General features: G+C 48.1%; 1 protein-coding gene across 2 annotated transcripts; it reads left to right on the forward strand.

The window, feature by feature from the left end:
- Nucleotides 1-7,621: 7,621 nt before the first annotated feature.
- On the forward strand, nucleotides 7,622-52,308 carry IGSF9B (immunoglobulin superfamily member 9B; the record flags this gene model as incomplete). Of its 2 annotated transcripts, none has more annotated exons than XM_080930506.1 (20): nucleotides 7,622-7,685; nucleotides 17,443-17,640; nucleotides 19,516-19,662; nucleotides 24,334-24,485; nucleotides 24,762-24,879; nucleotides 26,167-26,308; nucleotides 26,482-26,627; nucleotides 29,058-29,200; nucleotides 29,496-29,636; nucleotides 29,722-29,838; nucleotides 30,044-30,194; nucleotides 31,059-31,182; nucleotides 33,114-33,289; nucleotides 34,654-34,880; nucleotides 35,620-35,704; nucleotides 37,706-37,867; nucleotides 38,895-38,940; nucleotides 39,471-41,126; nucleotides 48,858-48,979; nucleotides 52,100-52,308. In XM_080930506.1, 20 exons carry the CDS (start codon nucleotides 7,622-7,624, stop codon nucleotides 52,306-52,308), a joined length of 4,326 nt encoding a protein of 1,441 aa, XP_080786632.1. The 2 variants fall into 2 exon arrangements, with proteins under 2 accessions (XP_080786632.1, XP_080786633.1); XM_080930507.1 differs by having other exon boundaries at nucleotides 31,059-31,170.
- Nucleotides 52,309-70,939: the final 18,631 nt, after the last annotated feature.

Raw genomic sequence — 70,939 nt, forward strand, 5'->3', positions numbered from 1 at the left:
TAGACACATGATCAGACTCTAGTGTCTGGATGCCAAATGGTTTGCCCCTGCTGGGTTCTCCTTACTGCCTGGCACAGTACTGATTTGAGATTCAGGGTCTACTTGGCCACTGGGAAGTTATTTCTGCTGGTACTTCCTAAGCCTAAATCCTTGGTCTCTCTAACCATGACCTGATGAATTCGCTTACTTTACTGATCCCCGGCTTCTAGAAACCTTTTGTGGGTTTCATAGTATCACATTCTTGAGTCCACCGGCCAATATACTTCTGGGAAAACTTGTTTGTTATGTTTGAATCCCTTACCTTGCAATCCTTTTGGGGGGGGGGGAAACTCCAGATCCCATTTGCTTCCTGTACAGTGTCACAGGGGAATGGGATTGGGTTATTGGGGAGTCTGTGGACGAGGAACCTGCAGGCTTTGGTACCTACCACCTTTTACTGTCCCTTCTATGGTTAGAAAAAATGATGAGATGAAAGGGAGTAATCCAAAACCACAACTTGTAGTCACAGCTTGAACATTCTAGTAGACACCACATTTTTAGCTGTCTTTTAGATGTCTACATACTAGGCTGTGCAAGTAGCCCATCTCTGCCAGCACCTTACCACTGGATCCTTTAGCCCTAAGCAGTTCAGCCACAGAACACCTAGGTGTACCAGAGTCGTCCCTGGGAACCATGAATTCTTGAACACACTTCACATAATGCAGCCTTTAGCAAGATGGGAAATTACTGAAGGGTGATGGTGACATATTCTGGGGGACAGTCACAGAGAAGGCTGTCACTCAGATTGTGAGTTCTGTGGGACAGATATCATGCAGAGCAGCAAGCCTCCTTTTTGTGTTCCTGAATGAAGCCATGAAATTATGACATGTCTCTTCCTTGAGGGTGTTCGAAACTGGCTTGAAACACCAACAGAGATGAGGAGAAGCGTTAGTGTGGTTGAGGATGTTAGAAACCCAAGTTATAGATGCCCTCTCTCTCTTCCCTTCCCTTCCCTTCCCTTCCCTTCCCTTCCCTTCCCTTCCCTTCCCTTCCCTTCCCTTCCCTTCCCTTCCCTTCCCTTCCCTTCCCTTCCCTTCTCTCTTCCTCCTCCTCCTCCTCCTCCTTCTCCCTCCTTCCTTCTCTCCTCCCCCCCTTCTTCTCCCCACCCCTTCTCTCTGGACAGGCAAGAAATGAATACAGCTAGTCTAAAGTTCCAGAAACTAGTTTCTACTGCACTTGTACAAACACGTGTTTAAGAACTGTGACTTTAGGCTCACCATACAAGAACTAGTTGTATGCCTGGTTATACCTGTCGTGCACATGTGAGGAATGTGAGAACATCCTATTCATCTGTGATGTGAACATTCGCCAACTCTGTTTAAGACGGAACAAAAACAGTAAAGCAGCAAATGAAATGGAAGAGTTTCTGGCAGACCCTCCTCCTTGGCTTTGGGTTCATCTACATGGCACAGCACAAATGGTCAGCACAGGCATGTTTTACCTGGACAAGTTAGCACCACCTAACTAGGCTGAGACCTTTAGGGGTAACTGCAAAAGTTTGAGTCGTAATCAACTTTGAGAATATGGAGAAAAGTTGTCAAGAAGACAAAACCCTGTTTTTTGAAGAGGCAAAGATGGACCAGTAGAATAGCTACTCTGGTCTGCAGAAAGAACTCACCTGATGCCACAGCCCAAGAAGTGAAAGAGAAGGAAGCCAAACAAGGCACATGCAGTGTTTGCATTTTAGTGACTTAGACAAACCTTATAACTGAAGGTTTGAAACCTTGAGTACTTTTCTTCAGTGACCTGCACCAAATACCTTAAAATTAGATATTAGAAGTCCAATTTCTTTTATGTTCAGTTCCTCTCCCCTCCTCCCTTCGTTCCTCTCCCTCTTCTTCCTCCTTTCCCTTCTCTTTTCCCTCCTCTCTTCTTCCTCTTTCCCCTTCCTTGCTTCCATCCCCTGTTTCTCCCTCTCTTCTTTCTCTTTCTCCATCTCCCCACAGACAAGGTATCACCATATAGCCCTGGTTGGTTTCCAACTGACAAAAATCTACCTGTCTCTACCTCCCAAATGCTGGAATTATAGGTATGCTCCACCAGACTTTGGTCCTAAGTCTTCTAAAGCATTCTACCTCTCTGTTGTATTTTGAAAAATAAGGAAACCTCATTGGCTTTTCAAACTGGCTAGTTTTTTTTTTTTTTTTTTTTTTTTTTTTTTTTTTTTTTTTTTTGTGTACAAGTGTCAAGGGTACATTCCTGGGACTAAGAAACATTGTAGCAGTTTGAATTAAATTGAGAACATTCTTAGACCCAGATATTGTATGCCAAACCTTTTTGTGATGGTTAACTTTAGGTGTCAGCTCTATCGGGCTAAAGCAGTGGTTCTCAACCTTCCTAATACTGCAACCCTTTAAGATATTTGCTCATGTTGTGGTGACCCCAACCATAAAACTATTTTATTGTAACTTCATAATTAATTTAATGACTGTTAAGAATCATGGTGTAAATATCTGATATGTAGGATATCCAAAATGCAACCCCAAAGTGATCATGGCCCACAAGTGGTACTCAGATAGCTGGTAAAAAGGTTACCTTGTGGTGTGTCTGTGAAGATATTTCCCAAAGAAATTAGTACTGGAGCTGTAGGCTGAGTGAATGTTTGCCTGCACCAGTGTGAGTGGGCATCATATAAACCTGCTGAGAGCAAGACTGAAGAACAAGGGTGAATTGCCCTTTTCTTGGGCTGGATGACCCCTGCCCTTCATCATGGGAGCTTGAGGTTGTCAAGTTCATGGCTCACACCTGCCTTTAGACTCATTCGAAATCACACCACCAGCCTCTCTGGTTCTCCAGCTTTTAGACAGCATATTGTTAGACTTCTCAGCTTCCATAATTGCATGAGACAATTTCCATAATATAATTTTCCAAGGTTTTTTTTCTAGAGTTCTTTTTTTTCCTTTTTCTTTTTTGCTTTTATTTTGAAGACTGTTTTCACAGCAAATTGTACCATTCCAAAAATGGCTGCAATGCTTCCTCCATTCCACAAGCTCATCTCAGAGTGTGGCGCAGACATTATTACACAGAGAGGCCGAGATCGACATGGTTTCCTTTTTAGCCAGACAGGTAGTCCATACCTGTAGGCGTGAAGCTGTGTGATCCAGGACGGGGGGTGGGGGATATAAAAGGTATTTTTTTGCTTGGTTAAGTTGGGACACTGGCTCTTGGAGCCCAGCCACCAAGCTGTGAGGAAGCCCAGACTAGTCAATAGAAAACTCTGTATAAGGACAAGGCATGAAATTTTACCGACAAGCCTGGCTAACAACTAGCTAAGAGCCAGTTGTGTGAACCATTTTGAAAGTAGATTGTGCTTCTCGGGAGCTCTGCTCACATAAGTGACTCTTGTTCTTTTAAGGCACTGTATCATTTTGGAATTTTTTAAAAATATGGCAAGATAATTAGAACAGTTTTCAAACTGTATAAACACCAAACACTTTCAAAGTTATTTTGAATAAATTCCTTTGGTTTACAGCCTCTTCTTCCTTGTAAGGAGCTGCTCTTTCCAGCCATTGTTCTACCCTAAATCCTACCAAGAGACCTGAAGAAGGTAAACACAAGCTGCTGTTTTCAGTTTGATCGCTCAGTGGGTATAAAGAGAAACCTTGGCTGCCACTGGATACCTTTTATATGTGTCCTCTGAGGGCTTCTGGGCATGCAAGAGTAAGTAGCTAGTGTGCTTAATTAATTAATTAATTCATTAATTAATTTTGGAATAACTAATAAGAGTAGAATTATGTGTTTCCAAAAGTGAAGCTTTGGATGAAGCTAAAAAATGACAGATAATCTGATACCCAACATGTATAGTGTTAGATAGCTATATTAATTAGGGCTATCCACAAGGAACCAGGCGCACCTATCCAAGGGGACTGGTTTGTGTCCCTCTTTCATATAACTCTTGGGATCCATGTGTTCTGAATCAAACACTCAGCCATGTCAAGAGGAAAAGATCTGACTGGCCTCATCCCTCTTTGCCAGTTGCTACAACACGTGTCTCTTGAGCTGATCTGAAACGAATCGAATCGGCACGTGTCGTATGATAAAGGTCATGATGCTAATTTCCCCCTCTTCAATTCAATTCTCTTCTCTTTCCCCTTTCTCTTCACTCTTATGTCCTGTATTTCCAGCAGAGCTCTCCAGATGAAATACATTCTCTTTAGTTTCCTTTGAACATCTCTCTAGTTCAGTTTATTCTTTTAAAGTTCTGATGTTCTCTTTTGACTTTCTGATCTGATACACAGTTTTAACTTCTTAGCAGAAACTACCATCCATCTAAAGACAAGCTGGGTGGCCAAAAAGTATAGCAGGGGTGGATGGTGGGAGTTGTTTCATCTTTTCCTCAACTTTGAGGAAGAACGTTTCTCAAAGCAGATGTTCCATAGATGCTAAATGGTATGCAGATGTTCTATAGATGTTAAATAGGTTTGCCTCTTCTACCTCAAGGATTCAAGGATTTAAAGCTAGACTAGGGTCTCAACATTGCCTATACCCCAGCCTCAGGAGACACAGAACATCATCACACATGGCTGCTATGAGCTTATGAAAGGGAGTGAGTCCTGTGGCCATACTGTTGCATCAACCAAGTTTTTGTTTGTATGTTTGTTTTGATATCATGAAATATGCAAGGAGGTAGACTCATGTAGAAAAAAAAAGATTTACTTAGCACACAATTCTGTATGCTCACTTTTGTGGTACCTGCATTATTTTTTTTTTGTTTTGTTTTTTGTTTTTGTTTTTTCTTTTTTTTTTCTGTTCAAAGCCCCAAGACAGATGGAAGAGGGCAATAGTGTTTATATGTGCTGACAAGTGGCTGGATTTCAAGCCAGGTAGCAGAGAGAAGGAGGGGCCAGCCTTTCCCCCTTCATAACCGCACTCTTCCCTTTGCTTTCTCTTTTTGTTTTTGAAATAGGTTCTCTGGTAGCTTAGGATGACTTTCAGTTTTGTGTGTAGCTGAGGATGATCTTGTACTCATGACCTTCCAAATGCTAGGATAACTAACTATAAGCCACCATGACAACCTTCTTATGAGAACTACCAGGGAGATCCCAGGAGAATTACCTTGCAATGGCATGCCTCCCAGTGACTTAAGGACTTCTCAGTAGAACTCATGTCTTCTTTTAAATTAAAAAACACATTTATTGATTTATTTTGTGTATGTGAACACACTGTCACTGACACACCAGAAGAGGGCTTTGGATCTAGTTACAAATGGCTGTGAGCCACCATGAGGTTGCTGGGAATTGAGCTTATGACCTGTGAAAGAGCAGCTAGTGCTTGCTCATAACCTCTGAGCCATCTCTCCAGCCCTGAACTTACATTTTTATATTAAACTATGTTTATATGTGTTTGTGTGTGTGTATGTGTGTGTGTGTGTGGGCTGTGCACATGTGTGCAGTGTCTGTAAAGGAGTGTAGTGACAGGTCATGAAGAGCCACCTAATGAGGATGTTGGAAACCAAGCTCTGCAAGAATTGTGTGTTTTCTTAACTGTCAAGTGTCTCTCCAGTCCCTAAGACTTACCTCCGGAAGGCTCTGTTCTCCCAATGCTGCCACCTTGGGGATCAAGTTTCCAACAACATGAGCCTTTCTGAGGTTGAAATTAGATCATATCCTAGCCACACCACCCTTTCTGCAGATGGATCCCAGTAAGACTGGATAGAGCTAGGACCTAGAGAAAGCATGCATGGGTGTATGAAAATGTTTATGGGTCGACATGTATATGTGTGTGTTGGAGCTAGTCACGGTACATGGTGCCTGAAAATTGATGCATCAGTGGGATCTAGTGTGTGCAGCTTTCACCAAAGCCCCAGGAAAGCAATGTCAGCTCAGAAAGAACCCAAAGCAGTGGTCCATTGAAATATAGCCACAGAGTGATATATCATGAGTGTGTTCACACGAGCAGAGTGAGTGCGGGCGAGCAGGAGGTACTCAGAAGCCCAGTTCTCCAGATTACATTTAGATGATAAAAGTTTATCAGTGTGCTTGCTTCTCTGCTTAGGGTCCCCAGCTTTTCACCTCTTAGACGGCAATAAGGGTGGAGTTCTCCAAAAAGGATGGCGCTCCACCACTCAAGGCCACTCTTTATGTGCGATGCTCGAGTCCACATGCACATGTTGGCTTTTCCAGCAGCAAGCTGTTGCTCTATGGAGAGCTTCGTGCTCCAGAGCGGGGGCCCTGTGCTTATGGAGAGCTTGCCTTCTTTGCCTCTCCATTTCCTTCGGTGGCCAACAGCCCCTCCTAGGGAGCCGTGTCTTTCAGCGCTGCTTCGGATGCTTGAAAGAATAAACATCTCCACGGCAGCCTCAAAACGCTCATTTATTCCCTGTGTAAACACAATTGTATTGGGGGGAGGAGATGAAGATATACTGGAGTGGGGAGCCTGGGATATAGGAAGCTCTTCCAGTTTCCTTTTTTAGCATCTTCTGCAGGAATGAGAAGGACTTTTCCCTTTTCCTTGGTCCACCACCCCACCCCCCTGATGGCCCACCAACTCCACTTTGACTTTATGCTGCTTGAAATGGGTCTGGGCTCTGAGTAAGGTAGGAGGACGAGCAGCATTTATTTAGAAAGATGGGGAAAAAGTTTAATTGCCTTAGTAATCATGAACAACGATGACCAGCCCCAGCCGTGATGGGGGTGGCAGTACGTGTATACATGTGTTCCAGAGGGGTCTGTGACTCGCTGCAGCTGAGCCAGTGACTCATTCTAATTTTAGCGACTTCTAGAGGTCATTTTAGTCATCATCCTGGCTTTGGGCTGGATGGAGCCTAACTTAATATAATAACGATTGGTGGAGGTAGTGCGTTGTGAGAGAAGAGTGTGCAAAGGAGTGGGGGTTGGGGGTGGGGTGGGGAGGCATCACGTGGTCTCTTTGAACCGTTCTCCAGAAAAGGACGTTCCCTAGTTTCCCCAGGATGCTTGGGTTTCCCTATCCCTGTATCAGAGTGGTCCTCCCGGGAACTGCTTTTTTTTCCTTGATAGAAACCGGATGTTGGATTCTCAAGGTGGGCGGGGGCTCCATCCCCTCGGACCTGTCAAGGGTTATTGAGACTCTTAGGGTCCCATTAGCCAGTACGAGAAGCTACCATTTATCTAATCAGAAACTTGCCATGCAGTCTGAGCTGAGAACAGAATAGAGCAAAGACGTTACAACGCCTTTTCCCAGGCAATGCGCATGATTCTGCGGCTCTGTGCTCGCTACACTTCAACGCACCTTGAAATGGGCTCGCCTCCTTCGAGCAGTGACGGACAAAGAGTGCAACCAATCAGCTTCCAGACTCATGGGCAATGTCCAATAAACAGATGGCAGGGGCGGGCTATCAGAACAGGCCTGGCTAGGCTTCACCGTGGACCTGGCTGCGCTCTGCCTCCGCTGGCAGTGCAGGTGCCGCTGCGCCGGGGCCCGGGAGGCTGCGCGCGCCGAGACGAGCGGAGCTAGGGAGGGATGGAGAGCGGGCCGCCCGGGCTACAGGAGCACCGGCAAGGGGCGTAGGCGGGCGAGAAGTGGGCACTGAGGCACGAGAAGTGTGCAGACGCAGGAGCACTTTGCGATAGGATGAGGCTCTTGGCTGGCGCGCGGTAGTACTATGATTTGGTATGTGGCCACTTTGATAGCAAGTGTGATCAGCACCCGAGGTCTTGTGGCTCAAGGTGAGTTGAAGTGCAGCATCCCTCCTCCAACCCTCCTGGCATTCTCAGACCTTTGCTCCAGGCTCTGGTTCCCAACCCCCGAGGTCGAGGCTCCGGCTCCGGCCAGGCGCACCTTCGGGCACTGGCCCGGGCGAGGGCCCGGGAACTGCGGGTGGGAGGAACTTTCCGGGAAGGTGCGGGAGCCCATGGACTATGAACGCCTTGGAATCTAAGTGAACTTGGTTTACCTTGGGCCCTTTGGTCCACAAGCACACGTCGAATCTGAGCTTTGGGGAAGCCCTAGTGCTTTAACTCTGATTGCTGGGGACTTTGATGGTCTTTAGGCAGGATTCTGCGCGTCCCAGTCCCACATAGCACCGCTGGATGGAGGAGCCCATGAAGGGAGGCGAGATTAAGAGCTTGGGAGTCCCCGCAGCCGCCTTTAAGGGACCGGGTTCTCCGCCCCGCGCCCTTCCTTTCCTTACATCCTGGCGGTGGAGGTCGGATCCCATTGGCAGGTGACAAGCAGAATTGATCTAGAGGCTCGGAGCAGCGTCTGCTCTTCTCGGTCCTGAAGGCCGCCCGCGCCCACCCTGCCTGCTTCTGGGCCCCGGCCAGGCAAAAGTTCCCAGGGAGGTGCCACGCCGCGCTCCAGGCTTCCCGGCCCAGCAGCCTGGGGGTGAATGCCGCGAGGGAGGGGTCTGCTCCGTGGAGTCTCAGAGTCGAGCGGGATTTTCATTTCTGCCTTCTCGGGTCTGAGCCCAAGAAAAAGCTAATGAGAAGCTAAGGCGCGGGGTGCATACTTGAGCGCGAGAGCTTTCGCTTGGGAGATGGCAGAGCTCTGGGTGGCACCCGGCTCTCGGCCCTTGTATGGAAGTCAGAGCCGAGCCTGGAAGCTGCCAGGACTCTGAGCTCACGGTTTCTGCGCGCGGAACCGACCCGGCAGTGGGCAAGTTCGCAAAGCAGGGAGGTGATGGCGGCGGGAGAGGAACGATCTGTGGGTGCAAGGCGACAGGGTGGCGAGGACCCGCGGACTAGGGAGCCTTTTAGAAGGGCTCTGCTGGAGGCGCGGGCTTCCCCAGCTCCTTTGCATCTTGCCTCCGGGCGTGTGGGGGGAGTGGTTTGAGAAAGTTTCCGGATTGGATCATATCTCCTCTGCTACTTGAGAGGGGGTTCTGAAACGGGAGAGGAGGGCAGAGGGAAGGGCAGGTTTCTGTCCAGCACTGCCATGGTCGGAACGGTTATAAAGCTTTCCATTTGTCAGGTGGGAAAACCGAGACAGGGTGACCTCAGAAGCTTATGGGAAAAAGGTGGATCTTGCTTTGCCTCTCCCCTCCCCCTTTTCCATGCAGTCTTTCAGTGACCTCCTCCTCCTGCCCTCTAGGTTTTGGTATATTCTGCTGTGGGGCTGTCTCGGAAAGCACAAAAGGCTGTGCTAGGATCCGAATTGAAAAGATGCTGAAGGAGGGCTCTTGAACTATCCCCCCAACTTCAGCGAGGGTATAGATTTTTGTTTTTTAAATTTAAACACAGACTAAAGAAAACTGAGTTTCTATTGCAGAGGTTCTCAGAATGGCTAGACTGAAGGAGGAACTTCCCAGTGTTGAAGGTTGTTGGACATGAAGGTTATTGGTCCTTCTGTCTGGAACTCCTGCTTCTTTCTGGGTCCAAGGGTGACCTGGATGGTCTTGGGTTCATTTTGGTCTAAAATCGCTCAATGAGGCAACCATAGACATAGGCTTACTGATAAATGGACAGGATTCAAATTCTGGCTGTTCCACTTGCTGACCCTGTGACCTTGGACAAATCTCTCAGCTTTTCCAAATGTCCCCTACCTCTGTGGAAAGTGGGTTAGCTGTAGGAATTTGTAGAGGCTTGGGATGTGTGAGAAATTCTGTGATTAAAGTGGCTGGGTGGCTGTTGTGAAGTATGTGTGCATTAGATATCAATGTTAGTTAGTATTTCAGTATCTATGGGATTCCTAGCTCCTGTACCGTTCTTCCCTTTGGGCTATTCAGGGAGCTGAGAGTTTAGGAGTGGGTTGGGGAACATTCAGAAGATTGCCTCTGGAGGAAGCTAGACCCTTTCATGGGCTGACCTTGTCTGGGAGAACCTTTTTTTCCTGTATCCTAGGGAAGTGTGGGTGGGGCATGCAGAATTGCTTGGAAGTCCTTTACTAGGTCTGCAAAGCTGAAGTATTGCTGGCTGCCAGATGCTATAGAAAGGGTGTGCAGCCCAGCCTACAGAGGGGGAAGGGCGCCTGCCTGCCAGGGGTGCCAGTGCTGTGGAGGAACCTCATGGGATCCAGGTGTTCTGTGAGTGGCAGAGGTGACTTTGGAGTCATCCTTCAACCCCAGAGACCGTGAGATGCTTCTAGAATTGCCCGAAGCAGGAGTCGCTCTAGGTGAAAAGGATCATGCCCATCATACTGTTAGCTTGCAAGTCTGGGATTGAAGTGGGCATGGACCCTTCATTTCAACTCTGGTTAGGCATCATTGGAAGTAACTGAGATCTGTGATCCAGTTGGGAGGGTAAGGAGAAAAGAAAGGCAGAGCAGGTGTTGTACATTGAAAGTTTCAGGACAGCCATGATTACATGGAGTAACCCATCTTAGAGAGGGAAGGAGGGAAGGAGGGGGGAGAGAGGAGAGGAGAAGAGGAGGGCTATTGATGTAGTAGTCTCTGCATCGCAGACATCTGCCCCGCAGTCTGGGGGAGTTTCCACACCATGAGGAAATCCTGAGCGAGGCATAATTGACATTCAACCTCCTGTAAGGGAGGGAAGTCTGTTCTTCATTCACAGTCCTACCTCCCTTTCTTGCCCCACAGTCTGTCGGTGGACTCCCTAGCTTCTGTGTGCCCAGGCAAATTAATGTCTGATTCAGCTTCTGCCTGTGGTTGGAGCAGTGCCCTCTGTCCTATCTGGCTTTGCCCATCCAGCTTCCCTTTGTAGATGGAGACAGGAAGGCTACCCCAGGGCAGCCTCTCAGCTGGGAAGGACTTGGTGCTGGAAGTAGGTATTGAGTGTTGGCATGAGTGAGTGTCTCTCAGGACATTTACATGGAGATGGGGTGTGTCTGGTAGGAGGTCCCCCTGTAGGAAGCTAGAGTGGGTGTGTGTGGGAAGAGGCATGGTGCTGAGTCCTGGAAAGAGTCGGCTGGAAGCGGTAAGCCCGTGGCCCAGCATACACCAGTGTCTGGAGTTGTCAGGTTCAGGGGGTTTCATGTTCATATCTGAGTCAGAAGGAGCAAAGGTTAGAGGTCGAGAGCTCGCATCCCTCCTCCTTTGCTGTGCTTGCCACTTTCCAAAGTCTAGGCTTCCTCTCTGTCCTCAGCAGTTCTAGGAGCAGTGAGATTTAACTGATTTGTGTCTCCCTTCTGGAGGCTTCTTAGCTGCGCCTCCTCCCCCACCCCAGAGTTACCCCCTCCCTCTGCTTCCGGGGAAGGGTTGAGCAGTTTGTGTGAAGAGTGGATCTTGATGAGCTGTGATTGGTAAGAACTCTTGGCTTCTTAGAAGAGTGTGCATGTATATGTGTGTGCATGTGTCCACATACATGTGCGCCCCAGGATGTGTTATGTATATTCCTATATGCATGTGTGAGTGTGCATACTTTTAAACGCACGCACACACATGTATATCCCTGCATGTCTGTATACATGCCTCTGTAACTGGTGTTTCCACTTAGATGTGTACCATGCACTTGCAAGCGCCTGTGTGCTTGTGTGCACTTGCATGGAGCACATCAGGACAGGAGCATTTATGTATAAGTTTGAGGTAGGAGCCCCTCTCTTGAGAACTCTGGGATGCAGGGAGCCTGCTTGGCAAGCTGCTTGCTTCCTTGTTCGTGGCTCTGCACCTGCATCCCCGTAGCCCAGATGTTCTTAGAGTTGGAGGCTCCAGCCCAAATCTGGAGTGGAGGACTTGCCTGAGGTTCAGCAGAGACAGCCTAAGTAACAGGGTTACTTAGAGGCTTGGCTCATGGGAAAGCTGACTGCCTTTCTTGCTGGGAGGCATTAGTTGCCATCAGCCTGGCACAGTCCAGGGTAAAGAAAGCTCTGGGTGCCAGGGGAGATGGAAGAGGATTGGAGGAGCAGCTTGCAGCCAGGCTTCTGCCCCAGGGGCACTGCCCATGGGTGTGGTCTGGTCTGCCGGAGGCAACTGACCTATTTTTCTTAGAAATCTTCCTGCTTTCCTATTCGTTCCTGCATGAGTCACCAGGAGAGTGGTGAGTGGGGATGGGGCCTCTGTGAGGGTTTTGTAAGTTCTGTGGGGTCAGGGCTTGGGCCTGCCTACCTGACCTTCTGATGAAGAGGGGACTGATAACTTATGTGGCCTTCTGCCTTCTTTGCTGCCCCTGTTCTTCCCGGTCAAGTGGTCCCTAGATGTGGGGATGTGACATAAATCTTGTTCGTGGGCAATGATTGTGTCAGTGATTCATTGTTGTTTGGAGCAGGGATGCCACTGCTCTACCAGGAGTAATGTCCCCTCATTTCCTATGCCCGCTGACCTATGGTGCCCTTACTGGCTAGCCTTGCAGGATACACACCAGGATGCCCTGTGGGGTACACAGGCTATGTGAGGACAGGGTTCCTTCCCGGTGGTAGAGCTTGGTTGTGGATGTAGGGGGTGGGTATGGCTTCAGTTTTCTGCTGAGGAGCTATGGACTGAGATTGAATTACAGACTTCCTTCCTGCCCATGGCTCCTGGGGAAAGGGCTCTTGGAAATACAATCTAGCCCAGCAAATTAAGGTCACTAATAGCACTGGTACCACCGATGGATGCTGTTGGAGGCGATGGTGGTGGGGCAGTCCAGCCAGAGGAGTTGGAAGTGCACCCCCTGTCCACCTTGCTGTTCCTTAAGGTGGAGCTTATCCAACTTCATCCCTTGGCCTCCTGGTTGAGGTGCAGAAAGGCTGTGAGGATATTGGTCGCAAGCCACAGCAAGGTAGGGCTTCTCTAGAATGTGAGAGTCCTTTCTAGGTAGAAGGAGGATAGATGCCATAGACTGCCTCAAACCCACCCAACCTGTGTGTGCAGAGAATGGAAAACCCTCATGTCCTGGGTACTGGTTTCCTCTCTAGGCTTCTCCATGTGCTCCTTACCTGGTGCTGAATGGCAGGAGCCAACTTTGTGCTGTCCTCAGGTCCTCCTCTGAGTGTGTGCCTCCCACATGGTGAAAGCCCAAGTCTGATGGCTTCCTGGAATCTCCTGGAGCCTCCTGGCCTGTCAAGGAGGAGGGATTGGGGGACTATTGGGGGCTGTGTTTTTTTTGGACTCAGCAGGGATTATTTTTAGGCTGGCAGATGGAGGTGGCAGTGGCTGTCGCTGGTATTATTAGACAACAGGCCTGTGGTTTGAGAGTCTGGTGCCCAGAGGAGGAGGAAGAGGAGGCTGCCACAAAGAGCCATGGAGGCTGGTAGTCTGTGTCTTCCCCCCTCTTAGCCATGGTTCAACCCAGCAGGGCTTTCAGGACCAAGTAGAGTGACCTTCACCAGAATCAGCCAGTGATATTGCATCTGATCTAACTGCTTCTAGGAGGAAGGCCTATCCTGTAATCCATCTGTGGTCTTGGGATGTAGAGTCTGGACTCTCAGAACCTATGTTGACTGTGTATAGGGGAGAGAGGCTTTGGTCACCTGGGTTCTGGAAGGACTCTTGACCCACTATTTGTTACGTAGGTAACTTTTGAGAAGCCATATACTGTGCCCACTAAGAGATAGCAGGACTGTGTCAGGGGCCACACTATAGACATGTAGCATCAGTTCAGACCCTGTGTGTGGTGAAGCTGGGTAGTGTATTCTACTTGCTTCCCAGTTGCAGTGAAGGTTTCTACACCTGCTTTGTGTCTCTTCTCCTGATACTTAGAAGTAGTTTTCTATCCTCAGGACCCTTCCTTCCCAGCCCTTTCCTGGCTCCAGGTTGTGACTGTTGGATGCAGGGCCATGCCAAGCCTGGGATGCTTTGTAGTTCTATGCACACAGGGTGTCTGCTGGCAGCTTTGGACTCAGCGACCCACCGGGTACCACCTGGCCCAGAGAATGGGAGATTTGTATCCTATGGGCTTCCCAAAAGGTCAGCCAACCTGTAGGGGTCTGTTCCATCCACCTGCCCTCTTGCTTTCTCTTGCCTGCCAGGGTGGCATAGCCTTAAAGTGGGCTGGGCATCCATTTAGAATTTAGATTTGATAGGCATACGAGATCACACTCTTCCCTCTTGAAAAGTACTGTGTGAGGCTCAGGGCCTTTTTCCTAGCCTTTTTGATGTGCCCACCCCTGCCAAAGCCAGTCTAAGGGAGGAATTATTTCTAAGCATTGTCTTTCCCTGCCTCTTTCCCCTGCCTTCCAGCAGTTCTTCCAGGCTCTGCTCTGATTCTTAGTTCTGTGTTTTTTTTGAGTTCCAATGTATCTTTGCTATGGGGATGGCCCTCGTGACTCCCTAGTCAGGATGGACATGCATGGGATACATTTATGCCTCTCCTCTCTAATTTCCTGACCTAGTCTTTTTCACTCCTGGAAGGAGGTTTGCTTGCCCTTGTGTTTCCCAGTTTCTCCATTTTCAAGCCTCTCATTAGCCAGGTTAATGACTCCCCTCCCCCCACATACACATATATACATTCATTGAGCTTTTCTGGAGAGGTGTTTATTAGACATATTTTGGCTCAGAGAATATGAAACCTAGAGAGAAGTATCTGTGGGTGATAGATACCCAGTGTGTGTGTGTGTGTGTGTGTGTGTGTGTGTAAGGTGTGTAAGAAGGGAAAGAGAAGATGACTATTTTCAGATCCAGAAACTCAGGCGAGCTTGTGTTGAGTGTGGAGGCTGAGACATGGCTTCCCCCTCGTCTTGTGGAGAAACCTGTCTCATTTTGTCTTGTGTATCATCTCTGGGATGCATCTACTCCGTACTTACTTGTCTCTGTTTGGAATGCCCTGGAGAAAAGATGCTGGTAGCTATTTTGGGGTGTGCTTCATGGTTGGGGCTCAGAACCCAGTCCAGTGGCTGGCTGAGGCCAGGAGTGTGCTTCATGGTTGGGGCTCAGAGCCCAGTCCAGTGGCTGGCTGAGGCCAGGAGTGTGAACCTGCAACCCTCTTCTAGGGCTGGGAGTGAAGGTGTGAAGAGGCTGCCTTATTGAGATGCAGCGAGAACCAGGCAGTGCAGGTGCAAATGAGCAGCTGGTACTGTAGGGACCCATGCCAAAGGTGACCTACCTCTGGGCATTGCCCTCCAGAGCCTCGGGCTTGGCAGACTGTTGTCCAGAGCAGAAGTTGATGTTCTCCAGCTCTCTTTCTTCTGCCTAGACTCTAGGGGCAAAGGAGCTACCTTTAGTGGGCCTCTTTGCCCACCTCCGGGTAATTTGGCCCTGGGGAGAAAATTCCTTTTGCTTTCCCAGGTTTTTTATATTTTGTCTCCTAATCTCACAGGCTGTGCTGCAGATAGTTTTTGCATGTGTGTACATACATGCACATACACACATGTCCAACTCCATGCCCTCACCCCACCCCCATCATTTGGGCTCATGGATTCTGCTGGGAATTCATTCATTTTGATCCAGTTCTGCTCTTTGTATGCCTGGACTCAATAGGCTTTTTTTTTTTTTCTTTTTCTTTTTGCCCATGTGTCCTATGGGATGTGGGGATGCTGGGCGGCACTCCCTGCAGCTGGGCTCTCTTTTTTTCTGGAGGGCCTGGGTTGCAAACAGCCTGCAGTCAGGTTGGGGGAAGGGAGGCTAGGAAACCTGCCTGGGCCTCTGGCAGGTGAGTGCAACACTCTGCTTTGCTCCAAAAATACTCAGTGATCTTAGCTCTTTCTCTAGAAAACAGTGATGTCACCAAGAGCCAATAGGCTTCTGCAAGGGCTTGCTTCCCTCTCTGCCTCCTCCTTCCGCAAGTTGCAGAGAAGGGGAGGGGAGGAGAGGGAGACACAGGCGACACACACTGACTCCTTGGAGAGGTACAGACAAGAAGCACACATGCACATAGAAAAGCTCCCTATTTCTGACAGTCAGGCAAAGCCCCTCTTCCTGTCATAGGGCAGCAGAAATCCACAGTCTCTATCCACAACACACACACACACACACACACACACACACACACACACAGAGAGAGAGAGAGAGAGAGAGAGAGAGAGAGAGAGAGAGAGAGAGAGGCAGGTAGATAGAATCACCCACATAGAGTGGGAGTAAGAGAAAGAAACAGAGATGAAGGCTTGACAGAGAGACATGAGGAAAGAGCAGGAGAGAGAGAGAGAGAGAGAGAGAGAGAGAGAGAGAGAGAGAAATAAATGAACACACACACACACACACACTCACACATGCCAGAAAGAGACAAAGACACACAGAGAAGGAGTCAGAAAGAGAAAACTGAGACCTAGAGAAAGGAGAGATGCTGGTACAGAGGACACAGAGGAAGACAGTGATCAGGAAAACACACACACACACACACACACACACACACACACACACACACACACAACTAGACACACAGTTGTGAAGGACAGACAGAGGCATGAGCTCACAACGTCAGAGGTGAAGAAAGGGCAGAGGTGGACCCACACAGCTCTCTTGCTCTCCTGCAGGCATGTAGCCGCCCATTGGCCGCTGTCCTTGGTGCTGCCCTGGAGAGCAGGGCTTGGAGGGTAGTAAAGGGGAAATTGTGCAGTTAGCATGGGGGTGGGGGGAAATCATGGGCAGTTGAAGGAATGCAGGGGTGAGGCTGTCCTTCTCAGTGGGAGAAATGGTCAAGGTCACCTTGTCATCTCCCTCTCCTTTTCTGATGTGAGGAGGGTGTGTGGCTGGAGATGTTCTCCGGGTTCTGTTTGCTCTGATGTGTGGACACTGTCCCCAGAGGTAGCCTCTTTCCTGGATCCTCAAGCCTGCAGTTTGGATAGGGTGGAGGACTCTCCTGCCAGCCTCTTTCCCTTACCCTTCTTCCCATATGGGTGTGCCCTTGCTAGCTCCCTGACTGTGATGTCCTCTGTCAAAGATAGGGGATTGCTCCTGTCCCCCCTCCTTTGTCACCACCATCTTTCTCCCTGAACAGTGATGTCTGTCTGGGGCTACTGTGAGAGTCTAATAGATTCAAAGCCTGGAAATTGGAGGGCTGCAGTGCCTCCTGCTCCCCTCTGCAGCAAAGCTGGCGCAGTGGGTTGGAGGAGGGGCTGGAGAGACCGCTCAGGCCCACGGGGCTTTCCCTCTGGTGTTGCCAAGCAGCCTCCTTAGCTTGTTAGGGATTCCCCGCTCCTGTATGGAGCCCTCTTGTTTAGTGCTGCAACACCAGGCTGAGCTGGGGGTGGGGCAGAGGAGGAGGCTGGCTCTGCCTTCGCCCACCAGGTTCCAGTGGGAAGGGCTCTGCTTCGGAAAGATTGCAGAACGCTCATAGGGACTACAGCTGGGCAGGATCCCAAGGGCTGAAAGCCCTTCATCCCTGCGTCTGTAGCTCCTGATGCTCTTGGAAGTGCAGGAAATAACTGAGGAAGACAGGCCAGGCATAGTATGCCTGCTGCTTTTTGGGTCTTTGGATGGGGAAATCTTGCTTGAAAGACTAGAGAATATGGGACACTCCCTCCTTTCTTCTTCTCTTTTTACACTATACACAAAGTTTGACTGTCCTCAGGGCAGAGGGAGGCATGCATAAGAGGTGGATGTCCTGGGTATACAGGGAACTGTTGGGGAGGGAAGGGGTAGGTCCAGAAGTGGAGAGGGAGGGTTGGATATCAGCATAAACTGTAGGAGCAGGATCTTTTGGCCAGCTCCTCATGTGTCACCTTGGCTGTCCTTGTTAGGTGCCCACGGCCTGCGAGAGGAACCCGAGTTTGTGACTGCTCGAGCCGGTGAAGGTGTGGTTCTGCGATGCGACGTAATCCACCCAGTGACAGGACAGCCCCCACCCTATGTTGTAGAGTGGTTCAAGTTTGGGGTCCCCATCCCTATCTTCATCAAGTTTGGCTACTATCCCCCACATGTGGACCCTGAGTATGCAGGTAAGCTGTGAGCAATGAGAACTGTGCCCCCTTCCTCCCTCCACCCCCAGGTCTGGGCTGGGTTACACTTCCCTCTCAGGGCTCAGCAGCAGCCACCCAGCCCCCGCTACTCTTCACTTTTCTCTGTCACTTCTGATCTTTTTCTCGACTGGGCCTATTATCTCTGTTCTTCATGGTCTTTGCCTTTTCCCTTCTCTCTTTGCCCTCTAGTGGGCTTTCATCATAAGTAGGAGAGGAAGTAGAAGAGGCAGACATGAAGCCTGTGTCTTCATCCTGCGGATGTGCTGAGGGCTGGGACTCTAGGGCAAGCTAGAAAGTGGGTCCCCTTGGAGGAAGCAAGGGGCAGAGGGAGGAAGGGAGTCAGACAGCTCTACCCTTCCCTAGGTATGGCTCAGGTTGCAGGATCTGCTGGCTGTATGTCCTCACTTGGGCTCTGAAGTTGGGGTGTCCTGTGCAGAGCCTGGTATGCATCTTCACTTCTTGCTGTCTGTGGTCCTGGCAGACAGCCGATCTCACCTCCTCTGCCATCCCTCCCCCTCTTTTTCCCTGGCCCCATTTATGTCTTGCTCTGTAATTATTCTGCCAGCGTGGTCTCCCTGTGAGTCACTGCTGCCGCCCTGCCAGCCTGCCAGTGAAGAGGGCGCAGGGTGTGTGCATGTGTGTGTCTCTGAGTGTGAATGCATACTGGAGCTGAAGGGAAGTCAGGAGACAGGCAGCACCCTTCTTTTACCTTTCTCTCTCCGGTGGCTTCTGAAGTCTGAATTACCTTCTCTGAGAATGCATGCCTTCTTTTTCCTTTCCTCCCCCCTTCTTCTTCTCACCCTTGCTCTCTTTCTTTGGTACTGAAGATGGGACTCAAAGCTTTTCACTTTCTGTTCCACCCCAGTCTCTATGACTCGGGGTGTCACTAAATTTCACTGTTCAGCTTCTTACCCTCAGTCCTCCTGCCTTAGCCTCATGAGTAGCAGGGATTACAGGGCCTGTATTACAGTGCCAGGCCCTTTTCTGTTTGGCTCTCTTCTGAGTCTGTGTCCCCTGCCCTTTCTTTTGCCAGGATTAACTCTGATAGCCTTTTTAGACTGACTGGCATCAGAGTTCCTACAAGGAAGGCTTGACTCTGAGGCAGGGAGGCAAACAGAGGAAGAAGTGGTTTGGGTTTGGATGAGTGTGGGCTAAAGGGGAAGATGAGGCCAGAGGGGTCTTTGGGTTGCTTTGTCCACTGCAGTGTGGGCAGGACTTTGCTATGCCCTATGTTTCACAGAGGGAGATAAAGGCTGAGGAAGAACTGCCAACCTTGCCTCGCCTGCCCCTTCTAGGCTGGTCTTTGTGGGAGGGGGAGGATACGCCATCTTGTTACTAGTCCAGGAGTGGGAGAGACTGAGCATATGGCCCTGGCCTGTCTTAACTCTGCCTCTTCAGGGGAGCCAGACAGGGAAGCTGGGTCAGATAAGTCCTTGTCAACCCTCTGTGACTGAGAGATTCTGGGTCCTGCTGGGCTTCCCCAGTTGATCCTTTTCTATATCTTTCTCTCTTTTCTCACCTCTGTACCCATCATGCCTTTCTTTTGCCCTAGGTCTTCAAAAGAATGGGCATATTTGAAGGAGCAGAGGCTGTGGTCAGTGCCACACACTGTAAGCCACCCTCATAGGCTGGTGTAGGGCCACTTGGGGAGAGTTTGTGGCTTCATGACCGAGGCAGTCTTGCTTTTTGTCTCTAATGTGTGCTGATTGCCAGTTGGTTCCACTGCCATAGGTTATGTTCTGAAGGTTATGATGGGTTCCTTTGTCTTTGGCTGGGGGAGTAAGAAAGCTCATAGATTGGCTCTGATGACTTGGCTTGATGCTTCACTGGGCTTTGTCTACTGTGTTCTCCCAGGCCGGGCCAGTCTTCATGATAAAGCGTCTCTGCGGCTGGAGCAGGTGCGCTCTGAGGACCAGGGCTGGTACGAGTGTAAAGTTCTCATGCTGGACCAGCAGTATGACACTTTCCACAACGGCAGCTGGGTTCATCTCACCATTAACGGTATGGAAATCTTTCTTGGGAATTGCCGAATAAGATGACCTCTGCGGCCCACTCTGGAGGAAGTTCCTCTACTGAGAGGAGCCCCAGTAAGCCCTGGTCCCATAAGATCTTGGTTAGTGTCTCCTTTACACACCTTCGATATGTTCCTGGAATTCATGGGTTAGTTGAGTGAGTTGAAGCAGCAGGTTCCCTGTGTGCAGGGTCCCAGCTTCGTTCCTCCAGAGAAGGCTGGAATCTGCTTCTGGGAACCAGGAGTTTTAGATTAGCCAGTATTGGTGTCATTTTCTAGCCTCAGCTGACTCTGCTCGCCCAGGATGTGCCTCTTCACAGGTGGAGTTCCTTGAACATCAGCCTGAGTCTTTCTAGGCTGCTCGCTTACTTTCTCACTGTGATGGCATTTATTTGGGTAATAAGTACCAAGGGTCTGTTAACTTCCTAGCCCTACACCAGCTGATAGGTAAATACCGTTGAGTAAACTCAGACCCATTTCCTGCTTGAACGGGGTTCACCAGCTAATAAAACGTGAGAATCCTGGGAAGAGGAACTGTTTTAATGGCTGTCAGTTATTTATAGCTCATGTTAAATGGATTGTGCTATGCACAGATACTTTTCAAGTGTCTGACTAGGGCAGGGAGAACTGAGCAAGCTTGCTGAGCTCCAGGCTTGGTGTAGGCTGGGGTGTCCGGGGTGCACAGTGGCAGTGATCTTAGGGACTTCACACAGGATGACGTTTTAATAGCAAACATGCTGAGATGCACTGCATCCAGTGTAAGCCTGGGGTGATAGATGCCGTAGCCGGAAAAGAAGAATTGATGCCCTTGGACTAGAAATTTCTCTCGAGCTAGCTTTACCCTGAAGAATGGTCCAGTCTCCGCTTTCCAGTGGGGTTGGGTAAGACTTACACACTCTCTCTGGGTCTGAGAGCCTGCCCAGAGTCTGGGGAAGAACAGAGTATTTTAGTTTTTTTCTTAAAAAATAAATACATATATTTTCAGAGCTGGCAAATCAAATCCAGGGTCTTGTACAGATCAGACACATTCTCAGCCCCGGGAAAGATTATTTTATCCAGAGTTGTTGGCCTACATTGCAGGACACATTAAAGTCAGTGGCCCAAGGTCAGAAGCGGGGCAGTCACTATGAGCTTGCTGATGCCACTGTTGAAGGCAGATTTTAAATGTTGTGTGGAGTTTCTCTAGCAGCAGCCAACTTTTGAGGGACTCTTTGATCCAACTGTTGTATGCTCAGGGAAAACTCCTGTCACCGGGGCCCAAGAAAATCTTCTAAGCAAAACTCAGAGGGGAGATTTGTTGCTTGGGCCATTCATGATGGAGAACCAAGCCAGGAGATTCTGCATCTCCCCACCTTCTCTTTCTCTCTCTCAATCACCCCCCTCCCACACATCCCCTCCTGCCTCTGTGTGCCTTTTCCTATTTCCTGATAGCGTTTTGAGGTGTGGCCTATCTCTCACATCATCCTGATTGATAGTAACTATTCCAGGAACCCAGACACCAGCTACGCAGCCAAGAATCATGTTCAGGGAGGTTGGCAGCTTATGTTCTACTGGCTATTGTCTTTGTTTGCATGAGTTGATTCCTTAGGCATTTTTAATTTCTCATAGTAGAATAGATGTGGATCAAAACCTGTCCAAGATGTGGCTTATTTGTTGAACCCATTGCATATTAAGTCACAGGGAACAGTTAAGTGGAAACTATGAGTTTCAGTTTCTTCAGAAAGAGCCTGTTTGTAGGGTGTTGCAAGGTTCCATGGACTACTGTGTGAGATTGTGTCTTGAGCACTAATTATCTGAGGGTAGTTACGGGCAAGGCTGCAGCCACATTTTTCACAGCAGGAAGATAAAGGGCAAGCAGATCAAAACGTGGGTGGCAGGGATAGCTAGCTAGAAGACTCCAAGGACTTTGGTCCTTTAAAGTTCCCCATGAATCTAACTAATATTACCCACGTAAGACATATTTCCCAATGTCCTCTCTGTGGAAGGTTCTGGGTGTCAGGAAGGGGACATGAGCCAATGTTGGCGTTCGCGTCTGCCAGTCATGTCAAGAAATGATTGCCTTGTGACTTTGGGAGCACTAAGTAAGAAAAGTGTTTCTGAGAAAAGGGCCTCCACCCAGAATCCTGGTCAGGAAGGGACTTAGGCAAAAGCAGAGAACGAGGTGGCAAGGGTCCTTCACTAGAGGAACCACCAAATTTGGGAGCCCAAAGGAGGAGAGCACTTTAGTTAGGGGGTGCAAGTAGGCTGTGGATGTGTAAGGACTAGGCAGATCACTGAGGCTGAGCAACCACCTTCTCCAGCACTTGAGTACAAGGCCTTAGCAGAGAGCAGGTTGTCCTTACCCAGGAGCAGACCTGGAAGAGGCTGACCAGAATCCTGCACGAGAGAGAGCTCCCACCCAGCCCACATTTCCACTCCTCCATAATTCCTTTCCATGCAAATATTTCCATTCTGGATCAGAAAGAGGCAGTGAGAACAGAATGTATAGTCAGAATGGATAGTGTCGGGTGTTTTGTGACAGGGGTACCTTTGGGAATAGAAAGGCCTGAACAAAAATAGGAGTTAGAACAGATTATCTCATTCTTTCCCCATGTTTTCTTTGAAGACTGGTTGGTTGGGTGGAAACAATTTTAATTATTCCTTTATTGCATGTAAAATACCTCCAAAGTCCAAGCCAAGTCTTGCTTTAGGTCTGGTACATGGCTTGGAGGAGAGGCCAGCTTATTTCTAACCTGCGCTATTAATTATAGGGAGCTTGCAAGAGGAATTAAGCCTGGAAATGCAGCTGGCAAGCTAACACATAATTCAGTAAATAATTGAGAGTCAAACCATTATTTTCCTGAAAACTTGAAATTGTTCAAAGTACGTTCCTGATTAGCACCTAAATAATAAAGTAATTATGTAATTAGTAATTAATTTGTCACTTCAGGACATAATTTAATTTATTATCTTTTCTTTTAAGCTTGACACCGAGGTAATTGAGGCTGTGGTTGAGTTAACTGACTTTTGGGGGCAGGGTGGGTGAATGTGGACTCTGGTATGTGTGTACATTTTCAGTGCCTGGAGTCCCAGGACACCTTCACAACGACTTGGGAGGAACTGTCATCCTTGTGCTTAGTGTCTTTCTGAACACTGGCTTTCTTGAGGATGTGTGCTTTGTGTGAAAAAGTGTACTTCTTTGTTTATCCTGTAGTTCCAAGTGTCCTTACACACTCACCAGTTAAGGGCACTGGAGAGTAGAAGCCAAGGTGGCCCTCCATGGTCTTGCCTCTCAGAAGATGTATGTACTTGCATTTATGTTGGACTATAGATGTGTATGTTGTAGGCCTTCATTCATTTGTTTATTTCGTTCATTCTTCCATTCAGGAAATGTTGGTTGAGCTACAGGACACTTAAGTGTTCAGTGGAACTAGGGAAAGCCACCTGCTCACATGAAGCACAGAAATAGGATCTGGATATAGAGTTCCAGGTGAGCGAGAGCTCTGTGAATGGATGGTGCTGAGGTTGGAAGCTCTTGCTGCAGGGGAGACACAGAAGAGCTGTGCTGTGAGAGGAGCCTTTCTGAGGCTTTTCCTTAGTCTTCAGACCAAAGCTCCCAGGGATGACAGTGACTGTGCTGGTGGCAGAAATCAGAGTTTTCTGTGAGTGTTAGTCTGCATTGTTCACAAGACCTTTCATAAACTTCATCGCATTTACTGCCCACATCAGTTCTAGAGGGAAGAGGATTAGATAAAGCCCAGAGAGTCTGAGAAACTAGCCTGAGATTATGTGCCAGGCTAGTACTTGAGCATGGCCCTTGGGCAGAACCCAGAATAGGTTATCCTGGTAGTGCTGGCTTTGGTGTTGATATTCAGAATTGTCATTTTGGAAGACCATGGAACCAATAGTCTAAGAGGTTAAAGTTGACCAGTCTCTATAAGCAGCTCAGCAAAGGCAAAGAGTTTCATAAAAGCAGATTATCCAAACAGGATAGAATATTAATCACACCTTCAGTGCATGAGAGAGGATAACCTCTCACGTAATCAGGGGAGAATTAAGAAGGTAGAAGCCTGTAGAATTCACTACTTGCAGGAGGCAGGTAGGAGGGAGTTTTTTCCTGTGTGTAGAATGAGGTGAAAGTTAGACTGTGCATCCTTAGCCTGGGGCCTGTATTAGGCCTTGGTGGGACTGTCAGGAAATCTGCAAATGAATGGACTTGGTGGAACTGGATACAGGAAGTGGGAGGCTCTGTGCAGTGTGGTAATCCTGAAGGGAGGTGGAAAATTCTTCAGCGTTGTTTATGTCTTGTTTCTAGCGCTGATCATGGCAGCTTCGCAATAGTGGGAAGCTTCACTGGGTAGGAGCTACGTTCAGTCAGATGAGCATAGAATTCAGAGCTAGTCAGACTGAGAGAAGGTCCAAAGTTGACCAGATTGTCTCTGCAAGCAGCCCAGGCACTGGGTGCTGATTGTTTTAACAGCTGATAATCCAAACAGGATGGGCTATTATTTGGACTTCAGTTCACGGGAGAGGAGAATCAGTAGGTTTAAGATCTCCCTATCTCAGTGATATTTTGGGTAGGAGTTTCTACACTTTTGTTCTTGATCCGTTGTTCTTGCATACAGCAGAGTTCTGCACTAGTCGTTGGAGTCCATCTCTCACTTTCCTGCTGTCCTTTGCAGCCCCTCCCACCTTTACAGAAACACCCCCCCAGTACATCGAGGCCAAGGAAGGTGGAAGTATTACCATGACTTGCACTGCTTTTGGGAACCCTAAGCCCATCGTCACCTGGCTCAAGGAAGGGACCCTCCTCGGTGCTAGTGGAAAGTACCAGGTGAGTGCAGCTCTCACCTGGGTATCACAATCACTGTCCCTCATCCTTTCCCTGTTCATATCCCATCAAATGCAGCTGGCCTCTGATGGTATGGGTGCAGGCCCAGGGCGGAGGTAGGCAACCTCATGACATCCAGCTGCTTCTTGTAGGGAGGCCCTTGTTCTCCTTGTACATGAGACCCGAAGACCTTTCCAGCTTCTCAGAGCTCATCTTTTCACTTAAGAGGCATCCCTGTGAGGTCCACAGGTTGATATTGGGTCCTTTCTGTGCCCCCAGGTGAGTGACGGTAGCCTAACGGTGACGTCAGTCAGTCGGGAGGACAGAGGCGCCTATACCTGCCGAGCGTATAGCATCCAGGGTGAGGCTGTGCACACAACCCATCTGCTTGTACAAGGTAGGGGGACTTTTTCAGCCTCTTTATCTCTGGAACTCTGCCAGAGGCTTCCAGGCCTTTTGAATCATGGAGAATGTTTTTCTCAGGGCACAGCCTGCCCCATTGGGGGTGGTAGAAGAGCTGGGTGGGGACTGTCTCACGTATATCACTTACCATGTCTCTCACCTTGGTCAGCTGGGTAAAGGGTATTTCGTGGTGTGGCAGGGAGACAGGGACCGTGTTGAGCCATTTTTATTTTCTCACTGAGAGAGCATTTCTACCATGTCTCCCTCTACCTTCCTCAGAGAGGAAACACACTTGGGTCATCTGTCCATCAGTGACAATATGTATTTGTAAAGATAGGACTATAATTCAAGCACCTGAGTTTGTTTTCCATATTCTTTAAAATTTTATTTTTATGATCACTGGTGTTGTGCCTGTGTGTGTGTCTGTCTGTGTGAGGGTGTCAGAACTTTCAAAACTAGAGTCACAGACAGGTGTTAGCTGTCCTGTGGATGCTGGGAATTGAACCCAGGTCCTCTGGAAGGGCGGTCAGTGCTCTAAGCCACAGAGCCATCTCTCTAGCTCCCAAGCTAGACATTTAAACAGTATCAGGGACATTGAGTAGAACTGGCTTCTGTAGTTAGCTGTGAGAAGTTGGCTTGTTCTGTCTGGTACCAGAGTGCCCTAGAAAAAGCTGAGCACTCGCTGTCCAGGGTGGGCAGGGTGCCAGGAAGGGGTCTCTGCCTCCTTACCCTCTGCATTCTGGAGTGATGGCGGGAGTTAAGGGCCGTTGTGTCTAGTTGGCAGGGTGACTGTGGTGACACTGTCCAGTGGCCTCTGAGTGCTGAGCAGGAACTGAGGCAGACAGTGGGAGGTAGCATACCTCCGAGGGAGGGCCAAAGCTCAGTAGTGCTGAGGTCTGGCCTATTAGTCCCAAGGCTTGCTAGATTTTGACTCTTTGTTCCCCAGTCCCTGCTTCTGAGTGGCCTTCTGAACCTCTGTACAAGGTTCTGTCTACTTAGAGACAAGATCAGTCCTGTACCTTCTGGCCTGAGCTCTGTTAGAGAGTGTCGGGCAGTAAAGGTGTATGGAAGTGATAGATAGTTGGTCTGGAGGTCATGGAGCAGTTACAGATGTGGTACAGAAGGGTGCCTGAGCCTCACAACAGCCGGAAGCATCTCCGTAATGACCGCCTGGGCTCTGATGCCTGGACTCCTCATCTTGAGCATCCCAGAGCATCCTGGGAAGCCTGGCATGGTAGCCCTCCCAGTCAGGAGAGGTGATGTTTATTCCTGTTCTCCCCAGGGCCTCCCTTCATTGTTTCCCCTCCTGAGAACATCACCGTCAACATCTCCCAGGATGCTCTGCTTACCTGCAGGGCAGAGGCGTATCCCGGCAACCTCACCTACACCTGGTACTGGCAGGATGAGAACGTCTACTTCCAGAAGTGAGCAGCACCCTGCTCCAACCCTCTCACATGGGTCCCCACAGGCCCCTTCCTTGAGAGAGGGGCCCTGGCATTGCCTGGGAACCCTCTAGGGGAGGTGAAGGGACTCATTGCTACTTTCCTTGTATTTCTGCCAACATCCCTCTCCTTGTCTGCTTGTCACTGTTTTGCAGTGACCTGAAGCTAAGGGTGCGGATCCTGATTGATGGGACACTGATCATCTTCCGAGTGAAGCCAGAGGATGCTGGGAAGTATACCTGTGTCCCTAGCAACAGCCTGGGGCGTTCTCCCTCTGCCTCAGCATACCTGACTGTGCAGTGTGAGTAGGGGTGAGGGAAGAGGGTTCTGGGCATTCTAGTTGGTGCAAATTGAAGACCCAACATCTTTCTGAGGTCTAGAGGAATGTTTGAAGGAGGAATAAAGATGGCTCCAGAGGAGGCCATGATCACCCTGGCCAATAGAGTCAACGGTCATCAGCAGAGGTCTTCTGTGGGCTGGTCATCACTGGGTGTTAGCCAGTTCATTGACTCAAGCTTAGATCAGGTTCAAGGATAAATAGACCTTAGCTCTGAACATTTATCATTCAGAATGGTGGTCCTTATGTTATAGAGTACTGGTTCATACCTGGACCTTGAACTAGTTTCTGCTGGGCACTTTTTCCTGGGTGTCTTTCCAAGGTTAGTTTCTCTCCCCGTTGTACTCTTCTTTTGCACGTGTAAACACTGTGCACTGAAAGGAACAGGACCTTTCTGGGTGATTTGGTCTGCTTCTATACTTGGCTCCTTCTGCCTACCTAGCCCCTGTGCTCTGGGGCTACGAGACTCAAAGGACTGAACTGTTGTTCAGCCAGACCCATAAAGGGCTCCTTTGTGAGCCTGAGATGCCACTTAGTGTTAATATTTAGGTGCCATTAGCTTTTCCACCCACCCTGTGACAAGCTGGACATTGTGACAGAGTCAGATAGGGAAATGGGTAATGAAGATTAATGTTTTCCTTTTGAGTTATGGATGGCCCTGTCACCCAGACAATGAAGGCTGTAGGTTGTTGTTATAGGTGACAGATCCCCCGCTATTAGAACGCTGGTGTGGGAGAAGGACATACATCCAAGGACATGGAGTGGCAGGGGTGAAGAATGTAGCAGGACAGTCTAAGCCAAGCTCTTGAGCTGAGGACAAGTAGAGGAACAGCTGGTGGCCATGGAAGTGCTCCCTGATGGCTGTGCAGGTCTGAGTGTCTGCAAGGGTCTGTTGTGTACAGGCAAGGCCACAGTGGTGAAGCTATGTTGAGCTTTCTATGTCTCACCTCACTCCTCATGCTGTCTGCCTTCTCAGTTCTGTGGGACGACTTTCCTGGGGGAAGCAAAGGCCTCAGCTCTCTTGTACTCCTGACAGTTCAGAAGGATTTGTAGCGTGCTGTGGTGCAAGCTCTTGACTTTTGTGAGCTGGTATGCCCTGCATACTGGGTTTATCCTCCTGGACCTGTAGTAGGAACATGCTCATTCGGCACTGGAATGGAAGGGCTACAGGGAAGGGGCAGCTTCACCTTGCAGGTGTGCCTCTGCCTCTGAGCTGGGTGTAGGCAGTGCCATACGCTCTAGAAGGTGACAATGATGCAGGAGGGGTCAAGCCAACAGGGACCAGCCTTCAGAAGGACAGCAGGCCAACTGAGATGAAGGCTTCATCCTTGGAGCTCCGGGAACTGTTCTCTTACAGAGGCGTTTTGGTTTCTCTGGCTCTCCTCAGCACCAGCACCCACTCCCATTTGTCCCTTTTACATGCCCCCCTCTTCCCTTCAAAGAGAATCCAGGGACTTGAGATTTATAGGTGGGTGAGACAAGGATCTTTATCTCTGCTAAAGAGCAGGGTTCAGAGTATTTCCCATTCATAAACTCTTTGAAAACCTTGGAGGAATTGAGAGGGAGAGAGAGAGAGAGAGAGAGAGAGAGAGAGAGAGAGAGAGAGAGAGAGAGAGAGAGAGACTATCATACAAAAGTTGGAAGCTACATCTAAATATATAACTGGGCCTGGTATTTATATAAGGCTGTTCTCTGAAGAACTCAGTGCTTGAAAGGCACCAGCGAGCTCATTCATCTCAGCCCTTCTTAGCTCTGGATGTTTCTCCTTTGTAGCCCGAGGTGTCCTGGGGAGAAATGAGAAGAGATGATTTAACTTTCAGCACAGGGCTACAGGACCTCTTCCATCTGTTCTTGGGCCATGATAGGTTTTAACTTTAACTGCAGAGACGGGTGGAATATGGAGGCCAAGGGAGGTCAGACTCCCAGCACAAGGAATACCCACCATTATGCTTGGGACAGCATCATGCATAGAACTGACAATGCACTTTTGGTTTAGGATACAAAGCAGTTGGAGAAGTGCGTGGTCATTGTTGGCTTGGCAGGGCTGGGGTAAAGTCTGTAATGAGAGCCATTTCCATATCCCAACGGCCAGGGCAGTTTAAAATATGCCTCTGAGTGTCTCCAAGCGTTCTTCAACATCCTAAGTTTCTTAAGAGCATAGCAAACTGGACAGATGAAAGAAGTACACAGCTTCCCTGAGCCTGCTGTGCATGGTGCTAGAGATTTGGTCTTACCATGCTGACCCTGGCTCCTAGCACCATGTTGAACACTGAGAATCTCAACTAGTAGGTGTAAAGGTTCCTTTGCAAAGGAATGGGGTTTGTGCACCAACTCACCTTCTGCCTTGATTGCTCACCTGGCTTTTCATGTTTTCCCACACTCCCCCTTTCACAGACCCAGCCCGTGTCCTCAACATGCCCCCTGTAATTTATGTGCCCGTGGGAATCCATGGCTATATCCGCTGTCCTGTGGATGCAGAGCCACCTGCTACTGTGGTGAAGTGGAATAAGGATGGCCGGCCCCTGCAGGTAGAGAAGGTGAGTGAGGGGCATGATGGACTTCCGAATGAGCATCCTTCTGACAATAAAGATGCTGCCTCTGTGCTCTGGTTCTCTGCCAACCCCACTCCTCCTAAAGAGCCTAGGCAAACAAAGAGCAACGATCTGGCAGGAGTTTGGCTGTGCTCCATGCCCACAGGGGATGCCAGCACCGCTGAGCTGCTATTCTGTCCTATGCTTGGTCTAGCCCAGCACAAACCCTGCCTGGAAGTGGCCGGGGTGCAGTGCCTGTGTCCTGACCATGGTTCCCTGCTCTTTCATCTATTTTTGGCAGAACCTGGGTTGGACCTTGATGGAGGATGGCTCTATTCGCATTGAGGAGGCCACAGAGGAGGCTCTTGGCACTTACACCTGTGTGCCTTACAACACTTTGGGGACCATGGGCCAGTCCGCTCCTGCACGGCTTGTCCTGAAGGTGAGTCCACAGGACTGCGCATGGCCCCATGGTAGGCAGTGTTCCTGTGGCCAGCCCTTTATACCCATCTCTGTGCTTTCATTAGGACCCCCCGTATTTCACGGTGCTACCCGGCTGGGAGTACAGGCAGGAGGCTGGCCGGGAGCTTCTCATCCCCTGTGCAGCTGCAGGGGACCCCTTCCCTGTCATCACCTGGAGGAAGGTACCTGGGCTTTGAAGCTCTTGCAACTGTGGACAGGCTAGAATTTAGGAGGGGAGGCAACGTTAGTGGATAGTGGCGGGGTGTTGGCAGTGGGCTCAGGGATTAGCCCAGCATCTTCGTTCTCCTTAGGCTCCTGAGTGTGAGCACTTGTTCCTTAAACTGAATCCCTGCTCCCGTCCTCTTCCCTGCTCCTTGTCTGGCTAAGGTAGGGAAGCCCAGCAGAAGCAAGCACAACGCACTGCCCAGCGGGAGTCTCCAGTTTCGTGCCCTGAGTAAGGAGGACCACGGGGAGTGGGAATGTGTTGCCACCAATGTGGTCACAAGCATCACTGCCAGCACCCACCTCACTGTCATCGGTACGTGGTTGAGTGGGCCAACTGGGGTGATTTTTCTCACTCTGCAGATGCCTTTCCTAAGTCACACTGGGGATGACAACTTGAAACCCTTGACCTCAAGAGGCTCTGGCAGGGAGGGTCAGGGTCCATGTTTTTCCTGTTGTGGGGACTGGAAGGAGAAGAATGAATGACAATCAGACTGTGGCATCTTAGGCAGGCACTGAGCCGCCTGAGGGTCAGACCCCTGTCCATAGACTGGGGTATAAGGAAGTGACTAGAACTCTTTGTCCATATTCCTCAGGACTTGTCACATTTGTAGTCTTTGCCTTTGGGGCTTGTCAGTCACAGTTGTATGCAAGGCCAGTACTGAGTATTTTACTGCCACTTTAGACTATGAAGGAAGTGGTCTGCACCTTGTCCTTCACAGTCTATCAGGGGAGCTCCTGGCCAGTCTGACCACTCACATCCTTTATACCCAGTAGGAGCTGGCCTCATACCTCTGCCCACTGCTGCTGTATGGAACATGGCTGTCTCTTGTGTCTAGAGATTAGTAAGGAGGATGTACTTTTTTTTTGTTTCTCCCAGGACCTCAAGGGAATTAAAAAAAAATCTCAACAATGCATGGGAATTTGATCAGGTTCTGGTTTTTCCTCTGGCCTGTGTTCCTGCTGGTGACATACTCGCCTATGCAGTGGGTGGGCTTTTCTCTCTGACCCCATCAGGACTAGGTTGGGCCTGGGACTCTGCCCTCTCTGCTGTCACCTCATGTGATACATCTTGGTACCCAATGCTTTGTCCTCACCTGGATCTCCTGCAAGAAGATGATGGGTACCTAGCAAACAAGCTTGGCTCTGTTTGGTCTGAGCTGTCTTCCTTGTTCTCCAGGTACCAGTCCCCACGCCCCAGGCAGTGTCCGGGTCCATGTCTCCATGACAACTGCCAACGTGTCCTGGGAGCCAGGCTATGATGGAGGCTACGAGCAGACATTCTCAGTTTGGTACGGACCTCTGTGAGTCAGCCCCGCATGCTTTGCTCTCAGCTTCTTCCTCCCTTGCCCCATGCAGGGCATTCCTTCTGCCCCATCCTATACCATCCTAGGGTGGGTGGTGGGTCCAAGGAGCCTAGGATCTGTACTTGGCAGCTCTCTAAATGGCAAAGTGGTCTAGGCAGTGCTTCAGTTCTTAAGGATGTTAGGTGTGTCTATAAGGGAGTCAGTGCACCCTTGTATTGTTGCGCTGTAGGTTAGCATGCTGATTTGAACTTAAATTGTCCTCTCTTCCACTCTTCCTGTGGCTTCTTTTAGTGGCCCTTCCTTTTATGTCTCTGCATTTTTTTTTTCTAGGTTCCTAATCTTCAGAGTGTAGTGAGTGGCACCCAAAGTGCAGGGCCTAGCTTTTAATTATGTTCCTTGCCCAGAAGCTCCAGGGTCCAGGTGCTCCCACTTTGGCCCTTGCCTCTCCTTCTCCTTCAGTTCACTCTGAGTCTGGGGAGGAGGAACAAGCAGACTGTAGACCTCGGAAAGAGCCTTCAGCCACGTGGGGTGGAGGGCGGTTTTCATTTACCTAGTAGTTCTCAGACCGAATGCATCTCCTGGAGTGTTGAGTTATCTGTGGGTGAAGTGTAGCTAGGTAGTAGGAGGTCTGGTCAGAACAGTCTCCCAAGCCTTGTCTGTGCTCCTCTGAATGAGGGAAGGGTCCCATGCCCACTGCCTGGGGGATGTACGACGTGTGGGTCAGGAAGTGACCTCACTTGTGTTGGTAGGGAAGGGCAGTTGCCATGCTAGAAGAAGCCTTCCCTTCTTTCTGAATGGCCCTTGCTTATTGTACTTATACAGATATTTGGTTCCTGCAGTTTCTCCTCCTCCTCCTCCTCCTCCTCCACCTTCTCCTTCTTCCTCTTCTTCTTTTTCTTCTTCCTCTTTCCCCTCTTCTCCTTCCTTTTCCTCTTCTTCTTCTATATCTCCTCCTCCTCCTCCTCCTCCTCCTCCACCTTCTCCTTCTTCCTCTTCTTTCTCTTCTTCCTCTTTCCCCTCTTCTCCTTCCTTTTCCTCTTCTCCTTCTATATCTCCTCCTCTTCTTTTTTCTCCTCTTCTTCCTCCTCCTCTTCACTTTCTTTTTCGACAGCCCACATTATTGGTCATACCTGGTAGTGGCAGTGAGTCCTAAAACCCAGTGGGGAACCTGTGGGTATCAGTTAAGTACTGCTCAGGGTTGTATAGAGTGGGCCAGTTGCCCAGGACAATGTCTCCTCCCTGTGGTGTTATCTGGAATTACACCTGTAGCAGGTGGCTTCCTTGCCTATTGGAAATTGAAGAAGAGTGGAAAACTCACCCCTACATTCTTTACTTTCCATCACTATAATTATCCCTGTGGTTACAGCTTCTAGCCTTCAAGGCATTAGGAACCCTGGTCCTAACCAGGGGAGTTTTGTTAAATGCCTTGGATATCATTAGATGATAGAAGCTGGACTGGTTTTATTGGAGCTTCCTGTGATACTCTGGGTCCTACTTTCACCTCTCCCTAGTAGGGCAGACAGCCAAGGTCATCTGGGTTCCTTCTGTAGTCATGTCACTGCCCAGCTTCCCACCCTCATTTCCAGTGTCCCTATTCTCGCAAGACAGCCCATTTATACAGTAGTACTTGGAGTGGGATCCTCTCACAATGCAGTTGGTAATCTGGCCAGTATTGTCAGCATGATTTCCATCTGGGGACCGTTTTCACTGGGGATGTACCACAATGGCATGTCCTAGTGCCATGAAGGTTGGCGTAGCCAGAGCCAGGCAGGTAGCCCCACCTTGGCTCTCCCTCTTTCTGCCCTTGAACCTGGGAATGCTTGTACTTACACGGCCTTTCCCTTGAAGACTTTGCATGCATGCTGTTCTCTCCAGTGTGACCCACCCCACCCCTTCTCCCCCATTCTCTCTCTCTCTCTTTTGGCCAGGATGAAGCGGGCTCAGTTTGGGCCCCACGACTGGCTGTCCTTATCAGTACCACCGGGCCCCAGCTGGTTGCTGGTAGACAGCCTGGAGCCTGAGACCGCATACCAGTTCAGTGTCCTGGCCCAGAACAGGCTGGGAACCAGCGCCTTCAGTGAGGTGGTCACTGTGAACACTTTAGGTGAGGCCCTGGGCTGCTGTGTATCGGGGGTTATTTCTCAGCAGATCTTAGCTAGACAGAGCTGAAAGTAGGGATGAAACTAACATCAGGGCTTGGTGGGTGCCAGCACCTTACAAAGTGGTTTCCACTATCATTTCTTTTATTTCCCAGTAAGGATTTGCCATGTACTTCTGGAGGCTCTGCCTGTTCCTGTGTCATGGCGTTTTGGCACTATCCCATTGTTCCCTTGGATGGAATGGAGGGTTCAATGACATGTGCGAATGTCTGGCAATTTTACAAGGGGACAGGGAGTCTTCTGCACTGTCGACCTATAGCTGTGTCTTCTGGGGTTCAAGTGCCTTGGCAAACAGGCACTTCTCAGGTAGACTGAAGGTTGTGGCTTCAGCCCCCTTTCTGCCATGTAGACAACAGAAGTAAAATGCTCACCTCTCACCTCTGGTTAGGCTCTCACCTATTCAAGTAGCCACACCTAGCTTAGAATTCACTTTGTAGACCAAAGCTGGTCTTGAACTCACAATGATCTGCCTATCTCTGCCTCCCAAATGTTGAGGTATATACCACCAAGTCTGGACTGGTCTTCATTTTGAGCTCAAATTGAAAGTATGACTCACGTAGAGTGAGAGGAACTCATCGGTTCTTGGGTTAAGAGCAGAAGATATAGTTATGTGCCTCTTAGCAGTGGGGAAACCATGAGAGGAAACCACACCTGAAAAGTGTGTTGTTAGGCAATGAGGTCATTGTGTAGATGGTGTGGCACTATGAGAAAATGATGCCACCAAGAAATATTGTGAACGTGAGGTCCATGAAGCTGATGCTGCTGGAGCAGGGAGGGGGATGTTTTTATCAGAAACCTTTTCTATTGCTGGAATACGCTCTGGCCATAAAAAAAAACAAAGAAGAGCAAAATAGAGACATAACCTGTGTGTGGTTGGGTCACCATTGCCGTTGTACACAGTCTGTACTGTACACAGCTGCACTTTATGTGACTGGAAGAGCTGTAAATTTGTTCATATTAGTGTTACCTTAGATGTTCAAGGAAGGTGCTGTTCCATATTACGGTGAATCCTCTCTTACTAGCCAATAGGACGTTTTTAGCTCCATACTTCTGTGGGGCATCAGGAATGTTGCTAACAGATGTTACGTGGCACATGACCTGTATCCTTCACTAGATTCTTCTCTCTCCTCATGGTACCTGAGGAGATGCTTGGTCATTGTGCAGTTGTCTTATTCTGAAAAGAGTCAGAGTTCTGGGTCACCAGCCCTGACTTCTCGCCACTCTGAATATAATTCTTGCCTTGTTAGGTTCCGCTCCCCACATTAGGTTGGAGTCTGGCCATCATCTTTCGTCTCCCTTTTCCTCCTAGCATTCCCTGTTACAACTCCAGAACCCCTGGTGCTGGTGACCCCACCAAGGTGCCTCACAGCCAACCGGACCCAGCAGGGTGTGCTCCTGTCCTGGCTCCCTCCTGCCAACCACAGCTTCCCCATCGACCGCTATATCATGGAGTTCCGAGTTGGGGAGCGCTGGGAAATGCTAGATGATGCCATCCCAGGCACTGACGGAGATTTTTTTGCCAAGGATCTGTCACAGGTGGGGACTTTAATTTTTTTTTTTTTGTCTCTTATTCCCTTTTTCTGGAATTTGTCATGACAAATTTATAAGGCCACTGGTCATTGAGAGACTCACCTCACTGCAAAGAGTCAAGCCTCGAACTGGTCCGCCTTACCTGCAAGTCTTAGACTCTCTCCAATCTGCTATCAAAGGTTGGAATTGGTCCCCAGACCAGAGCTAGTTTAAATGGCGTGGAGGACCAGTGCTACATAGATAATTTTCCTTGAGCAGACTTAAGGCCCCAGTTTCTTGGGTTCCAGTCAGGGTGGACTGAGGAGGCTCTTGAAATGTTGTCTTGTAGGCTGGTTCGAAGGACTCTTGTTTTAATTCTTCAGAGTCCTGGGAGAAAACACATTCTCTTTTTATTTTCTGGTGGACTTCTTTTCAGCAGGAACGGCTCTTTTTCTTGAGAGAGAAAACAGCTCGTTTCATAGCTAGAAGAGATCTGATGTCATCCTCCCAGGTCCCCTTTCCCACAGGGGTCTCACCGTGCATCTATCTCTGCAGTCTTTCTCGGTGGCCTCATATGCATGGCTCATAGCCCATAGCTTGAGTCTAGGTGGGACTATGTACACTATAATGTCACCCAATATGGGCAGTCACCATTAAACAGTCCCTAGGACCAGTGTTCTGGGTACCCTGTTCTGTGGGCATCATGTACAGGGTCAGGGGTGGTCCTCAGCCCCTCAGCTGACTGGGTGTTGTTCCTGGATTGTAGGATACCTGGTATGAGTTCCGGGTTTTGGCTGTCATGCAGGATCTGATCAGCGAGCCCAGCAACATCGCCGGTGTCTCCAGCACAGGTACCTTGGGTTCCAAAAATTGTCTAAGAACAACCAGAATGCAAGCCTCAGAGCCACATGAGGGTCCTTTGGGAGGACATGTTGACTGGGTTGAAAGCTTAAGCAGGACTCTAGTTGAAACCTTGTGCATGCTACCATTTCTGAAGACCATCAGGTCTGTGTTTCTATGACACGTGACGTTTGATCTCACCGCAGAGCTGGTGGAACTCACATCTGTGAGATAGCCAAGGAAGGAAATCTACTGGATCTTTTCGGAGTGTCTTGGGTGTGGTACATGTTGTGTTTACACACTAGCTATGCTGTGAAGGGGGCGGGCACCACGAGTTAGAGAGGAGATACAGAAGGTCAACAAGTGTTTGTTGGATGCCTATTATAGGCTTCCTTATAATTATGTGGGTTTTATTTGGAAAATTGTTGTTTGGTGTTGTTTTCCTTCCTTCTTCTCCCTAGATTTTTCCCCCCCCCCAGACTAAATAAAGCCAACTCTTGAGCATTTTCTCCATTTATCTTTCTTTTTCTTGGCACTGGTCCCATTTCCACAAGTCTTCTCTCCATTCCAGAGTTCCTGAAACACAGCGGAGAGCCTCTCCAGGAGAGTGGTGTCCTTGATGGGGACTTGTTTATTAAGCCAGCCGAGGCACCATTTTCTTGGGTGCTGCATGTCTGAGACCCCTAAGATCAGTTTACGAGGGTCTTGACCAGAAAGCTCTTATAGGGAGCCTCTTGGAGTTACAGAAGCATTGGTGTGGGCCGAGGGGAGGAGGAAGTGGAGCCGAGGGCACTTGGGGAAGAGGAGAGTGTGATTTTTGTCTTATATGTTAGGCACCCTGGGGCGTTTGTGTAAAATCAAGTTGTCTCCCATCAGCAGCAAATCTCAGCTGCTTCTGTCTTGGCTTCTCTCCAGGGAAGAGACACAGAAAGATGGAAGAACACAGAAAGAAAAATATCCCAGCCAGAGCCAAAGTAGACGACTTGAGTGTTTTGTGTGCTCAGTTCTGTGAACTGTTCTCAGTCAGTAGCCTTGCGTCTATTTCCAAGAGTAAAGGAAGCACGTAGTCAGGCAGTCCTGTGTGGCAGCAGCAGCAGTCCCGAAGTTAACTCCTCTGAGACTCTGGCCCCATCCGTGTAATATGGATTTTTTTATATCCATTATCATCATCGATGTGGCATTGAACTCTGGCCAGCCGTATCACAATATAGTGCTTATTCTTTGATGTTCTTTCAGAATAGAAAGTCCAGTGAGCAGGGGTCTGGTCCTGGCACTAAGTGGCCTGTGGATCTGTCACACAGTGAGGCTTTTTTTCTAACTGTGGAAAGGAGAACCGAGCCCACCTCATCCTTTCTACAGCTCCAGTCTGCTTCTCGAGCCTGCACGACCAAGATGTGCTGGTCCTTGCTGTGGGAAGCTGCCCGCCTGCCTGTCCTATAAGGAGTTAGATGACAGATGTGCCTAGGTTCTATTCCAATAGTCCTCTCCCTGAGTTAGAATTTTATCTCCCAGGTGTCTTCACTGTGTAGATGGCATAGGAGAAGGCAGAGAATCCTGGCTGGAAATTCTAATAGACTGTGCTTCTATTAGGGTACTATTAGAGTGAGCCAGTCACTGATGCCTTCATGGAGAGAAACGGGCTCTGTGTGTAGCTAGATCGCAGAGTTACTATGAGAGGTTCGGATAAGATGCTTGGAAGTGCTTGATCCACTCCCAGTGACAGACAAGACAGTTCCAGAGGATGACTGGTGGTTATCCTCATGGGAAGCTGCAGCTATGGTAAGCTACAAGGAAGTTACTTGACTGTCATAGACTGGCCCTTTCTTAACTTTCACACTGCTGCACCAGACTCTCACTACACTTCTTTAAAGGCTCGTGTTGGAACTGAGTATGGAGGCTAGGGCCCAGCCTTGTCTGCTGCAGGGAGAAGTCCCTAGGGACCAAGCATCAGAGGAGGTGGGGAAAACTTTGGCAAGCACGGGACCCATGGGTGCTTCTGGCTTTCCTTGCAGACATCTTCCCACAGCCGGATCTGACCGATGATGGGCTGGCCCGGCCAGTGTTGGCTGGGATAGTAGCTACCATCTGCTTCCTGGCGGCAGCCATCCTCTTCAGCACCCTGGCTGCCTGCTTTGTCAACAAGCAGCGAAAGCGCAAACTCAAGCGGAAGAAAGGTAGGTGTTTGTCTCCTCTCCCTGCCTGGCCAAGGTCACATGTTCTGTAGCAGGAGGTAGGCAGACCCCTTATGGCATTTCTACTCTGGAAACAGACATGCTGGGATCTTGCAGGCAGAGCAAGAGTTCCTCTTTAAAATATTTTTGTTTGTTTCCGGAAAATCCCATACATATACACAAAATATTTTGATCTTATTTCTCCCCACCTATCTCCAACTCTCTTCAGGACCCACCAACCCCAGCCTCCTCCCGCTTCATGTCCTCATTTAAAATTCATCATCATCGTCATCATCACTATTACTACTACTATTTTGACAGAGAGAATCTTGCTGTATTTATAGAACAGGCATGCTTCAAACTCCAGATTCTCTTGCCTCAGCCCCCCAAGTGCTTGTTTTAGAGGCATGTGCCTCCATGCCCAATGGGGCTTGATTTGAAAGGGGAAAGAGAGACAAAGGTGTTGGAGGGAAAAGGATGGGCCAGGGATACAGGGAGAGAGAGCCTGGTGGTTGTGTGGCCTCTTAGTTGGGCATAGAGACTTCAGGCAAGGGAAGCCCTTTCCTCTGACCCTACATCAGGTCTCTGTTGATCCTGGGGTATAGAGTCCTGTGTGTGTGTCTCTGTGTGTGTCTGTGTGTGCCTGTATGTGTGTGTCTGTGTCTGTATGTGTTTGTGTGTGTGACTACTATGTGTGTGTTCGTGTGTGTATGTGTATGTATGTGTTTGTGTGTGTATGTGTGTGTGTGTGCTTGTATGTGTGTCTGTGTGTGTGTCTGTGTATGTATGTGTTTGTGTGTGTGAGTATGTGTGTGTTTGTGTGTGTATGTGTGTGTGTGTGCTTGTATGTGTGTCTGTGTGTGTGTCTGTGTTTGTATGTGTTTGTGTATGTGAGTATGTGTTGTTTGTGTGTGTGTATGTGTATGTATATGCTGGCATGTGTGTATGTGTGTGTGTATGTAGGTATGTGTATGTGTGTGTGTGTATGTAGGGGTTAAGGCTTCTTCCTTGTTTTCTTTTTCCCTTCCAGATCCTCCGCTCTCCATCACTCACTGTAGGAAGAGTCTTGAGTCTCCGTAAGTGTCTCTGACTGTGGGGGGTCTGTAGGTAGAAGAGGGAGGCTGGACATAGGTAAACTATTAGCTTTAGCTGACCCTATCTCCCCAGGGTATTTTATCCCTGCTGGTTTGGCTTGTCTGTTTTAAGTTGTCCATATGGATCGAGGGTGTGTAGTATTAGATAATTCAAGCTTGTGGCTTGTTTGCTGAGCCTTGCACTGATATATCTGTAATGTTTCCTGGCCCTTTGCTAGAGTCAGCATTAATATTAGCTTGTATCTCTGAACAACTAGAGAATAAAATTGGAATTGTGCGTAGGCAGGATTATCAAATATAAGGGCGAGTCAGTAGAAAAGTAGCAATGTGGATGTTCATTCCAAAAATGGATGATAATGTGTCTAGACAATTGAGAGAGTTGATCAGAATTTCTGACCAAAATGTTCAACCCATCCATCCCTGTTTCTCTTAGAGTCACTGTAAGGTCACCGAGAAGAAGCTGAAGGCTGTGTATAGCACCCCGTAACACCTTCTATTTGTTACACTTACAGCTTGTCGTCTGGCAAGGTGAGTCCTGAGAGCATCCGAACACTCCGTGCTCCGTCTGAATCCTCTGACGACCAGGGCCAGCCTGCGGCCAAGAGGATGCTGAGCCCTACAAGGGAGAAAGAACTGTCCCTGTACAAAAAAACCAAGAGGGCTATCAGCAGCAGGAAGTATAGTGTGGCCAAGGCTGAGGCCGAAGCTGAGGCCACCACACCCATTGAACTGATCAGTAGAGGCCCGGATGGCCGCTTTGTCATGGGCCCGTCGGAGATGGAACCCTCTGTAAAAGGTCGGCGAATCGAAGGCTTCCCCTTCGCCGAGGAGACAGACATGTACCCTGAGTTCCGGCAGTCAGATGAGGAGAATGAAGACCCACTGGTGCCCACATCTGTGGCTGCTCTGAAGCCTCAGCTGACCCCTATGTCTTCCAGCCAGGACTCTTACCTGCCACCACCAGCATACAGCCCTCGGTTCCAGCCTCGTGGGCTTGAGGGCCCCAGTGGACTGGGAGGACGACTCCAGGCTACTGGCCAAGCGAGGCCTCCTGCCCCACGGCCCTTCCAGCATGGCCAGTATTATGGGTACCTCAGCAGCAGCAGCCCTGGGGAGGTGGAGCCTCCGCCCTTCTATATGCCAGAAGTGGGCAGCCCCTTGAGCTCAGTCATGTCGTCCCCACCCCTGCACACCGAGGGGCCTTTTGGCCACCCCACCATTCCGGAGGAAAACGGAGAGAATGCTTCTAACAGCACTTTGCCCTTGACTCAGACACCTACAGGAGGGCGCTCCCCTGAGCCCTGGGGCCGGCCAGAATTTCCTTTTGGGGGACTGGAGACCCCAGCTATGATGTTCCCCCACCAGCTGCACCCCTGTGACGTGGCCGAGAGTTTGCAGCCCAAGGCCTGCTTGCCCCGAGGACTGCCCCCAAGCCCCCTCCACGTGCCTGCAGCCTATCCAGGCATGCTATCTCTGGAGGCACCAAAGGGCTGGGTAGGCAAGTCACCTGGCAGAGGTCCTATTCCGGCGCCCCCTGCCACCAAGTGGCAGGAAAGACCTATGCAACCTCTGGTCAGCCAAGGGCAGCTAAGACATACCAGCCAAGGTATGGGGATACCGGTGTTGCCTTACCCGGAGCCTGCCGAGCCCGGGGGGCACGGTGGCCCCAGCACATTTGGCCTGGACACCCGGTGGTATGAGCCCCAGCCCCGGCCCCGGCCCAGCCCCCGGCAGGCCCGGCGTGCCGAGCCCAGTTTACATCAAGTGGTGCTACAGCCCTCCCGGCTCTCACCTCTGACCCAAAGCCCCCTTAGTTCCCGCACTGGCTCCCCTGAGCTTGCTGCTCGTGCCCGACCGCGACCAGGCCTCCTGCAGCAGGCAGAGATGTCAGAGATCACCCTGCAGCCGCCAGCCGCGGTCAGCTTCTCTCGCAAGTCTACACCATCATCCACAGGATCTCCTTCACAGAGCAGCCGCAGTGGGAGCCCCAGCTACAGGCCCACAATGGGCTTCACTACTCTGGCCACCGGCTACCCTTCTCCTCCACCTGGTCCTGCTCCTCCGGCACCAGGGGACAACTTAGATGTGTTTGGACAGACGCCTTCCCCTCGGAGGATGGGGGAGGAACCACTCCGGCCAGAGCCCCCAACAACCTTACCTACTTCAGGGTGAGTGTAAGCCACTGTCTCTGGCCTACTTCTGGTCAGTCTCCCCATGCTTTAACCTGTACACTACCTCCCCATCATCCCAATAACGGAGCTTGTTTGGGACACACTGTGGCACCCTTGGGAGAGGAGTTCTGGCCACACATTGGCAGAGCATCTTCACTGGGATGGATGGGCTTACCTGCCGGCACCCTGTCAGGCGCTTCAGGAGTCTCCTCACCCAGCCCAGAGTGCTGTGAAGGCTCTCTACCAGGAATGTGGGGAAGGGGAAGGGACCATAGTGGGCAGTGCTGCCTATGAACGTTGCCTATGATTTCAAGGCCGGCCATATCCCTGTGATCCTGGTATTGGACAGTGCTGGTTCCCTGCAGCTGCCTGCAGATCTTGTGTCTCCTCTTGTGTGTCTCTACACCAAGGAGGACTGCTGATCTGAGCCCCATGTATTCCTTAGTGTGCCTAGCAAGTGCTGGACTCCAGGCCCTGTCCTTAGTCTCTCCAGGAAGGTGCTCCTGGAGGCTGAGAACAAGCTCAGACCTGTGTGTGGGGAGCCATGTCCCCGCCCACCTATGTGCCTCACAGGAAGCTACAGAGAGACAGACAGACAGACAAGCTCCCGAGATCTGCCCATCTGAGAGCACACACTGTACACTGTAGCAGCTGGTGTTCCAGGTACCACTTGGCCTGGACTCCTGTCTGTGCCTCTTCTGTCTACCCGCACCCCCCTTTCCTCCTAGCCCTTGTTCCTTTCTAAGTCAGTTCATCTTCCTCTTTTCCTTCTCCATCACCTTGAGGTTAAGCCCGTTTTCTCTGAAGAGCCACCCATGCCTCTTTCGTGCGCACCCTCACCCTCTTCCCCTACCTTGCCCTCATCCTTTCTCCCTTCGAGTTTTCAGTCTTTCTCTTGGGCTCAGTACTTTGGCCCCTTCTCTTGATGTGGCCTATGGAGGGAAGCAGAGTTCCAGAGGAGGCTGTCCTGGTGGTGGTGGTGGTGGTGGTGGTGGTAGGGTGGGGTGGGGGATAGGAGGTAGTTAGCCTTCCCCCTCTCACCACCACCATCATGGTCTCTGGAAACTGCAAGCTTACCTCAATGCCGAGGAGGGCGCTCTTGGAGGGCAGACTGCTTGGGGATCCAAGAGGTTAGCTAAGACTCTCCACTTCTGCAGGAGACGTTGCCATTGCGTCCTGTCTGTGCATTGTACAGCCTGCTCACCTTCTCTGTTCCATCTCTGCCTTTGGTTCTCCGGTTCTCTCTTTTTCCCTCTCCCATTCTCTGACCTCGCCTGTGGGTCTCTGCCCACTCTGTCCCCTCCTCCCCTCTGGGTGTGCTGTGGGTGGTTCATCTGGCCGGTGTTGGTAACTACTTTGTTTCTGATTATCTCAGCTATCTGGGCAGTGTTGTCGAGACAAGCCTCTCCTCAGCTCAATAGGTAAGGGAGCTCATCGGTGGGGCGGGGTGGGGTGGGCAGGCGGATGGGGCTTCGGCAGGGCCATTGCTTCCAAAATAGGGGATTCAAGACATATCCCCTCATTGTCTGACCCAGGCAGCTGCTGCTCCTGGGGTCCCATGGCTTCTGGATTCCTCACATCGCATTGCTCTGCTGCTCGGCTGCAGCTGGAGTGCCATGCTGGGGCACTGCCTAGCTGTAGCTTTTAACTTCCGAACCATACCAACCCCTCTAGAATGGGCTACAGTTGTTCTCACTCAGCCCCTACCATCCTGCTGCCAGTACCCTCATAGACCTCCACAGCAGCTACAGGACCCTGCATGAACCCCAGGGGAGTCAGAATTCCCATGGTCAGCTTTGCACCTCTATTCTTGGGGACATGTTTGGGATCCAGGGATCTCCCATCCTCCTCACTCCACTGGTCTGTTTCCTCAGCAGACTCAGGGTAGTGTGTCTTCCCTGCCAACCCTTCCCCCTCGACTTAGATCTCTTCCTGGGGTTGCTAGTCCCTTACTCCTCCTGGGATGTTTTTTTTTTCTTCCTGAGAATCTTAATGGTAGAGGTCCCTCTTCCACATCCATCTGGAGCCTCAGCTCTTCAAAGGTGGGAGTGCAGATACTCTCCCATGGTCCTTGCATTCTGCAGCCCTTCTGTGGTTGTTGTAAGACTGAAATGTGACCTTGTCCTTAGAACCACATTGCTTCCAGGGCCCCTGCTGTAGCTGTCCCCCTTAGGTCATGTTCTTGGAAAAAACTCCTTGGGAGAATTAATGCTAGGAAGGAGGGAGTTGAGTTGGCAAATAGCTTAAAATCCTAGACATCAGCACTGCCTTTCCCCAGCCACTGGCTCCTCCAGCACCATTCCAGGTGGAATCCAAAAGAAGTTGCTCCCAGTGAAGGGGCCTGGTATCTTTTAAAGATGCTTGGGAACTCAGAGTTCCCTTTCTGTCAAGGCAACCTAAAGAAATGCTTGTTTTTGCCATATGCTCCTTCGCCCATGCTTCAGGGCTGGCAAACTGCCCCAGCCCTCCTGGATGGGAGAGTGGAAGATTTTGTGCTGGTGCTTTGGCTTCCCAAATGAGAAGAAGCTGCATGCTTTCCCCTCTCATATGCCATAGGACGCTGTTCTTCCTAACTCAGGGCTATACATCTCATAAGAGAGGCCTCTCATGAGGAGACCGCAGGGACATTTCTTTATGACCTGCATCTATCCAAGAGGCCCAAGCATTGTGTGTGAGGCTGACTGAGTGTCAGCCTGCAGCTACCCATGTAGGCAGGATCATATAGTGAGTGTGTGGGCGCTCACCTGCTTCTAGGGCATCTTGGATGGATGTCACAGATCGGTGAGAATGATTAACTTCCCAGCCCTATGCCTGTCTTCCCCACTATTTGCTGACATAGGTGCTTTGTTGCCCCCTGGGGTTTGGTACCTATGGGACTGCTCTTACCCAGTTCCTGGAAAGTGGCCAACTCTATTGTCCTTTGTGATTTCTGTTTTCCTACAACTCCACTGACTCTTTTTTCCCCAATGTCTTCCCTATATCAGACCTGAGAGGACCAAACCATATTATCACCGTGGCAAACCCATAAAATCAGGGACAACAGTGACAGTTGTTCCTTTCCCAGACTTGGATAGCATCCCTAGCCTAGAAGAACTATGTTGTTCAAGTTAGGTCTTTGTGGTGCAGACGACAGGGACCTCTGCTCATTCTCCTGCTTGCTGAAAGATTCCCTGGGGCACAGGAGCTGCTGGGCCATGGGGAAGCTGTGGCCCCTCTGTAGATGCTGTCTTCATGCTGTGCCTTTGCATGCGTCCTCTGGTCTTGCTTGGAGAAGCTGTGATGCATCTTGTCTGCATTTGTCCTTGCTTGTTTCTTCCCCCTTCAGTTTCTCTGCTTTCCCCCTGCTCATTTCTTTTGTCATTCCCTCACCCTGTCCCCCCTCTTTTTCTCTCTCCCCTCTCTTTATCCCTCTTTCTAGCTTTCATCTCAGAGTGGGGAGTTACAGTATGTGGACTCATTCTGTGGGTGCCTGGAAGCCCAGCCACTTACTCAGTGCTCCCCCAAATCCAACAGTACTCTGACTCCATTTCTCCTGACTACCTTCTGTGCCCTCTGTGATGCAGGGGGGCTGGAAAGCCCACCACAATCCCCTTTGATTAGGTGTACTGTAGGAAGGAGTCTCCATTTGGACACAAGGCTTTCTAAGGCCTGAGGTAAAACACTGAATCTGCATTCTACCCCTATGAGAGAGGGATCCCTTTGTGATTGGGTGGGCTTAGTGCTGGCTGTCTCTGGGGGCACATAGAGAGTGCTCTTTTCTTCTCCCTGGCTATGATCTGTATTTGAATAGATTTCCCCATTTTTTCACCCATGGTGAGGGGAGACAGCCTCCAAGTTACATCGTTCTACTGCCTGGGGAGTAATGGAAAACTGTGTTATTCTAGTTGGTTTTTCTGTTGCTATAATAAACACTGTATAATAAACCAGAAGCAACGTTGGGGAGGAAAGGTTGTATTTGGCTTCTAGGTCACAGTACATCTTTTTGTGAAGCCAGGTCAAAAGCTCAAGGGAATCACCTGGAACCAGTAACAAAAGCAGAGACTATGGAGGGACACTGTTTATTGGCTTGCTCCCAGGGTCATGTTCAATGACTTTATAAAGGCCAGGACTACCTGCATAGGAATGGTACCACCCACAGTGGACTGTACCCACCTTAGTAATCAAGAAAATGCCCCACAAACAAGTCTACAGGCTAGTTTGATAGAGGCAGTTTTTCAGTTCAGGTTTCTTCTCAGATGTGTCAGGAATTGCTGTCATATGTGTCTTTATGGCTAGTTCTTAGGGCATGAAAACAAGGTAATGGGCATCTGGATTTTGACTCTCCTGGCCCAAGTTTTAAGTCTGCCACCTCTTTCCTTAGCTATGTTAGGAAACAGGGTACCAGGCAGATAAGACCTATGGGGTTGAGTGAGGGTGGTGGGGATTTTGTGTGGATTAGCATAAGAAAGAATTTTTAAGTAAATGTTGGCAATTCTGAGATGCAAGGAACACCACTGGGTCACAGAACTGGGATTTGCATGTAATGAGAGACCAGAAAAGCTCATAGGCTTAGATGTCTTTGTCTGCCAGTAATGTACGTGGGTCATCTCCTGAGAGAAGGGAACTGAAGTGTGCATTACTGTATGTGGAGACAAATTGAGACTGACCAGTAGAGAGAGAACTGGGCCTCACCTTGGGAGACCAGGGTTGGAGTCTCTTGTGACCACCTCACCTACAGATCAAGTTCAGGTTTACTGGAGAGCTTTTTTTCATAGTTACAAGTTCTTCACCTGCTTCCTATCCCAAATACCAGTACCAAATTTTCAAAGCTGGAATAGTGTCCGATAGACTTGGTATTGACATGGGGCACAGTTATCCTTCCTAAAAACGGGAGTCAGGCTGATACCAGAGGGCTCTTGGTGCTGTTCATAGAGACTACTGAACAACATTTCACGTCTTTTCTGTATAGCTCACTCGGAACAGACCCGTTATATCTTCCCTCTCTTCCCTCCTGTCCTGCTAGAGACTTGCTTTTATTTGTGCCTCTGGCTGTAGGCAGGTGTATCCTGGTTCCTCCAGGAAACATCATCTGCTGTGTGTGGTGTCTTGAGTCCTGAACTGGGAGCTTAGGCAGGCAGGCAGCAGGGATCCTGGAAGGGCTGGAGCTTGGCTGCCTCTCAAGTGAACCGTCTTCCCTTCCTCTATGTATCATTGGTGTGTGGGCATTTGTGCCTGAAGATTAAACTTCAGCAGTTTCCCCCATGCTTGGTCTGTCTTAATCTGCCTGTGACACTGGAGCAGAGGGCATCGTGGGTCAGGAAAGGTCTGTTTTGCCGATAATAGCCTCTGCACCAATTTTACTTATAAAGCAGTTTAGCCTAATACTGAAGAGTCTGTCTGATTATACCTGCCTAAGCTGCTCCCCTCACTAAAGTTGCGTGTCTCCATCTGGCATATGGCTAGTGTAGTTCTTCCCTCTTAGACTCATTACAGACATGTGCCTAGCATGGTAAGTGGTGAGCACATATTATATAATATAAGCGATAGTGGTAATAATACGTTAATTGTGTTGTTGGTATCTCACCCCCTGAAGATTCCATCTGCCTTGAAGAATCCTTGGGAATTTCCAGGGGTGCTCTGGACCAGCTTCTTCTATAGCTTGTGCTCTGTCCCCACTGCAGAGAAATCCCTTTGTGGTTGGCTGGGTTGGCACTGCCTTTTGAACTCACAGCTCTTCTATGGGGCATATAGAAAGTGGTTTCACCTTTCCCCTGGCTGTAGTGTTAGTGAATTGTTTTTCCCACCCAGCCATCCACAGTAACGAAGAGCCAGCCCCCACGCTTCTTCTACTTAGGCCCATTGGTTTGGGAATGAGGAAGAACTGTGCTGTAACTGTGGGTGTCAGGGGTTGTGTTGGCTATTGCATGTCTCCTCTGACTACATATATCACCTCACATGGCCTTCCTGAATGCTGACCAGGATCTGGAGTAGCGATGGGAAATGGTGGTAAATTCATGTCCTTGGTTTTCTTTTCAGGCAACACACATTGTCCAAGTTAAAAAAAGGTGACGCAGGCTCCATCAAAAATCCCTTATAGCTGCTGCTTTTGGGGAAGATCTCTGGGTACAGCTGGATTAGGGGAAGGGAACAGGATTGGACACTGGCCTATTGGGTTGCTGGGGGGACTTGTTTACACTGGGAACTAGACTGCTCTTCTACAGGACATGGGTACTTGTGAGGTGTATAGAGATGCTGTGGGGTCTGTGAAATGTTAAGGAGTTGCCTCTCACTTGAATTGGAGAGGGTTTCTTGATCTTCAATGCACTAAAAGACTTTTGGAACAAATGACATCCAGCAAGGAGAATGGAGGGTCCTTCATTGCCAGTTACTTCCTGAGACCAGAGGCTTACTACCCACAAGTCTGTAAGTTCCTTTCTCCCAGTTCTTGCAGAGGCCTTCCATGTGGGAGAAATGCTGTCCTTTCATTACTTTTTCTTCACTCTCCACTTACTTCCCCCTGCCCCTCAGATAGCTTGTGGACCTCTGGGAACTTCCTTGGCTCTCACAGGACTATCAGAGTGTCTTTTTTAAAACGTAGGAAAACTTCACTGTGATGGATGTGGGGAAGGGAGATGAGCAGCTTGAGGACAGAAGAGAGTCACCTTTATCTACCATGGCCCTAGAATGTCCTACCTTACTTGGTCTTATCCCAATACTAGTGTTTGTGTGTCTTTTGCCCTCTTTGTTTCTCAGACTCCACGTTGTCTTACTTTGAGAAAAACAGATGGATAACATGTCTTCTCCTTTTTCTTCTTTTATGACTCTTGACTATTCTCTCTATAGGCACAGTGTTACACACTGTGCTCTTCTCAGTTTGTGTTGGTTCCCATTGTGACCTATGCTATATAGGCTCTGGCTAAATGGAGGACTTTAACCATCTCATAACTGGGATGGAGAAAGAAGGGTCAACATATAGGAGTCTCCTCTCCCAACAATCTCAACATTTTGGTTGAATCTTAATATACAGAACTTGCTGGAGACCACTGACCCACAGCAAGGACTTTGTGGGACCATAAGATTTGAACACTTGGTCCTGTCATAATCTACCTCTACTCTCTTTTGTTTTCTTATGAGACGGAGGAAATCCAAGCCTTGTCTGCAAAGTGTTGTGTAGACGTGCCTGCTGGAGTTGATGTGTCACAATAGTTAGCTGTGAGGTTCTAGATGAATCTTGTAGATGGAGGGAGTGGCTCTGTGAAGTTGGGTTCTGCAGAGCCCACACCTCACTGAGCATTGGCTACTTACTTGCCCCTTCCTGTCTCTGGACATGGGAGACAGCTTGTTGGGACTGGAACTACTCGCCTCCTAGTTTAATCTGCTCTTCAATTTTTACTTTAAGGTCTTGATGATGGTGAGTTCTAGGAACTGACTCTTCTTTGGCACTTACTTGTCCCAGCCTAAGTGATGTGTGGTTGGCTTACATTAAAGTCTCTCTCTCCTTTCCTAGGGTCTTCTGATTGCTCCCCAGGTTGGTTCCCACCTGAGATAGGCCTCCTGCTGCTGGAGCTTTCTATTGGGTTTCTCCTTTCAGGAGCAATAGGAAAGCAAGTGTCTAGGAATGACCGTGGACACCCCGGACTCCATCCCTGGCCTCCATCCTTCTATGGGCAGTCCTTTGGCTTTCTTCCAGCCCTCTTCAAAGGCTCCTTCCTGGGAGCTGACCTGTGCCTCTCTAATTGTTCCTTGCAGAATACTTCCACCTGCACCCGGGAACGCTGCTGTGCCTGAGAGGCTGGAGGCTCTGAGATACCAACGGATAAAGAAGCCCAAAAAGTCATCCAAGGGCTCTTCGAAGTCAAAGAAACGATCCGGTAAATGGTGGGAAGTGCCACTCGTCTTTCCACAGTGCTTTCCCCATTGACAAGGACTGTGGGCCCAGGACCCGGACCTTGGGTGATCTCTAGAAGCACTGCCAGCTTCTCTTGTTCTTGATTTCCCTTTAAATACTCATTTTCCAATAGTGCACAGATGACATTCCTGTAAAAACACAAGAAAGATATCTGATTGCTTTCCCTTCCCAGTTCATCTCCTCCCACCTGGGGAGCCATTGCTTTGAGGGCCCGGGTGCCTGCAGAGCCTTTTCTGTTACTCTGAGCTTTAGAAAGTACACCATAATGTTTCAACATGGTTTTTGGAGCAACTTAAGTAGTATCGTGTTCGTTCCCATTCTGCTGTTGTCCCTGTCTCCTCGTGTGATTCTCCTTAACCATTTCGAGCCCTCTAGTTGATCATAGGGCAGGCACGGGCTCATGTGGCATGGGCCAGGCCAGCCTCTGCAGTGGCTAACCTTTTCTAAGGAGAGAGACTGAGATCTCCTTGTCTCTTAAAGGGCACTTCCATCGCAACATATCTGATGCAAGAAGTGGATGGGTAGCTTATGAAGTAGGGCAGGAAGACTTGAGCATTTCTTTAGAAAAGCAGTTGGTGTTTTATCAGACGTTCTCTTTCTACTGATGTTCGTAGGAATGTTCCGAGAGTCTGTCCACGAAGAGTGTTCAGCAGTTTCTTTGCAGATCTTTGGTGACTACTGCCAAGCAACTGTCTTAATAAGACAGATGGTGAAGTCTTCACAGAGGCTAAGCCCCTGACATTGATGACTTAGCCCTTGGCTGTGGCTGGTTTCCTGTCAGTTTGTGGATGGCAATACAAAGGCAGAGAAAGAGAAAATGATTTCGCTGTTGTTTTGAGACAGGGCCTGGCTAGATAGCCTAGGCTGGCCTAAAACTATCTGTGACCTTTTGGTCCTCTTACCTTCACCTTTTGTTGGCTCGGATTATGCGTGGATGCTGCCATGTTCAGCAAAAATTAATTTTCTGAGGATTGGGTCAGCATGGAATTCAAAGCTCAATTTAAACTCACTCAATTTAAACATATGCATAATACGTCATATATACATATGTACATATTTTGTGTATGCATGTGTGCCATTTAATGAGAGGAACACATTCTGAGAATTGCACTATTAGATGACTTGGGTACTGTGTAAACATTGCAGACAATGCTTGCATTAGCTAGGGCAGTCACTATGGGACTGTCATTGAATATATGACCCTTCCTTGGCTAAAATACTGTTATGTAGTGCATAAATGTAAATTTTAATAAATAAATTCCATCTAGTTATTGTAGACTAGGTACATCAGCTCCACATGTTCTCTCTTGTGCCCATTCTGTGTTCCTAGCTCTCAGCTGTCTGCCTTTAGCCCATATGTTCTCCTTGAGTTCAAATCTTGTATTTCCAGTTGACCACTGGACTCAGACTTGAATGTTTTATAACTCTTGATCTGTTTTTTGTTATCCTCTTCAAACCCACCTCTCCCCACCTGTCTTCCATTCTGTAAATGGTGTGGCTTCCTTCATTCTTAGCTTCTCCCCAGAGCCTTTTGCTCTTGTGACTCACACCCAATCCTCTTGGGAAGAGAGGTATGTTGACTCAACCTTTGCAATATACCTGGCCTTCTTTGGTTGTTCTTACTGTAAGAGTTGAAGTTCTAGTCCCTTTCTCTCCTTTTTGGATTATTGCAATGCCTTGCAGCTGCCCTCCTGCCTCATCTGCAATCTTACAGTATCCCAAAGAGGTGACACCTTGTCCCTTTCCTAGAGACAGTAATCACTCATTGATCACTTAGCTTTTGGGGATAACTGGTTTTCTATGAGTCTGTGAGCAAGAATATTGAGGCAGAAAAGGAGAAAATTATTTTGTTACTGTTTGGAGACAAGGTCTTGCTGTGTAGCTCAGACTAACCTGAAACTGGCCATGCCTGGGCTTGAACATTCCTTCCTCTTGCTTCCTCTCCTTGGCAGCTGGGAGTGAGCTGTAGAGATTTTACAGCTCTTTTACCCCCATACATGTTTATATATACATGTGCACAAACACATACATACATTATCACACAAAAATCTTGTAGATGTTTTTCCCTGAAACAAGAAGTTTTAAACTCTATTGACATAACTGCCCCCTCCCCACCTTCTCGGGCTTACTGTTTGCTCTTCTTCTCTTCCCTTCCCTTCCCTTCCCTTCCCTTCCCTTCCCTTCCCTTCCCTTCCCTTCCCTTCCCTTCTCTTCTCTTATCTTTATTCTTTTGTTCTAAAGTCAGAGTCAATATGTACCCCAGGATATCTTGTCTCAATCTTCTAAGTTTGGGGATTACAGGAATGTCCCACCATAGTGGCTTATACCTGCCTTTAACTTGGGGTTTCTGCACTGGCTGTTCTTGTTGACGGTAGTCATTTTCATTCAGCTCTGGGGAATAATCCTAGTTCAAGACTCCAGCTAGTTATTACCTCTTGGGGAGGTAGAAGCAGGGCCCTGGCCATTGGTACATTCATATTTCATCTTTATTGTTGAACTTGAAGCGCTTGAGAATCCAGCTTCTGTATTTTTCCAATCTTGACAGATTGTCTCTTCCCGACTTCCCCCATGTGAAGTATAATCTAGAAAACAAACCCTCCCACTGTATTCCAAGAAGGGCCATGAGGCAGAGGACTGGCCTTGGCAGTGGAAGAAGTGTGCAGGCCTGACTGTCGCTTATGATTGAAGTCTTGTGTAATGTCTGTCACTGGTTGGAGTAGATGAGAGAGAGATAGTGAAAACTCTACTTCCTGCCACCCAGAGTGCCTCCTGGTACCCAAGAGACACAGCACAGCAAGTATTTGTAGACTGGTTGCTAAAACAGCTTGATCATCAAGATCCATGAATTCATAGATGAGAAAACACCTACCTTACTCTGTTGACTCCAGGCTGGGTTTCTCGTTGTTCCAGTGGGGAGAGACTTGCTCTCTGCAGACGCTTGGCCTTGGAGCCTGTACATACAGATGCTCCCTTGGTCTCAGTGGCACCTTGGACCTCAGCCCTGGGAGATGCATGGAGTGTGTGAGGCTCTGATCCACCTGTTCACTCCCTGTCTTTTGTGTGTCTCTCTCCTCCTCTGTAGACGGTTCTGCCTCCCAGGCTCAGCAGCTTCCCAACTCTCAGGTTCTGTGGCCCGACGAAGCTGTCTGCCTCCGAAAGAAGAAGAGACACTCTCGCCCTGATCCCTTTGCCCGGCTTTCAGACTTGTGCCACCGTCAGCTTCCAGAAGACCAGACGGCAATCCTCAACAGCGTGGATCACGATGACCCGGGCCACGCTACTCTGCTATGACTTGACACCCTTCTAAATGTCCCCAGGGTGGGTGCTAGGCTAAAGGGGCAGAGGGTAACCATTGTACAGGGCCTTGTCCTCTGCCTATCATGGGATGGCTCAGGCCCCTGTCCTGTGTGTATCCCCTCATGCCAGTGGGGGCCTCTCTCCCACTGTCTAGCCAGCTAGCCTTGACCACGGGGACAGAGGACTGGGGAAGAGCTTATAACTGTGGGTCAGAGTTGGGAGTCTAGGGGGATGGAAACATCTGTCTCTACACCACCTCTCCCACATTAGTAGATGGATTCTTCTCACCTTCAAATGTCTTAGGAAGCAAGGAAGTGGAAAGCAATGGCTTTTAGTGCTCTGCATTTGTTTCACTTTTCCAAGTCCTGGGAGGGGGTTAGAGTTATATCCCTCCCTCCTAACTCCACATATATATAGATATAGATACAAATGCACTTGTGTGTAGTCGGTGGGTTTCTCTATGTGTATATATATGTATATTGAAGCTAAGTGCTTTTTTCTCCCTGTGGTCAGTGAGGGACTGAGGGAGATTCTGCAGAGCTGGCTTGGTGAGCAGGGCCAGCTATGAACTGGGTGGTGTCCTCATGTCTGTCTTGGGAGATCATTCCAGCTGAAATAGGATTCATGCTTCCCAGCTGAGTTCACCATTGCTCTTTCTAGCCTCTCCCATCTGGAGCAGAAATGGGGTCCTACCATGATTCCTAGCTCCCTGCTTGGCTGGTTAGCAACAAGTTAACACCTGAACTGAACCAGCGCCTGTGTTGCCTGCTTGCCCAGGGAAGAAGGCAGGGCCAGGCTTAAGGCCTGACTGGTATCTTCTGCAGTTTGGCACTCACCACAGATGTCCTGCTCGTTTAGCAGCAGGGCTGACAGGCAGGCCTGGTGTACAACTCCCTGCTCAGTCTCTTCTGGTGTAGCCAGGGCTAGAAGCCCTGCAGCCAAAGGCCCTCCTGTTCTCTAGCCACCTGTGCTCAGCCCTAAGCTGCCACAAGCTCTGTTTATACCCATCTCTGCTCTGCTCTCTGAGCTCTGCTCCCCCGCTGCCGATTGGTTCCTCCTTTTCTTTTGTGTTTGCTAATTCTCCAGATTGATTAATTGCCATTGTGGGAGCTGCCTGTGGCTCCTTGGCATACTCTCAATGTGCTGCCTGCCAACTCTGCTCAGCCCTGGGGGTCCTTCTCCACCCTCTGGACCCAAATCTCTAGTGCATGAGATGAGGAGATGGGGGTGCCTCATGTTGTTGAGTTCTGGGGTGCTCTTTCCTCTGCTCCTGTGTGGAACTGCCTGAGGCACGGGGATGAAGGTGGAAGGGGTGGTGCACCAGGCAGGCACCAGGGCCCTAATCCTTTCTCTGTCCAAATCTTGTCCTGGTTTAAAACTGTTAGCAGTTAAAGGTTTTTCTAATGCCATTTGTAAATTCAGATGCTTGTCTCTCTGGTGGGTTATGATGTTACTCAAGAATAGAAAAGGGAGAGAGTGGGCCCATCCTCTCCTTCCCTCTGGTTTAGCCTAAAGTACTGGGAACTGTCAGCTTCCTGGAAGTATTCCTTCTTGGTGCTGCTGTATCCATCTCTCTCCAGTGACTGCCTTGGGCCTTAGCCATGCCTACTGGAAGGTTTCTGCTGGTGCCACAGAAGCTGCCGGTCAGTCACTTGGCCTAGTGACTTTGATGATGTCCCAGGGGCTGGGAAACTGTTCCTTTTCAGAGCTTCCATCTTGGGTGATTGGCTGCATCTCTGCAGCCAGGCCTTGGTGCTCCCTTCTCTCTCCTAGGGAGCTGGGGATGGGCTCCACACTTGAGGCTTCACCATGCAAGCCAGGCCACCACAGCTTTCCTTTGGACATGGGAAAAAGAGGTGCTGAGGGCAGAGTTTCTTTTGCTCTGAGATTAGAGCCACAAACCTTAGACTCCTCCAACTGATGTGATTCTCAGAGATGTTGGAGACCACTGGCCCCCTGAACCTCAACTCTGACGAAGTAGAAGGGTTGAGTTGAAAGACTCCTGTTCTTTTTCAGAAGTGGCACACTGCTGCTTCCACTGTGACACCATGGGCTGCTAACTCAGCATCTCAGGGGCTCCTGGGGACAAGGCTACCTGAAACACTGGGGCAGTATTTGGAGACTCGTACTGAACTAACCTGTCATGTTTGCTTGCTCTCTCACATTACGTGACTCCTGAACCATGGAATGTAAAAGTAGGGTGTCAGTGCTGGTAGACTTTGTATTGAACTTAGACAACTGTTCTGAGGACCCTCTTGGGAATTTTGGCCACACTATCTGGGCCTTGAGGTTACAACTGAGAAGTTGCGGTTGAAGACTGTTTCTTTGGGATGTTGTAGGGCCAAGAGCCAAACCTTGTGCGCTCAGATGCCTCAGTCCATGGCTAGGCTTGCAGGCTGGGCTTGCAGGCTGTGCTAACAAAGGTGCTGACCCCTTCTTCCTCTTCTTGCCTCTGGCAGGGCCCCTTACCCTTGCCTTGATGACCAAATGGTGGAAACTGCTTTTGACTGGTCACTGGGTGACAGCTGTGCTATTGTGTCCCGTGGGCTCAGAAGGGGCACGAGGTCTATCCATTCTAAAGCAGCCCCTCATACAGTCTTCTAAGAGGTCTTCCTTCTTGTGACTTTCTTTGGAGGCCAGCAGCATTCCTGAAATTCAGGAAACTGTTTCAGTCCTTCCTTCGATAACTGCAAAGCCAAATGTCAGATACAATCCCCAAGGTCAGTGGCTGACCAGGGTGTTATAGGAACGACTTCAACTGCTATATGTGAGCATGTGTTTGACAGTCTGTTTAGAAACGTATGATGTTTTGGGTGTATCCACGTCTAGGGACCAATTACTTACACACTCTTCCTCTGAACTTAGCAGTACCACTATTGAGCTTCCTATGGCTTTCACACTTCTTGATGTGGGGGATCCTGTCTTCCTAATCCTCCTCTTTGGGTCTGGCAGACTTGCAGAAGTAACTCAGTTCAAAACTTATTCCTATAACCCAGTATGTTTTTTGTCTTTCCTTCTGCACTGTACCTGGAAATGGTATCCCAGCATTTAAGCCACCAGCCAGGAAGAGCGTAAACTGGTTCTCTAAGGGTCCAGGAAGACTGCAATTATTTGGCGGGAAGAAGATGAAAAATACAAAGTGAGTCTTGTTTCTTGACTTGTTGGCTGACTTACACAGATCCGCTTTCAGTCTCTGAGTGGATTTCTATGCGCCCATGGTTATTGGTGGCTATTGGTCCAATGTCCTGACTCTTGTCTAGTGGCCAGCCCGTCTCCTTCCCAGTTTTCTTAGAGGTTAGGAGAGAAGAGGCCTTCTGAGATTCTTTATTAGCAGGAAGGGTATCATATTACACAGTGCGAGTAAATCTGTACTCTGCCTCTAGGGGCCTGGGTTATTATTTGGGAGAGATTTCAGTAGGGAGGGTTAGAACAATTACTTATTGGTATTTTTTCCAGTGTGTTCTCTATTTTTTTTTTCACAGTGATCCAACCTATTTGAGGTTGGGATTTTATTTGCTCATTCTTCTGCCCCTTTTATGCAGAGGAAGCTGGGTTAGATTAAGATTGAGATGTGGGATTCCTTTGTTTCCTTCTCCTGGTGAGATTGGCACACAGTAGCTTCTGGGGAGGCATCCCAGAACATTAGGGCATCGTAGTTGCTTCCTAGGATCTGAGTCTGAGACCAAGGCCATTTCTTCTGATTTTGGTAGAAAAACCCTTTAAGGGGGCTTGGGGTGGACTGGGGGAAATTATAGATAAGTACATTTTGTTAGTCTATAGAGAACTCTAGGAAATGAACAGCTAATGGTTAGGATTTGCTTTGCTTGCATGTAAAAGTGCTTTGGGGGGGCACTGCAGGGACTTGGGGGTGGGAAGATAGAGTCAAGAGCAGAGATGCAGGGCATGGGAAGTTACTACTTCTAATGCTTTCTCTGAGATCCTGTGCATTTTCACTAGTGCTCCTTGGCTGGGCCCTACCCTTTGTGCAAGCTCCAAAACAGTGGGGCTCGAGAGCAATGCTGGTTATCTTTGTCTCTTTGGGAACAGGTTCAGGATGTGGTGTAGCAGCTGTTCTGCATTGACTACAGTAGTTGATAGGGCAGGTGTGATTGAGGAAAGGAAATTAGGTTGTTAGAGAGTAGAGGGAAGGTCTGATGGAGGAATGGCGTTGTAAATCAATTGTAAATCAAGAAGCCTGGGATGACAAAGTTAAGACTCACACAGGGCACCAAGCTTCTGATTCTCCTTGGAGACAGTACAGATTGTGGAAGTTTATCACAGGAAATGAGTGACCGCCGGGCAGGCAGTGAGGGGCAGATGCCTCTGGTGTGGGAGGGATGTAATCACCGAGAACAGGTTGTGAGCAGACCAGATCTTAGGAGAAAGCTTGCTTAAGACAGGGCTTTTCTGCTTATGGAGCTAGTCTGTAACCTTGACTGTGAACACAGACTTCTTCAGTTTTTTTTTCTGTTTGTGGAGCTTCTTGGTGAAAAGCGGGAGACTGGTCTTCCAATGCCCAGTGTCTCTCCTTGTGGGTGAAGAGGGAATGGTTGTTCTTGGGAGTCCAGTCTTCATTCTCACAGCTGCTGTGGCAGGCTGTGTCTGAAAGTGCCCAGTAGACCTTGGTACTGAAGGTGGAGAGGAGGTGGGGGTTCCGGTCTTGTCAGTTTTCTTCTTGAGCTCTAGAGAATGCCTTCATCCTGGAGGCTACACAGTGGCCTCGTGACTAGAGGCTTTGTTTTCAATCTCTCTTCCTTCGAAAGGTTAAAGATACGACACTGTAGCTATCAGAGTAATAATTTCGTCTGAAACCAGAGATCATCTATTGTGTACTCCTTACTCTGTAGAACTTCCTCTTGGATCAAGAGGAAGAACTGAAGATCTCATTAATAGAAGTCAATAAACTGAGAATCAAAGCTTTGGTTAGACTCTCAGAACTCTTTCCAACTCTGGCATCTTGGTGTTTGCATGGGGCTGGCTTATAACTGCTTTACCTTTAATGCTGAATCAGCATGGGTCCAGAACCTTATGTCTGGGCCCCTGTCTATACTTCTAGATAAGCTTTCAGGAACAAATACACTGTCTGCACCAGATGTTTGGTGTCTTGGATTGCCAAGAGGGTAAATGTTTTATCATGACATCATTTAAAATAATAATAATGATAATCCCTAATCAATTGAGTATGGTCTAAAGACACTCCTAGATCATTCAGAATTCTATGTAGATTAAAAAAGATGCATTAATACAAATCCTTCTCATGGCTGGCCATGTCTTAGGAGGGGGAAGAGTTGGGGTATCCTAACTGCTAAGTAGTTGGGCAGATGAGCAGCAGGCCATTGAACCACTTAGACATTCTCTTCTGCAGTGGGTTGACTGCAGTACTTAGGGATTCTTAGGAGCACTGGTGAAGAGTGATCAGCTTTGCACCACTGGCTAGGGAATTCAACAAGAGCAGCACAGGAGACTCAGCTCGAAGCCAGGGCCTCTACTATCTACCTTTCCTTCCCAACTTAACCACATGGTAACATGAATGAGTGGGCTTGCTGTTCTTTGGAGTCTTGAAGAAATGTGTTCCACCAATCCCATCTCACCCTGGCATTGACTTTCTGGATTTGTTTTAAGGAAGTGCAGTGCACGCTCTCTCTCTACCCACATTCGTACCATCCAGACTCTCTTTCCTTCTTGTTCTCCCCCCCACACTTGTGTGTGGCTCCAGAACCTCTGGCTTGTGCATGGTTTACACTAGGGAGGTGGTTGGGTTAGGGAGAGAATTGGGGAGGGTCTAGGGGTTGAATCGGGCAAGGGGATTTGCATTTTCAACCTTAAAACACTGTAAGCATGCTTTGGGGTGACCTCTGGGATTTTCACATAAACTGTGGTTAGGGAAAATGCCTGTTGCTCCTCACTTGGGAGACATTTGCCTTCCCTTTGGCTTAGAAACCTATTCTATTTGGTGGAGGAGAAGAAGCCTCCTTATAGTTACCTGTGCAAACCCTGGAAGGGAAACTTTCTTGTTCTATCACTGAGTATTTCTGTTGCCTACTGAGAACAACTGAGTAGTCTGTCATGGGTTGACATTGCCTTGGCTGGGTCAGAGAATGGACTAATCTCAGCTGTTTCTCTGCAGGTGTCAAGTTTATCTGCCTCCTCATGAAGCCCTAGCCAACCGATTATTCCACTGTTCAGAATTAAGTGTATTAGTTGGGTGTATCTATGATAAGTTTGATGTATGTATGTGTGTGGTGTGTGCAGTATGTGTGTGTGTGTGTGTGTGTGTGTGTGTGTGTGTGTTGTATGGGTATGCTTTGGATGAGTGTTTGATGAGAGTGTGGGTGTGAGGGAATTGTAGAGACACCGCTTTGCCTGGGTAGCATCAGGCCTAGTTATGGCTGACTCTTTGCTAGACAAACTTCTGCTTTGGTGGGAGGGTCATACTCATAATATACCACCTTGAGTGTATTTTTTATGGAGATTGTATATAAAATTATATAAATATATATAACTCGTTCTATTTTAAGGCAAAAGGAGACATACTGGGGGGGGCAAGACTCAGATGCAATAGTGGTGGGGTGGCTAACAGTGGGAGCTTCAGGTAAGTTGTCCACGTGGGGAGTGGGGGGTGTGGGGAGAAGTGATGTAAGGTGGGCAGGAGTGGGGCTCGTGCCCTCTACGCGGGCGCGCGCGCGCGCGCACGCACACACACACACACACACACACACACATACAAATATAAAAAAGCTTATATAAAGCTATCTATCTAGCATATCTATATATCTATATATCTATATGAAGTCATAGTTTGCTTTATTTTTGTACCTGTGCTTAGAGACACTTTGAGCAGTATCGCCTCCCCCAGGTGGTCTGGGGTGCTCGCTCATGCCTTGATCTCACCTATGTCTCCATCTTCCTCGAGACAAACTGTGTTGGAAGCTGCTTGAGCCTTTCTGGTAGATATGTGTATATATGAAAACAAACAAACAAACAAAAAACCATAAAGTCATTTGTAGAGAGGGCAAGTGAGCCAAAGGCTCAAAGCTGCTGAATCTGTATGTCTCCTGTCGGGGGGGGGGGGTTCCCTAACTCATGCTGTTTGGTAGCTGTGCTCAGTGTAAGTGTAGAAAGGGTGGCAGAGAGCTTAGCATGAATCCATACTCCTATGGCTAAGGGTTGGTACTCAGCTCCTTGGAAACAATCTAGCTAAGCAACTTGGACAGAGGGAGCTCAGATTCTCTAGGTCTTCTGGTAACATTCATCCTGTTTTGTAGCACCTGGGCTCAAGCAGCCCCCAAGGAAGGTGGTAGTGAGGTTTTGGAAGCTGACTGCGTGGGCTCAGTCTTGGAGAAGATACACCCTGGTAATTATTGCTGCAGTCTTGGAACCAGTGTGAATGTGATATCTAATATAAATATAGCATCTGTGCTTTTTCATTTATTTTTAATTGGAAAATAAACTGTTGTCAGAAACGGGGCAGTCTAGTCCCAGAACACTGAATGGAAGAGCAGGAATGAAGGATGGACATTGGTCAGGATGTAAGGGATGAGTCCCATTGCTATCTTCCTTGTCTGGGACTTTGAAACTAAATCATGTATTGGGAGAATGTGGTGTGGATTGAAAATTTTGTTTGTGTTTGAGAAGGAAACTGTGTGCTCTGAAGAATACCTCTTTGAGAATTCAAGACCTCACATATGCTGTAAGGGCCACATGCCCTGCAGCCTTGGCTGGTGTCTACTGGTGCTAGCTCTTTCTTCTCATGTGCCAAGTGATCAGAGTGATGTGCTCGAAGCTGATTCAGATGCCAGGGGATACTCAAGGCTGTAGTCTCTCCAGTCCTTTTTCACACTTAAGAAAAGGAAAAGGTGCCCCTCCCCTCGTCCTAACAAAACATGATGCTAGCCAAAAGCTCTTATTCCAGATGCCTCAACCATGAGAAGGGCCTTTTGGGGCTTGGGGGTGATAAGCAGAATAGGGTGGAGAGGAGCTTGACTACTGATCCTCATGGAGACTTTATGATTCCCTTGAGGATCTGTTCAAAATATATAAAGATGTCCAAGGATCTTTTGAGAAGATGTATTCCTGCTGTCTAAGCAGTACTAAGTAAATGCCAGCACTGGGTCTAACTGGCAGTGTGGCCAGCCTTACTCTCCCCAGAAAGCCAAGACAGGATAGCCAGGCTTTTCTTGTAGATTTCCTGAGAGATTGGGCAAGAAGAACAGCAAATTCTTAGTCCCTTTCCACTTGAGTCCTCGCCTCACTTACCAAAGAGGGGATTCCATTGCTGTTGGCTCTCAGAACCCACCTTGTTTCTTTGTTTCACTTCCGGTCAAAAGATCCCAGCAGAGCAGATCATGTCAGCATCTCAGGGCTCAGACTCCGCCAAGCCCAGGCTTGATTTGACTCTTTACTCTTTCTACACTGGTCCTTAGAAAGCTCAGCAGCATCAAGGTACATGCAATCGCCCTCCTATGTTATGATTTCCGGTTGGACCCTTCTCTGGAAATGGGAAGATGGACATGTCCTTTACCTTGAAGTTTTGGGGCTTGGGGAATAGGTTGCGGCTACCCTTTCTATGACACAGACCTCAGTAAGACGGTGCCAGGTGTGCATTGGAGGAGAAACAAGTGGAGGCCCAACATCCATCACCTATTCTACAGAAGAGCCAGTTTTCCGTAAGGGAACACAGAGCTAAGCAGGCCAGGGTCTGATTCTATGTGGAAAGAGCAAGCTGCCTTAACTTTGAATCTCTCAGTAAATGGGACTGGTATTTGGGAAAGTTGCTCTGAGAAAGCCCCTGCCAGGGTTCTGAACTGTTTCATATGCTTGTGATTCATCTTGGACCCTAGATCACAGGAGGTTTGTTGAATTGTCTTGCTTTCTTCTTGGTGGGAGATAGGGGAAACCTAAAGAGACTTAGTTTGGCTACCTCTGTCTGTTAAATGGAATGAAAGTGGAAACAGATCTGGAAGTTGCTCCCACAAGGGTTGATACAGCTCTGTCCTTTCCCCACTGTCCTTAATGAGGACTCTTGGGGAAAGGGGTGTTTCCAGCACTTGTCAGTTTTGCCTGGGCCTCACCTTGTGCTGTAGGTACTGTGTGGAACCATTTTTGAGGTGAGGAATGGGACACAGCTCCCTACTTTGGGTGAGGGGTGGATCTTGATGTTGGACTAGGAGGGTTTGTTCTGCTGTTGAGAAAGTGATTGAGAGGAGGTGCTCTATGGGATGGTGTCGATGCTGGGAGAAGAGACTGAGGTATCATCACGGGAGCAGCTGACCAGTGTTCTCCTCACTGAGCCTGTATGCACTGTCAGGAAGTCTTAAAGCTCCATTCAGATTGAATTTCCTAACTGCCATTATGGGGCCAGAGACTGAGGACAGGAGTGGGGTGTGTTTTCCCAAATTACCTGTCCTTGACTGAGCAGAGGGTGTCCTGCTTTGGTCAGCAACTCTGGGGCCCCCTTCATTGCCACTTTTTCTCTCTTTCATGAGGAGGAAAGATCTCATCTTAGACACAGTTTCTCCCTCACGAAGTTAAAGGCAGTTGGCTTTTTTTTTTTTTTTGTATGAATTCCTTCCCTCCTGTTGTCCCATTAGTGTGTAGATACACAACAGTAGGGAGGTGAAGGATCCTGGTGCCCCCTGCCAGGTTCCCTCACAGACTGCACACCTCTTGCACACAGCAACCTCCTGGCTGTTAGTCTTAACATATCTGGACATGACTATCAATATTGCCATGAGATTTCTTGCTCTCATTTCAAACCTTTCTTCTTCCTTTGGCTTTCGTTGGGTTTCTTCCCACCCATGCCTAGTCTTCTCATGAAGATGGCTCAGACCTCATTTCTATTTCTTGAATGTTGAGTATTATTACATCACGGCGCTAGGGTGCTTCATGGTGCTGCTCCTGAAGAGGCCAGCTGGACAGGATCAGTCTGCTTCGTCCCACTGGTTCCTTAGAGCTTGCTATATTTTGTCTCTATTAGATGTTTTTCCTTAGTGGGTTGGGGTGGGAGATTTAGGGGTAGCTTTTGTGTTCCCTCTTCTCTCTCTCTCTCTCTCTCTCTCTCTCTCTCTCTCTCTCTCTCTCTCTCTCTTTCTGTATGTATGTATGGATTGGTTAAAGTCAGTTCTCATGGGCAGCTGTCTTTGATTCCAAATTAAAGTTAAACTACACACTGTACAGCTGCACCCAGAACACCTTTGAGTGTGAATTTGGATGGCGATTAAAGGCATACTTTTTGAACTTCAGGTATGTAACTGAAAAATAAATAAAAACACTATTTTTTCAGTAACCTTTTTTTTCTTCTAAAAGATAACTTAAAAATCAAACTATAGGAACATTAAATTGGTGCTGTACCAAAGCCTTATGACATATTCTACACTCTGTATATTCTGTCTCCGGGGAGCTCCCTGCTTTATTATTCTTCTCAAAAGCCTGGGAATGCCAGTGTGTGTTAAGCCTGGGGCTGGGTGCTGGGGACCTGTGGGCTGAGGGGACTCTTGGGAGCAGAAGATGATGGTGGAGGTGGGGTACCTATCTTCTGCCTGAGCAGATACTGAAGGGAAGGCAGGTGTTGGTGTGTGTGAGGCATCCATGTGCGTGCATGTGTGTGTGCGTGCATGCATGTGTGCGTGCATGCATGTGTGCATGAGCTCACCGGTGCATAGTGCTGAAGTGCATGCAGTACCTGGGGATTGAAAGGGAGACCCAGGTTGGCCTGGGTGTGGGGTGGTTGTGGGAGTGAGGGGCACGCCCCTTTCTTTTTCCCATTTCCCCTTTCTTGTAGGTTAGTAGTGGAGGTGTATCAGAACAGCTACACTCTCAAACAGGTGCTTTTCCCCCCTCAAAAAAAATTCTCCAAACTAAGTATCTATCTGTGAAGGGCCTGTCATGGGGCAGGCACCTCAGTTACCAAATCCTAACCGCCTAAAGCTGAGAGGAACCCTTTTTTCTCTCTAGCCTCTGCCCTAGTTTCTTGGGGACAACAGTTCCTCCAGGGATCTCTGCATCTTCTGTTCCTTGGCCTGGGTGGGTTTCTTAGCCCATTGAAAAGGCCTCACTGTGGCCGACCCGTAGCTGTACCTGCTCTGTGGTCCTAATCAATAATGCCTGCCCTGGCTGCTGAGGACAGTGATTCCTTTGGCCTCAGACTTGTCAGTGTAAAGTTGAGCACCAGCCCAGATTTATTTGGGAGGAAATCTGCAGTTGGCCTTGACCTAGACTGTGACTCTAGGCTCCAGCTGCTGGTGCTTCCGGGCTTGCCAAACTAACCAACTCATCACCAGTACCACTGCATGTCCATATCCGCAAATGACAACAGTGCATAGGCAAACACAGGAAGTGTGCGAGAAAGAAGACACACCCAACAACTAGATGTGTAGTCAGTGAAGGTGCCCCTGAGGACACTGCAAGCTAAGCTGATCACAAAACGTTTAGTATTTCATTCCTCTCATGTAACATGACTCTGCTTCAGAAATGTTTTGTATTTTGATATAAATAAAAATTTGCTTAAAAAAGTTTGTTTCTTTTTTTTTTCCCACAATGGTATCTAATTTTGATACTGAGCCTAGCTCTCCCTTACCAGAACATTCTGACATCTCATTGTGACTCTGAACTGACTGCTCCCCATTCACCAGTCAGGTGCGTATTGAGATGTTCTGCCGGAACCTGTGAACTACTGGGAATAAAAATAGATAAACCTCCCTGTCCTTTAGGCTAAGGGACTTAACTTGTATGGTGTACAGGTAGCAACGATGGAGGTAAGAACAGCATAGACTGTCATAAAATAGTGACTAGAAAAAAATGGGGTATACGTGAGTGGGGAAAGTATGGGGGGTAAAGCACAACTCACATGTAGAAGAAAAGTCCATTGCAGCCCAGAAAGGTGTTCAGAAGTCTTGTAAGGATGGTGACATTTGAACAAGACCTAAAAGAGAGCTTTATCCCTACCCAAGGCCCATAAACCTACTTTTTGTCTGATGTCTGATGGGAGTGAGGGGCACGCCCCTTTCTTTTTCCCATTTCCCCTTTCTTGTAGGTTAGTAGTGGAGGTGTATCAGAACAGCTACACTCTCAAACAGGTGCTTTTCCCCCCTCAAAAAAAAAAAAATCTCCAAACTAAGTATCTATCTGTGAAGGGCCTGTCATGGGGCATTTTTGGTTTGAGTCGACCTTTGAGAGTCTACAGTCATAATGAGCTGGGTCTCCACCAAGTCCAGAACGTAGGCCTAGTAGGCTTGGATGTTCACACTCATCTCTTGAGTTGTTTTGGTGCCTGTGCCTGACACTTTTCTCTTTTGATAGGCAGTGTCCCTCCTTACTGTGTCAAATGCATGTATATGAAGGCTTTTGTTTGGTTGTTTGGTTGGTTTGTTTTCTTTGTCTTTTGAGACAGAAATTTGCTCTGTAGCCTAGGTTAGTCTTGATCTCAAAATTGTCTGCCTTTTAAACTTTATTTGGGACTTAGTGGACAGCAAATACCAAAATATGAGCTTTAAAATGTCTGTGCCTATTGTTCTGTTGTGCAGACAGCAGACAGTTAGGCCAGTCACCATCCCAACATGGTGGCAAATGACCAAAAAGATAAAAAGTAAGAAAGGTTTACTTTTACTCATGATTTCAGCTATTTTAGCCTACGTCTGGGGAAACAATTTTAACATTCTCTTAAGTTCTACCACTAAAGGATCTCCTGTCTCCCAGTAATATGCAGGCTTGGGACAATGCTGTTAGCATGTACACCCTTTAAGGGCTTCTTCTAAGCCTCAGTGCTGGCCAACCAGTTCCCACATATAGGTTCATCTATAAATTCAAAGCCTTAGGTATAGTTTGAAAAGTTGGCGTGTAATCGATGAGGTTGGGGTCTGACATCTATACAGCTGTCCTCACGACTACTCGGTTTCCATGTCCCCTGTCCCCTTCCTTTTTGTTGGCAGGGTTTGATGACAATGTTTTGATATTTTTATATGAATTGGTTTTAATTTTTAAAACAGATACATAGTTATTTTCTGCCTCTTTATATAAATGAACAGAGTCAAGAAGACCTTTTCTATGTCAAATACTGTTTATGGGATTTTTTTTTAACCATGAGGAGCCACAGGCCACTGAGCCCGATCTGCTTGCCCTGGCTGCTTCTCTGCACTCAGAGGTGCAGGAAGGGAAACCAGGGGCAATAAAGGAAAAACCCTGGTATTTAATCTGCCAACCTAGAATGAGAGGACAAGGGAGAAGAGCAGTGGAGGGGAAAGGAAGTCCAGAGTTACGAGGTCTGAAGTGATTGGTAGATAAACCACTGGATATATCAGCTTGGAGTTCTGGTGGGAACCTGATGGTGGTATTGAAAACCTTGGTAGAGAGGCAGAATAAATAAGGTTGGGGGGGTTAAAGTGAAGGACAGAGAGGTGACCACCTGTGTGGGTTTTGCAGAGGTAGTTGCTGTTGACCAGTGGAGTCTCAATGGAATTGTGACGACAGCAATCCCAGCTGAAGTGGATTGAAACCGTTGAGACAGTAGCTAAATTTAGGGCTAAAATGCAGATGAGGGAACTTGCAGACATTTCTCACGACACTGCTTTAGGGTTTTTGGGCTCGGAAGGTGCTCGTTGTGTCCCCTTTCTTGGGTATGTCTCGCATGTTCCACTGCTGACAAGTGTGCTCCATTGTCACAGGTTTCATTGCCTAAGAGGGCTTGCCTAATGGGCTGTCCCATTGTGACATTGTGCTTCAGGAACAAAGGCCCCACAAAGGCCTTAGAGAAAGGCACCCTGATCGTGATCTTCTGAATCCGGCCAAGGCTGCAGTTGACCTGAGATGACATTGTTACTTGCTTCTCTGTATTTTGTCTACCTTTTCTTAATTCCCTTTAAGTACCTTTTCCTGGAGGAATGGTCTCACAATGGGGTATATACACAACTGCACACCCCCAGCCTTTGCATATAAGTAACTCATTCTAAGAGACCCCGAGGATGGAATACTGAAGGTGGCTTTCACAGAAGCCGGCTGGCAAGAAGACAATGTCACAGTGCTATGTCCAATAGCAGCTGTCCCTGACATAACAATGCAGTCACTAAAATTGTCACCTCTGTGTAACAGAAGCAGGGTACAGGCAAAGGTTAGAGATACTAGAGAAAGGAACTCTTTGGAAGAAAAGAGTGGGCCAGTTGTATTGGATGAGAGCAGCAGGTAAGTCGTGCTGGATGAAGAAACTGGGTTACAAAGCTCCACAGGGGAGGTTTTACTCAGTTGGTGGCATCTTCTCATGATATAGGCTTTATCAGTCTTGCCTCTGGAAGGCAGTTCCAATAGCTGCTAGAATGCTCTGTGAATCTTGATGAGACTGATGTACACCCTGCCCCTGCAACAAACAGATGTTAGAATTCTAATAATTCTCTGAATAGAGGTATCAAAAGGAAGAGAGAAGTAGACCAATAAAATGGATCTGTCCCAAAAATCAACCCAGAAAACTGAACAGCTTCCCAGGTCTTCTAGTTGGGATAGTGGACCATCCATTCACCAAGGAAGGGGTGAATCAGGAAGATGGGCACAGCATACATTAGAAGCTAAACAGTGGTTCTCTTCTAGAGGTTGAGACTAATGGGTTAACATGCTATTACAAATCTGGGCACCTATTACATCTATTAAAAGGTATCATTGTCAGTGGTGAAATGAGCAGTATTTCCTTTAAAGTCCAAAACAAGTAAAACAGACATCAACTCCATCATCAAATATTGAACTGAGAGTGTAATGGGTATTGTTGATGTTGAAAATAACCTTTCACCAGAGGAAAGGTTTGAAATTTAGAACATAAAATGAAACTATTTCCAAATGACATGAATATCAACATAAAAATAGTCTTTAAGATCTTCTCCAAGTTTTCGTTGCTATGAGAAACGCCATGACCACAGTCAATTTAAGGGAGCTAAGGATAATTTGAGTTACACTTCTAGCTCATAGTTCATCACTGAGGGATGTCAAGACAGGAAGTCAAGGCAGGCATTGCTTACCATTCCATACAGAATTACCTCTGTATTAGTCACTTTATGTTGCAGTGATAAAACACCATGATCTGAAGTAAGCCGTAGAAGAAAGAATTGATTTGAACTTATGGATCTAGAGGGGTGGAAGGAATCACAAGAAGCAGCAGGCGAGGTAGCCGGTACAGAAGCCTGGGGGCTCTGCCTCTTGAACCACAGTGTGAGGTGCAAAGAATGAACTGAAAGGGCATTAGGCTTTAGCTCTCACATCCCACCCCGACTAACATACTTCCTGTGATGGTTTATATATGCTTGGTCCAGGGAATGGCACTATTAGAAGGTATGGCCTTATTGGTATAGGTGTGTCACTGTGGGCACGGGCTTTAATACTGTAGTCCTAGCTGCCTGGAAGCCAGGCTTCTCTCAGAGACCTGCAGGTGAAAATGTAGACCTCTCAGCTCCCCCTGTACCGTGCCTGCCTGGATGCTGTCATCTTACCACCTTGATGATATTGGACTGAACCTCTGAACCTGTAAGCCAGCCCCAGTTATATGTTGTTCTTATAAGAGTTGCCTTGGTCATAGTGTCTATTCACAGCAGTAAAACCCTAACCAGGATACTTCCTAAACATTTCCAGATAGTGTCATTAATTGGGGACCACATGATTAAATGCATAAAACTATGGGTAGATAGACATTTTTCTTTCAAATCACAACCACCTTCAGTCAAAGAACTCACTTCACAGCAAGGAAGTACAACAGGAACCATAGGGGAAAAATGCTTGCTGGAGTTTATGTAGGTAACTTCCTTGTATAGCCCAGGACCACTTGACCGGGACTGGATTTGCCCTCAGTGGGATGCATTCTCCTACATCAATCAGCAATCAAAATAATCTCCCCCAAACATACCTACTTGTCAAATTGATCTGAGCAATTCCTCAGTAGAGGTTTTACTCTCAGATGACTCTAGGCTGTGTCAGATTAACAGTTAAAGCTAGTAAGGACAGAAGTTATAATAAATTATTAGGAATCATAAGATACCAAGGAAAGTTTGCTGAGCCTGAGACAGTAGTGTTTCTCTTAGCAACAGACCAGGTGTTTTGTTTATTTTCCTGTGTGTTGTTTGTATTTGTGTGTATATAGGTGTATTTGTGTGAGTACGTGATGATCAGAGGACAACCTTGATGTCATTCCTTAGCGTCTCTCACTTGTTGGAGATGCTCAAAGCAGGGTAGACGAGGTAACTAGCAGAGCAAGGGGATTGGCGTGACTTTACTTCCCCATTGCTGGGATTGCAAACATGTGTCACCGTGTCCAGCTTAAAAATGGGCATTTTGAAAGATAAATTTAGCTGGACATGCCTTTTATTCCAACACTTGGGAGGCTAAGGAGATTGATCATTAGTTCCAGGTTAGCCAGGACTACCAAATGAGATACTATCTCAAAAACTAACAACAACAATGAGAACAGGGCATGCTCAACACACACACAAACACACACACACACACACACACACACACATACACACACACACAGACACACACACACACACACACACACGCATGCACGAACGCATGCACGTACACACGCACGCACACACCAATGAGAAAACTTTGCAGTAGTGAAGAAAACAAATTATTTCTAAAAAAGTGTACATAGTAGAATTTTAGGGAGAGATGTAAGAAAAGACAGAGACATGGAGGTGAGATCAAAGCTATGCAGAAGGAATATCTTTTTCTCCCTGTATTGTTCTTCTGTTAGAATGTGATACTTATAGGGGTCTATCAGGACCAACAGTCTGCCTTGTACAAGCCTATGTGTTTAATATTCCTATCCAGATACCAATGCCAAAGATCTTCCTTATAGGCTTAGACCTTCCTCTTTTCCTGCTGCTTCCCTCCACAACTGAAACATTAGCTCCCTCTTTATTTTTGATTAATGGCAATTTACAAACCCAGCCCTGCATTCAGAAGTTTGTCATAGGTCACCCAGCCTCCAGAGTCAGGAGGCTTTTTAATGACGTTACTGGCTTGGTACCATCGCTAGAAGCCTCTAACCTTTCTTTGTCTTCAAAGTATGCTTTTGTTTGGTTGTGTTGCATGTTTTAAAATTTTCTATCCATCTGTTTATAGGTCTATCTGTCTGTCTGTCTATCTATCTATCTATCTATCTATCTATCTATCTATCTATCTATCTACCTACCTATAATCTATCTACCTATTTATTTATGTAATCTATCATCTATTTAATATCTGTCTATCTATCACTTATCTATGTGTATGCCTGGGTGTATATATATATATGTATATATATGTATATATATGTATATATATGTATATATATGTATATATATGTATATATATGTATATATATGTGTGTGTGCGTGTGTGTACCCTCTGTGTATGTAGGAGCCCATGGAAATCAGGAAGGAACAGATCCCCTAAATCTTCAGTTACAGATGGTTGTAAGTTGCCATGTGGGTGCTGGAAACTGAACCTGAGTCTTCTGTAAGAGCAACAAGTGCTCTTAAGTTCAGAGCCATCTCTCCAGTTCTGTTTTATGTTTTTAAAACATAGGATCTTGCCGTGTAGTATAGGATCTTAACCCTCTTGCTTTATTGTTTCCAGTACTGAGGGTACAGTTAGCCCCAACACAGTCTTCTTAACATAAAGACACTCTTTGTGGTGGTGTCTGTTTTGCAAAGGGGGATTCAGTTGGCTCACCCTGAGTAAACTGTCACACCTTGCACAGTGCTTAAGCTTACTTTGCATTTTTTATTTTGTTTTATTTTAAATTTTCTTGGTTTTTCACTTTTTTCTGGTTTGCGCTGTTTATTTTCAACTGTTATTTATTACTTGTTTACTTCCTTATTAAATTTGAGAGCTTAACTATCATTTTCATTCCAATAATGATTATGTTTCATTTCTATGAGGCCAGTGAGTTCCATATGTCCTTTGCCACTATTAAATGACAACACACGCCAACTCTTCTTCTACCGGGACACTAGTAGCTGACTGCTCCCTCTCCCCAGAACATGATAGGTTCCTCCTTTCTCTTTCCTAACTTGAAGTATACCTTTGAACATGTTTCCTTTCTTTATCTCTCCATCTTAACCCCAGTTTGGGTGAGAGTTTAGTATATTTCTTTTAAACTAGGATGAAAGTAAAAACTGTTACTTTATTTTTTATTTTATGTTTATGAGTGTTTTGACTGCAAGTAAATAGATGCTTCCTGTGTGTGTGTCATGTCTGTGGAGGTCAGAAGAAGGTTTCAGATCTCCCTAGTACTGGAGTTAAGGGAGGTTATGATCTGTCACGGAATCCTAGGAATTGAACCTGAGTTTTCTGCAAGAGCAGCAAGTACTCTTAACTGCCGAGCCTTCTCTCCATCCACAGGAATTATGTCTTAGATTACACATTCTTAGATGCACATTTTCAATATGTAGCTTAAGTGTGTATAAAATCGTCTCTATGACTACAAACATGCATATATCATACATGAAACTCCACATGTTTGGTTTTTCATCCCCATCCTCCTTAAATTCTGCGGTTTAGATCTAGTTTTTTTAGAGTAGTCTCCTATTCAGTTGTTTTCTGCATCATGGTCTTTAGTAGCAAAGAGCCTGAACCATGTACTTCTGCTGTAACAGCTTGACTCCTTATG

This window comes from Micromys minutus (assembly GCF_963924665.1).
Source record: "Micromys minutus genome assembly, chromosome: 16".
In the NCBI taxonomy this organism is placed as follows: Eukaryota; Metazoa; Chordata; class Mammalia; order Rodentia; family Muridae; genus Micromys; species Micromys minutus.